The 72,089-nt window shown below is 39.0% G+C and overlaps 1 protein-coding gene across 1 annotated transcript; it reads left to right on the top strand.

Moving 5' to 3' along the window:
* Positions 1-21,972: 21,972 nt before the first annotated feature.
* Positions 21,973-33,207, top strand: ISL1 (ISL LIM homeobox 1). Its single transcript, XM_081053426.1, has 6 exons — positions 21,973-22,272; positions 23,140-23,329; positions 26,181-26,440; positions 28,268-28,554; positions 29,811-29,978; positions 32,076-33,207. Exons 1-6 carry the CDS (start codon positions 22,245-22,247, stop codon positions 32,190-32,192), a joined length of 1,050 nt encoding a protein of 349 aa, XP_080909552.1. The 5' UTR covers positions 21,973-22,244; the 3' UTR covers positions 32,193-33,207.
* Positions 33,208-72,089: the final 38,882 nt, after the last annotated feature.

Below are 72,089 nucleotides of genomic sequence, written 5' to 3'. Positions count from 1 at the left end.
GCACCAGGGAGAGCTCCCTGCTTATGGTAACTCCCTACGTGCTTGAAATTAATGGTCTGTTCAACTACTGCTGTCAGCTAGAAACTGTTCAGATGGTAATCTATCTGACAGCATAAGTCTCAGGCCTGTAGTCAGATCCCAATTCTCAGTGGATGAGGCTCCATTCTCATATACCTAAGAATTGTTGGGATACATAATGCAGGTTTATTCGGGGCTTGGGTTAGAAGATTAATTTGGGGGAACAGATTTTCCTAAAGACATTTACTATTTAGGTAACTATGAAAATAATCTAATAGTTTTTTTAATGATTCAAAAGGCATTTTAGAATCTTATTAAGTCATAGGTTTATTAATGTGGACGTTGCCGTTTAGACTTTCAGGGACAACTGCTAAGGGAAACTTCTAATCGATCTGCTGTTGTATTCCAGAATTATTATTATCTTGAACTACATGTTCTAGGCACAAAGACCACCAGAGAACAATGTGCAAGCCCTTAACTATTTCACACAATTGAAAAGGAATAGATGAAGTATTTGTTTAGTTTCAAGTTACAAACTAGTCAGTCGGTACATGTAACTTAAGAATAAGTGGGGGAAAAAAGTGAACAGTATTCGTAAACAAATACAAAATTGTAAAAGGCCAGTGTTGAGTATCATGTATAATTATCCCCTTGGCTCCATGGCAATGTGAAACTCCTTAGCATCTTTGCTCACAAAAGAAGACAAGGTGGCTGTGTTATATTTCCTCTGAACAACTACAACTCACTTTCTGAATACATCTGACGTGTGCGCTCTGTATCATTTCAGTGCTCACCGTACCTTGTTGTCAAGGAAGTGGACATCAGCATACTTAGGAAGTAGTGAAAAGAAATCTGTGAAAGAACAGAAGCATATTGTATATTGTGTGTGCAAGAGTTCCTTTGTCTAAAGGAGAACTTGATGAGTTTCCAATGTTAATGAATCAAACCCAAACTCATTGCAAAGTATGAAATCTGAGCGTGACAGATAAGATGCTACAAATAATGCTCACTGATGGCAGAATAATAACAAGAATGAGTAAGTCTTATATTTACAGATAGATTTAGTACATAATATAGTCATTATACCCAACATAAAGTATGCTATGTCTACATAGGAAAATTAATAGACTGGCTTAATTTAGTCAGTTAGATAGCTAGATATCTTTTTTAAAAAAGTAAAACATGTATATAAGCAGTTGACTACATGCAATTAATTTATTTCAAGCTGTAAATTGATTTGCTTGGGGGATGTGTTTTTGTTAAAGTCAATATATTGAAATGATTTAAGAACTCAGCTTCTATGTCAAATATCCTTGTAATCAAATTGCAGCTAACTTCCAAAGGGAGAAAAAAAGGTGGTAAATTCAGAGGGATTTAAATGAAAATCATTTAATGAGGGATTATTTGCAGAGGTGGGAAAGTTGAAAGAAACAATAAGGAATGGTGAAGAACCCAGGGATTAGCATAAATGGAAAGCATGAACGGAAGCTGTAGCACAAATACTGCCCCACAAGAACTCAAGAAACGGTATTACCAGAATTTGGTGAGAGTGGAAAGAGCACCACAAGGGAACTACAGCTGTAGAGAGAAGCAGACTGTATGTAGTAAGGCAAGAAGGGAGCAGGGAGTAATAGTAGGGTAGGGAAAAATAACACCATTTCTCTCTTCTTTCACGCTGAAGACTCCTGCTGAGATCTTCCTTTAGAAGCCAACCAGAGAGAAGCCAGGGAAAAAAGAGAGCCTAGATGATGCAGTTTAAATAGTTCATTCAGCCTCCCAGAGCAGAGCAGAGTGAAAAAATTGATCTAGGGAGGCAAATGGAAAATGATATCCATCATAATCGACTGATTAACTATATTACTGGTGACATATTACTTAACCTATGTTTCTGTTTCATCATCTCTAAGATATAGTTTAAAATAGTATCTTCCTTATAAGGATATTGTGGAAATAATGTATGAAAATGGCTAGAAAATTGTAACAGCTCAATAAACCTTACTGATTATTGTTTTTCCACATCAGCTTTTTCACGAAGTATGTCAAAGTACTCATACCATGAGATGTGGAAAGAGTAACTTGAGAAGTTGAAAATTTAGAAGCTTTTCAAAACATCAAGGCCTAAATACATGTAACAATGCTAACTTTAAAAAGAACATTATCAAATATATGGTGATGGAAGGAGAACTGACTCTGGGTGGTGAACACACAATGAGATTTATAGATGATGTAATACAGAATTGTACACCTGAAAGCTATGTAATTTTACTAACGATTGTCACCCCAATGAATTAAAAAAAGGAACATTAGTTTGACACTTCTTGCATACTTCAAAAGAGAAAATACATCTTAAATTATAAAAAGGAATTCTTTCTTAGTTGTACAATGAGTAAACATAGTCTCTAGCATTCATCTCCCATACCGGAGACATCAGCTTCTTTCATATTCATAACTAGTGTGGTCTGTAGACAGAAGAAAAGCTTCCCAAAAATGTCAATGTCCTAATCCTCTGAACATGTGAATATGTTACCTTACATTGCAAAACAAAACAAAACAATAAAAGCAAAACTTTGCTGATGAAGTTAAGGATTTTGAAATGAAGAGATCATCCTGGATTATCTAGGTTCCTTAAGAGAGGGAGCCATGAGCATCAGAATAGAGGAGATGTGATGACAGAAGTAGAGGCTGAAGTGATCAGAGGAAGAGATGTGAGTCAAGGAACGTGTCTATCTCTAGAAGCTGGGAAAGGTAAAGAAATGGATTCTCTTGTAGAGCCTTCAGAAGGAATGGAGCCCTGCAGACACCTTGAATTTAAGACTTTTGACCTTCAGAACTGTAAGATAATAAATTTGTGTTATTTTAAGCCACTAAATTTATGGCAATTTGTAACAGCAGATATAAGATACTAATACACGGTCTGTGCTAATTGTTTCTCTCTGACTCTTCAGGTCTATTTTCCACCCTTCTTAGTCTTGATCTGTGCCACTAGAGGCTAACCTTTGGCTTCTAGCAGAGATCAATGAATGGGAGGCACAGGCAGGCAATGGGAGGGCTGAGAGAGAGAGGCTAAAGTATTTATCCCTTCCTGACTCGCAGATCACTGCCATTTTGACTGTTGATGGTGTTTTCCTATAGACCGCACTCATAATAGGCACACTCCCTTCCACAGCTTCCAGGACCTATGCCTACAGGTGGAAACAACTCCCCACTGTTGCTAGTCCCAAATGCAGCACTATCCCGGTGGGTTCCCTTAACCCAGGCTACACTTCCTTAAGTAGCCCCTTCATTAATAATTCTCCAGTTAAGCCCTTTAAAGAGAGTGCCATCTCTTTGCTGCCAGTAAACTGTCTGATTCAACACACAATATCTTTTTCGTAACTATATTTTCCTTCAATTGCGTAAGAAAGTTTAAGACAGTATTAATAGCCTCTCAGTAATTAAAATTTTAATTTGTTCATCTTTCAAATTGAGTTATAACAACCGTCCCCACTTTAGAAAAACTGAATCCTCCCACATTTAAACAACAAAAAAAAACACATTTATGATGGTTATTCAAATTTACATACAAAAAAAAAATATTAGTTACAAACATACTTTCAAAGATCAAAAATTGTGTTTTAGGCTCTTTTAAAACTAATTAGTAAAGGTAGAAAGAATAGAGAGAGACACTTCTCATGAAGTAATACAATTCACTGCAATTTTGAAAGTCAATTAGATATAATAGATCATTACAAGAATAAATACATGGTAAATAAAATTTAATTTAAAAAATGTATCTGCCCATTAGAAGCACACTTGTTTTGTTTATAGTCTATCAAAACTATTACTATGGCTGCTTTTAGAAATTACATCAATGCAATGTCAATATCTGGATTGATAAAAAATATGTAGTCAATCTTCTGGAGATTTGACATAATATAGAAAATAAATATCCAAAATGACTGATATCCAAAATGCATTTGTCACTTAACATCTGGCTTTTTTATACTGTGTGTATAGATAGATCATCTTCATTATGCCCAGGACACTTCCCTTTGTACTTACCTGAATTAATAATATCCATACTTCATTGAATTAGATAAATTAGGTAAAGTAATAAGATAGCATAATTTTAAAAACCTTTCACCAGACCCCTCAAATTGGTTAAATAACTGTATTCCACACAAATCATGAAATTCTCTCTCCATCTTGCAAATAGCAGACCCCATAGATTAATTTATGCTGTGCAAGCAGATGATGAAAGATTCTGAGAAATAAAGTCAAAGTTCCCCACCAAGTGGGCTTGAGATTTATCAGATAATTAAAACTGGTTTTGGTTACCATTATGCTACAGATTCTACCTCAACTCTTAACACTACACTCTCTTACCTCCTTATTCATGGATGAATGTCACAAAGGAGAACAGGGGACTGCAGATGACTCAATACACATTGTTCCTGGAAATGCCACAAAGAGTCTTACATATAGAGACACAATAATGTCAGTTCTACATTCTCACTGAAACAAAGATGCAAGAGCAGGCTTCACTCTATAAATAATGCATATTTTTTAAAAGCCTCAAATCAAAGGATTGTGAAAATATAAAACTAATAAATATGCACATTAAGATTATAACTCTAGCACTAGCATTTAGCTATAAAATAGGTTCCTATCTCTACAGGCATACTAAGAGCAGAAAACGTTTATGCTCATATTGTCTGCACTAATCACTTGTTTAAACCCTGAGCTGCCTTCATAATATTGGTACTTGTTAGTAAAACATAATGTGCTTGAAGTCACAAGTATGTGTGAATACTTGCACTTTCAAGGTCAATTTAACATTTTTACCAATATTGTAATAAATAATTTGTACGCTACAAGAGAACTAAAGATGGGACTCTAATTAATATGTATGGTAATTGGTCTGTCTTTAGTATGAGATATTAGCCCTTCTTTCACTTGATAGGCACTATATTATAATATGTGTGGAGTCAACATTATAATGTTATAATATTACACATTATGTCATGGATAGTACTTATAAAATCTATGCAAAATATTAATGAATATTATTAGTATTTATTTGAAATATATACATATATATAAACATATACATATACATATACATATATATACATATATTTTATATGTATATAAAATATTTTCCCAGCATCTCTAAAAAGCAATAAAGGTATAAATTTCTGCATAGCTAGAAAAATATATAATTGTCAGCAATTAACTAGCAATTAAATCCTTATTGTATGTCCCATCCTTAAATATTTTGTCATTTGAACAGAAATGTATCTATTACATTCTTCCTAATGCTACTACTGTTGTTACTACCAGTAATAATAACTAGAGTAATAGTAGTAATAATAATAATAATAATAATAATGATGCAGTTATACTGCTGTAACTACAATGCCTATAGAACCAATCTACTTTATACAAGTATTTACAAATTAGTTTTATATCAATTATTATTTTCACATCAAACTTTAATATTGAAATATAATCTTTAATAGAGGTATGCATTGTGGGTAATGGGAAAGGAAAATTAGATTTATTTGTGTCTCATGTATCTCTTGCAGCTAAGACTTACACTTTACCTTCACTATAAGTAGACTTTCCATACAGAACATTATAAAATCTGCAGCAGATACCTTTAAAATGCTTTTTCTGGGTTGGTACTTGAAAACCAACCAAACTTTAGCTGATATGGGGCAGCCTCAACCCACCAGAGGCATCAGCTGAGAACAATGAGAGTATCTGAGTGGCCAAATAGGAATAGGGAACATACCTAGAATGGACAAACCAGGGCTGGGAGAACGTGCCCTACTGCATGAAAGTCAGATCACAATGTTTGGCGCTTGATCTCAGTCAGGACCAGCAGTGGCATCCAAATGCATGGCCACAGAATTCAGAGCTTGACAGGATGCCTCAACAGGCTCCTCAGGTATCCCAGCAACAGTACCATAAGAAGTGGAAGGTGCTAAAAATCCACTTGCTTCATCATTCTCCTTCTCAAGGGATATGAATGGCCATTCCTTTTCCTTTGATTCACCCAAGGACCTGGGTATGAAGCAGCATTTCAATTTACAGACTGCGGGAGGCAAGTGGATGGAATATCTGGCAAGAAAGAAGGACCAGAAAACGGAATAATGAATTTCATCCACTTTTGGCTGCTAAGCTGATGGACAATAATTGCTTACTCACCTCAAGCAAGAACCTGATGTAAGCGTATTGTATGGCAGCTTTCCAGGAGTTGGGGAGACAAAAGAAGGTGCAGTACTGTGCTTACATTAGACCTTTTTCAACAACATTAAATGGAAAGATTTGTGGAAGATTTTGTTCTTTGATACTGAAACTCAATCTGAACACTCAGAGATAATTTTCAATTTCTGACTTTTTTTCACCAAAGAAATTGCAAGTTACCTTAACTAATTTGGATAAGCAACAGACATTCCCTTTCACACAACTAATTTTTTGTACTCAAGGCTTGTAACACTTACTTGAAAAACTAGAAATGTGAGAAATGCACATTACTCCAGCTGGAAATGCACATTTGGGACCGGCCCCTTTCTCTAATAGAAAGATGAAAAACCAGGCTGGCTGCTAGGGTAGAATCTCACTTCCTCCAACTTTAGAGAGAAAATCGTTTATAGACTGTTTTGGACGGAGGACATTTTGATTACTAGATAAGAAGGGAATCTCTGTAAATCCTAGAGGAGAGTTGAACTGTTCTTCATTTTGTTTCAGTTGGAAGTATTTATTTGCCTCCCAAAAAGTTTCCCAAAATATAGCCTATTGAGATTATTTTAAAAAGATAAATATTTAGAAGGACACAACATACTCAACATATTTTTAGAAAATGTTGATATTAGCAGCAGGACCTAGTTGTTTATTTCATACAATTTTGAAACAAAGAAAAATCAAGACAAATCCTACAAGTTCTAACTATTATACTGATTCTAGGAAGTGATAGTTAGCAATGTTTTCTCTATAAAAATTATGTATATTATAAACATGCTTATAGACATCTTTAAGATCTTCAGAGTAACTCTCTCTCTCTCTCTCTCTCTCTCTCTATATATATATATGTATATATATACATACATATCCTGTATATATATGTATACATATCCTGTATACATACATATATATGTGTGCATATATATATATATATATATATCCTGTTTCCCAGAAAATAAGACCTAGCCAGACAATCAGCTCTAACACATCTTTTGGAGCAAAAATTAATATAAGACCCGGTCTTATTTTACTATAAGATCCAGTCTTACATAATATAATACAATATAATACCAGGTCTTATATTAATTTTTGCTCCAAAAGATGCATTAGAGCTGATTGTCCAGCTAGGTCTTATTTTCGGGGAAACACGGTATATATAAAACGTGTGTGTGTGTGTGTGTGTGTGTGTGTGTGTGTGTGCGCGCGCCACCAATTTAGGACTTTTTCAAATAACATTGAAATATGTCTAATAAAAAAGTCTGGAATTATCAAGTACATTATATAATCATATATGTAAAGTTTATATATAATCATATTAAGAGGTCTATCCCCAATTCAAAGCAATATGTCACCTCATTTTTATCTTTCTTTTTCTCTCACTACAGTGATTCTCTGGGTGAAAGTGAAAAGCAGCCCCCTAACATGTGGGAACTAGTCTGACCCTTCCTGCTGGGCCTCATTATTGCTAGTTGTTAAGAGTTGGCCTGGCCCTCATCGCCACGGCTTGGTGTTCTCCTATGGGGCCCACCAGAGCAATCTCACAGAACATAAGCATGAGGCAAGGTTTCTCTGTGATGTAAAGAACAAGACTACTTCATACAGAAATGTCAAAAACCTACTGGCTAATTTAAATGATTGCTTCATCTTTACCAATTACAGCTTTATTGTCCTTTCAGTCTTCCCTCTTTCTAGAAAAGATTAAGACACCTAATCATAGAATTATCACCACTTCCTGATAGCACCCAATCTATAGTGAGCAACTCCCATTTTTCTGAACCTTTCCTCAAATCACCCAACCAGAGAACAAACCCTCTAAATCCTTTTTAACAGAGTGTTAATAAAACCCTCTGCAATTCTCCATGGTGTGCAGTCTTCCTTGCTGTAGTGAAAAATAAACCCAACTTGTTCAACTACAGGTGAGCTCCTGGTGGTCTTTTGATGGAAGGCATTAGCATACATAAACATTTTACAATAACATATATGTTGTATGATTCAATTTTTAATAAATATAGATGTGTATATATGTATAAATATATACATAGGAGTGCGTGTAAATGCAGAAGAAAAGGACTGTGGCTAAGAACATATACCTTTAGGGAATGAAGACATTTTGGGGTGTTTAGGGAGGGCTTTTTCTTTTGACTCTAGTTTTAAAAAAAATTTACAACCACATGTTTCGGTATTAATTTTGAAGTGACTTTTTTGTTTTTTTTTTACTTATTTATTCCTTTATATAGTGTCCCTTACATTTCCAAAGATTGTAACAGTTAGGAATTGAGTTCAGTTCAAGTATTAGAGATGTGCCTGTCTATTTGGTGGAAGACATAAGGGGTTTATCTTCTGAATTTAAAGGAAGTCCTTGGGTAGACAGCTGTGGCAGACAGAATTCTAAGATGAACTCCAAGGTTCTCACCTCCTGGTATACTGTGTTTCCCTGAATATAAGACCTAACCGGAAAATAAGCCCTAGCATAATTTTTCAGGATGACATCCCCTGAACATAAACCCTAATGCGTCTTTTGGAACAAAAATTAATATAAGACCTGGTCTTGTTTTGGGGGAAACACGGTATTTGCCTTTTCAGTATGGACAGGACCTGGAATATGATGGGATGTCACTCTTATGATTAGGTTACAGTATGTGGCAAAGGTGAAAGGATTTTGCAGATTAATTAAGGTACCAAATTAGTTGATTTTGAGTTAGTCCAAAAGGAGACTATCCTGAGTCACCCACCTTCATCAGGTTAGAGCCCTTAAAAGAGAGACTGGGCCCTTCGTAACATAGATTCTTCTTCTAGTTGAAGAAGCTAACAGCCATGTTGTGAACTATGAAGATGACTACATGGCAAAGTCCTGAAATAGATGCTGAGACTAGCCCCTGGCCAACAGCTAACATAAAAACGAGAAACAACTGCAAGAAAATGAATTCATCCAACAACCGCAGTGAGCTTGGAAGCAGATTCTTCTCCCAGTCAAGGCTCCCAATTAGAATGAAGCCTGGCTGACACTTTGACTGCAACCTTGTAAGACCTTGCACAAAGGACCCAGTTAAGCCATGCCCAGACTCACGATCCCAGGAAACTGTGAGATAATAAATGGGTGTTGTGCTAAGCTGATAAATTTGAGGTATTTTGTTATACAGTAATCGATAACTAAGACAATAGTTCAGAGATGGTAGGAAGGCTCTAGGAAATAATCAAAGATCCAGGCACCTCTTCCATCTGCTCGTTGTGCCTGGCTTCCACCCTGAAGGTCATTCCAAAGACACAAGATGGCTGTTGGAGCTCCAGCCACAATGCCCAGGTTCCTATCAAGAAGAGTTGAAATAGGAACAAGAGAGGTACATGCTACCTTTTAAGTAGTTTTTCCAGAAGACCTACACATAAACCTCTACTTACATATCATTGGCCACTCCTACATACAAAAGAGACTAGGAAATAAAGTATTTTATCTGAGAAAATAGCTAATACACAAACATAAAACAAATGGGATTCTGTTAGCAAGAAAGAAGAGGGATGTGAGGGGCATAGACATTTGTTGAGCAAATAGTAGTAGTCACTTCCATAGAGAGAAAGAAAGGAGGAAAGAGATCCTGGCATCAGTCTTCTAATGTCCTTCTTTACTACTTGAAAACTTTTCTGGTAGGAGAGAATTTTCAAAGCAGAATGCTTATAGAAACACAGAACAATATTGAAAGTCAAGCTTCTGACCACAATAGAAGAAAAAGCTTGTGGTTAACACTAGTGTTCTTGATCTTGCTGCATCTCTTCTGCCCCGAAATGTCTCATATCTGGCCCTGTCTTTCAGGGAGCTATCTGTTCACCCACTGGGTACATGTCCTACCCTACAGAAAGACGGACAAATATGAGCCACAGGCAAAGAAACTGCCTCATCCTTTCCCTGATCAGTGATGTTTAAACCCCCAATATAAAACATGAAGAGAAATATATCTCATATTTATACACTATCACATTTAAATCATTCCTTTTCCCCCCTTCTCTGCCTCACAGAAAAGCCTACGTGTTGATGAGTGATTAATGATAAAAACAATATGACTACTTACAAATAAGATATTGAGGTCAGCACACTGCAACTTAAGTTTATAAGAAAGAAGGAGAGAGCTGGGAACATGCCAGAGACCCATCCACAAGGGGCAGAATAAAGAAGATAGCTAACCTGTCTAGAAAGCCTTGGGCTATAGGCAGGTGTTGGAGGAAGTGTCCAAAGGATATGAAGGCAGGTGTTGGAGGCAATGTCCAAAGGATATGAAGAACTCAGAAATGAATCAGGCTGACTCCAAGACCCAGAAGGTGACAAGACAGAGTGCCCAGGAAGGAGTGCATTTGTTCAGGTGAACTGGCCATTGACATCTAAGGAAGTTTAGCCAAAGGCAGTAGGACTTCAATAATCTGGCTGGCAGACAGTTCAATAATTCACCAAAGGTTTGTAGAAAGCCAGTAGTTTACTAAAATGGACTAGGATGTGGACTGTCTCCTTAATAACCTAAGAGGTTTTGAAGATGGCGGATGGCCTATACCTAAATAAAGTGGAAAGTGGTATGTCATAAAAAATTACCTAGAAAGTGTTAGGAATTATAGAATTAATTTGACTTTGGGGAAAGGAGGCCATTAAGAAACCTTTTTGAAAGTATATCTTATGATCCCTAATGGAGATACTAGTAGAGGAAGGAAAAGTGCTTAAAATTAAAGGATTATGCAACAGAAAATTCAGATTGGTATTCTTGAGCAACTATTGGCAAAACACCGGTCAGGCCAATGGTTGAAGTAGGTTCCTTCTTCTCTCCCTTTAAGCATCTTATTTTATCACATACAATGCTGTGCATTTGCCCTTTCCCCCAACACCCACTGTAAAAAATATATGGTAATGATAATAATGATAACAATAATGATAAAGAACAGTGCAACACAATACTCAGTTTCTTTCTTGAGGTCTATCCTCAATAGCTTTATTGAAGTATAATTGACATATAATAAACTATACATATTTAAAGTACATAATTTGGTAAGCTTTACATATGTACACGCCCATGAACCTATCTACACAATCAAGATAATGAACTTGCAAATTATATATCACGTCCAAAACTTTCTTGAAGCCCCTTTGCAATCCTTCCCTGCTGCCTCTCCCTTTTACACCTCCACTCCCAAGCCCCACTTACCTAATTTCTGTCACTATATATTAGTTTGCATTTCCCAGCAGAGAATCTTTGAGTGTACCCATGTATTAGTTTTACATCCTCCACTTAGCATATTTATTTTGCGCTTCAATCATGTTACAGCATGTATCAATAGTTCATTCCTTTTCGTTGTTGAGTGGTATGCCATTGTATATCACTTATTTTTAGGTCTATCATCTTTGTTTCCCTTTTGACACCTTCCTTTCTTCCTTTTATCTTTCTTATTGTCTACATGTTTAGACAATAGAAACTTTCATAAAAGGGTAAAGAAACAGGAAAAAAAATCACCTGCAGAAAGCTTTGGTATTTGAATTAAAAACCAACAACAAAAAAAACTAAACAAAAACCTCTGAAGATTAAAGAGCCTTGAGTGTCAAAGAAATAAGACGTTCCTAGAGTTATTTTGTGTCCCTTGATCAGCTACTGATGTGTGTTTGGGGGATGGGTTGCTATTTCAGTCTTGGTGGCTTAGCCTAGAGCCCTCTAAACTGCACAAGTTAGGGCTGTCTATTCAGTCTTCCAAAGGCTGTCATTCATGTAACATATTTTGCTATACAAAGGGTTTCTCAATGAGGTTATGAAATAAGGCAAGACAAATCTAGAAATACAAGAAGTATACATTAAAGAAAGGTCCTGGAGCTCCACAGGCCAATATTAATGAATAACCTTTATAAATCGGTATTACCTCAAAGTGAATGGCATAAGCACTGAGACAATACAATTCTGATTACCATGTGTTATCAGGAGTATTTCTACTGTTGAACCACTAATAATTCCCCCACACACACTTTTTCAATGTTAAAAATTCTTAAGTGTTCCCGTTGTCCATGGGACACACTCAGCAGCTGCTTCTTTTAACCCAGCAAAGATCAACCTGACCTTGGCCAATCAGCTTGTACGTTGAAGAGAGTATTTTGTGAAACATGTGAGTAAAGAACTATTCATGCTTGGCAGAACTTGCTGTCTATTTTGCTCACTATTTTTCCATGATTAATCCCTATCCATCGCTCTCCACTGCTGTTGCCATCCCTGCTGATGCTGTCAGTCTCATATTTCTCCTCTATAGCAAATACCTTTCAAATGTTGTTGGATTCTGGCTGGGTGTGACCTTTTATGGGGCACTGCTCCTATCAGGCCCTTGTGCGCCTGTAGGTTTGTGCACATGTGCAGACATTCTGACCCCATGACATCCACAATAGATTCTATGAGACCAACGATTATCTGACCTTTCCAACGTTTTGGCCACCCAAACTCTTCCCAAGTGCACCGGTGCAAAGAATGCTCCCTCTTGGTTTTAGTTTATATTCTTCTCACATCAGAAGAACTAGTCTAGGAGACTGTGAAGCCAGGTCAGAAATGCTAACATAATAGCAATGTTGCTGGGAGCCCTTCAAGCTGCCTGGCAGTGTTTTCACATCTTTCAGTTTTTACTGTGGTTTAAGTGAGCAGTTCCAAATACGTGAATTACACTTTCTGGTAAAATCCAGTCTGTAGAAAGGGCAATGGCTAACAAAAACTCTGGGAAACTTTGTAGCCTTTCCCCCCCACCCCCATAACAAAGGTTTTATTGAGCCAAATGCTAGCCAGAAAAGGACCAGGTCCTGCAGCCATTTTTAAAAATTTATTTTCAGGACTAGTTTTTTTTCTCCTTTTTCAGCCCTGAATCCTATTGTTAAATGAACCTAGTGAAATAAAAATTTGTAGAATTCATCTTATTGTATTTATAGTACTTTTAGTTTGTATTTTCTATGCTGATACAGTTTACCAATAGCAAGTTTACTTTTGGTAAGCATTCTACTATTAATACAATATGTTCAAAGATGCAATAGACCTTTTTAAAATAATTGCCAAATGGTCTACTTTTCTACAAAAAACAACAACACTTACATCAGATTTTTAAAGTTTTAAATGTCAGATTAAAATAACTATAAAGTCTACTTTTTCAAGTTTCCACCAACTTTCCCAGTCTTCACTAATAGAGATACAGATTTTGCCCTTAAATGCACAGTCTATCAGAATGAACGGGGTCACCCAGGCCCATTCCTTGTCATTTTGACATTTACTCCACTTTTCCTTTTCTTCAATAAGCTTTCTCTTTCTCATCTCAAAGTTGAATATTTTTCTCATCTTAGTCTAACACCTAATTTTCATTCTCTCTTCTGATGGCTGATAAAGTCATGTACACTCAAGTCTCTCTCCACCACATATTTCAAAGGGTAATTTTCCATTCACTTACCTTTTCCTCCACTTTGAGAGCTGTGCTCATGTTTCTTCCTCACTGCTGGCATAATTCAAAAGAACATATTTTCCCTGGCACAGTATATTCAAAGTCATGTCAGCAGATCTGCAATGGCTTGGGTACAGGATTATGGAGCGGCACATCATGTGACATTTGGGACAGCTAAATTAACATCTCAGGATTGGAAGGAACACACCATCAAGACCTAAAAGATATGACTTCTATTTTTTTCGTACACCGTATGGGAATCCAAAGCCAGTGAAACTATATCTAGCGCTTCTCATCACTATCACCAATGGTTTGTGCAGCTCATAAAAAGGAGAGTGTATAATAAATTCTAAGAGTGGGACAAGAAAATGAAATAGCACATTGTACCACACTCTGAAGTGAAACATAATTTGGGTCCTGTATTTAAGTGAAAGTCAGCAGGATGCTAGTTATGGGTAATAATATAATTTCTGGTTTAGCATTACAGTTCAAGGCGCAGCGATCTTTCTAGGCTGTTACATGTGTCTGCAGAGTGGGGGGGGATCCTTAAAATATGGCAAAGCATCAATTTAGCTACATTCAAGTGAGAGTATACATCATATGTTCAATGTTTTTATAACTAGACTGAACACTCTGATAGCAGAATGGAAAGCAACATATTTGCTATACATATGAATCTTACTATTTTTACTACATTTTGATTATTAGACCCTAAGTTGACATTATAGAAAGTAGTCTGCTATACTTGCTCTTTTACTTTACATTAATTTCTTGCATATTATGAGGTAGTGATATTATCTACTTTTAATAATTTTAATGTATATTAATATTCATATAAAGATGAGCAACATATTGTCAAACCACAAAAGTTAATTACAGTCATTCCTTAAGCATTACCTAGCACTTTTTAAGATTCTGTTTCTTTCTCACATGTGATTAGAGATTTCAGAATAGTGTTAAAATACACATTTTAAATGCACAACTGAAATAAAATTATATTGTGCAAAACAGAAGAGTATTTTCTTACAGTGTTAACCTGTGCAACCGGTTATGGACCAACATGTTTAATGGGATATTGGCTCATGAAGTTTAAGATTTTGTTCTTTCGGTAAAAGCACCCTTGAATATTATTTTTAAGCCTGCTAATTATTTTCTTGGAAGGAAGGTGTTATGTGTACTAGAAACCACATTTCAAACTTTTCTTTATGGAATTATCTTGTAATATTAAAATGATGTTATCAGTAGCATATGCTTATAACATAAATTATACATAAGAGGTATAATTTATGTATACCTTTTAGTGTGTATATTCATATCTTCCGTGTGTGTGTTATACAATCCATCAACAAAGCCAGTTAAAGTAGACTTCTATTACCATTATTACACCTTAATTTTTTATTTTTCATTTTTTGGATCGAATTTTGTACAATGGAGGCATTGCAGATACACGTGGAGAAAAGGCAACAAGGTAATTGTTGAGTCTTGCCTGTTGAACTCTAATCAACAAAGGAGGCTGCCTCTGGCTAAGCAGCCCATGTGGGTCCCCCGCCTGACAGTAGAGCACACAAGTGAATCTAGGCAGCGGAGGTTTCTCTCTTGTTTTCCAATTAAATGTTTGCAACATAAAGTGAATAAAACAAAGCTGGAAAAAAATGCCAGCTATTACTTGGGATATCTCTATTTTACCGGGTGGGGTGTGATATTAACAAACTATTCACTCAAATTTTCTGCACCAACAACTATGCTTGCATTTCCAGGCACTGCCACCAAGACTAATGCAGAGGGAATGTTGTCCTTGCAATTTTCTGGAATGTAGGCACTAGGGAAAGTTGAGCCTCTGGGCAGAGATGGCTTAAAGAAGTGATTGTTGACAGAGTTTGAAGCAATGAAAACGGTAGAGTTTTTCATTTCTACAAGTATATTCATTTGGGGGAAAACCTGGGGGATTGGAGCTTTGGGGGAGAAGGAGCAACCTAAAACTAAGTTTAACTTTCCGAAAGGGTTGCATCTCTGAGCCCGCAGCTGGAAGGTGCGCTTTCTTCTCCACTCTTGGCGTCTAGGAAGTTGGACGGCCTCCTACCACCAGACCGCACCCAGAGGCAGACCAGGACTCTTCCTCTTTTAATGATTCGCTCCGCGGGCGACAGGATTCATTCATCTTCGCTTTCTTCCCCCCCACCCCCCAGCCCACCGACGCGCAAACGAGGCCATCGGGCCTCTGATCCCAAATGCGAGTGGCAAGGAGATTCATACTAAGGAACCCAGTGGCCTCTAAAGGGGCTGCTCGCCATCCCGGGACCGGACGGAAACCGAGAGATAGTTTCAAGGACCTTGATTTTTTCTTTAAATGTAGCAGGAATTAGGGCAAGGGGGTGTAAATTCTGTTCGATTGTTCCCCTTCTGTCAATGGGAAGATGGACTAGAAAAATGCCCTTGAGCGCGGAATACTGGGGATGGGGTGGGGGTAAGGGGTCCAGCTAGAAGGTCGGCAGATTGTAAATCGGGAAGGGAGGAGGCCGAGGGGAGGGTGGGCAGTAGTGGGGTCTCTTTGTTTCGCGCTTCCCTCCCCCACCCCTCCGGACTCGGCTAGGCAAAATTTCTAGAGACACATTTTTGAACGCTGGCGGGTGGGCTTCTCGGAAAACCTAGAAACTTGATCTCAGGGCTCTGGCTGAGCCCGACAGACCGTAGGACTGGAGTTCCTGGGCCCTGATGAGAGGCTACCTGGGATGGAGCGGTTGACCTCGGCGCCGCGGGGCTGCCGGGGTGGAAAGGGAAGGCGGTCTTCACCCCTTCCGGTTATTAACTCAGTTATTAACTCAGTTGAGTTGACCAAATGATGTTCAAAAGGGGTCGTCTCCTGGGCCCCTTTTTTCAGTTGGTATTTAGCAGGTGGAGGGGCTGGGAAAATCCCTCTCCCAACTTGAAGTCGCGAAGAATTGAGTTCTCTTAACAGCGGGGATCCGGAGGCGTACATCATTCTAAACGCACACACGCCCCGAACTCTTCCCAGTCACCTCGGTGGAGTCCACACAGACGGCAACCCACAAAATTGTCCCTAAAAATCTTACTTCCCTGACTAGCCATTTCCTGGAATTTGAAGATTTTTTTCTCCAGCCCCAAAACCACCATCTCTTCTATTCCCAGAATCTGCTTGTATTCCGTGTTGTAAATCCAATGACTGCCTCTCCCCTTAAAAACAGCCCCCACCAACGCCTCTATCAGCTACACTACACACCTGATACGCTTTAGTCACCAGTTTAATTCATAGAAAGTAGCTATAACTCTTGACATCACCTCCGCAGCCCACCCGAGGACTCCAGCCCTGGACACGGTATTATGAGGCTGTTTCTGGAGCGATGAATTCTGAGACTTAAGGGAAGGTGGAGACATTCTGGTACATTTCTCGGCCTCCACTTCCCTCCTCCGCTGGGCTGGTAAATTTCTGCAGTGCTCTTCCTCCTCCTCGTCTTGACCTCCTTCAGGTACCTTCGCCTCCCCTCCCCCGCTGGTTCCCAGTAAACATCCAGCGGGCAGTGGGAATCATTCCTTAGGCACTCAATTGAGAGCTAGCTGCCCGTTGGCTTGGGTTGCAGTGGGAGAAAGAGTGTTCCTTCTTTCAGAAAGGGTATCGTTTGATCAACTAGACTGAGTTAACTCGCTCTGGGTTTCCTAAGAGCTCGGATGGGCCCTGGGTGTTTTGCTAGATTCAGTGCACATGTGGTAGCTCTCCGTCCAACGGCCCAAAACTTTGGAGATAAAGCTTTGTCACCTCCTCAGGCTCCAGCTGCGTGCTCGAGAATCCAATACATTTAATGAAGTTGCTGCGAGGTAGGGTTCAGTGCACCCTTGGGCCAGAACCTCAGTTGGCATATTGAGCTCCAACCTGGGCTCAACGCAGAACTCCGGTCCAGTTAAAAACTGCCTGTTCCTAAGTTACCTAGGGTTTTAAAAAGAAGAAAAGAAGGAACAAAAACAAAGGAAGGAAAAGGTTTCTCCTGACACTGCAGCCGCTGTTTTTTCTTTTTTGAAATCATAATACATACTCCCAAAAGCACAATTTTAAAGGGAGTGTGCAAATTTCTGCCCTCGCTTGGTCAAACTTGACAGGCAATGAGTCGCGGAACCTCGCGTTCTCCAGACTGCTCTGAGGTTTGTGGCTTCGCCGCTGCCGGGAGCCTGGAATCCGGTCTCGGCCGAGAACCAAGCAACAGACCGCACAAGAACGCTGCCTCCCGGCTGCCGTCTGCTAGCAAAGAATACCAGGAATGCTCGCGACAGAAACAACTACCTGAACTCAGAAACGTTGGCTAAGAAGCCCCGTGTGCAGAAGAAGTCTTGCTAATTCACCCAGATTGTTTTAACTGCTTAATAAAGCAATTGACACTCAACAAAACCACCATCGCAGCAGGAGTCCTCGGCAATAAAATCAGAATCACAACTACAGGTTTGTTGTTGTTAACAACCGCCTTTATTATCATTGCTTAGTTGTCTTTAAAAAAAAAAAAGGAGAGAAAAAGATCATCTTTTCATACCCAATGGTACATAAAGAAGATCCCTTTTCTTTTTCTCTGAAATTAGAGCACCGATTTTCTCGATTCATACTCAATAAGCCACGGAAATAAAAACTGGAAAAGAGACAAATTAGCTCTAAACACTTACAACCCGTTCAGGGTGGAATATAAATGGTTAATCATGACTCCCTTTAAGCGCATTTAATGTTATCTGACTCTTGGATGTTATTTAAGATACTAATGGTTTATATAGCCTTATTCCAGCTACATGATTAAACTATACACAAAAAGTAAAGATAAGAAAGGCGAATGGAATACATATATCCCACATCTATTTTCTGAGGTGAATAAAATGTTTGTGTTTCAGTTTGACCTCCCGAATTATGTCTCTGGGTATCAGAAGATAAAAATACTTCAGTTATATTTTTTCCCATCTCGATACCTTATGGAAATTGGCATCCCAACTGTTATTCTACTCTTTCAAACCGATTATAATGTGGGCTAAACAGAGCATCACCGTCCTTGGGAATAAGTTCCCAAACAAATCCATACTTCAGGGAAAGTTGATCAAAGCCCACTTTCCTCCTGAGTCTTGGTTAGTTGGGGAGGAAAAAGCTTTCACCCTCACTGTACATAATTTCCCAAAGAACCAACTTAAAATTCACTTATATCTGCCAGAGGTTGCTGAAGAATAAATAAATCCTAAATGTGTAATCCTACTTTTCAATTGTAATTAAAACCTATTTCGATTTTTGAAAAGTAGCTTGAGAACATGGTATTTGTTCAAGAATTCTGTATCTGGCATTACGCTTGATATGGAATTTTAAATTTAATTAAAGCAGAGTAAGCAACATCACACAAGAAATACAGGCATAAGAGTCCACCAGGAGTTTTAGGTGTAATAGCTGCATTTTGGAAGGTGTGTACAAGCGCACATGGTCAGACACCACCAACCCAAGAACTTATTAAATCTTAGCATCTCTTTTACATTCAAAGACACTGTATAGTGGGGTGGCCTGGAAGTAATGGGAACTATGCTTAATAACTACTCGTATTCTTCTTTTTCTATCATCAATAGAAGAGCTCACACCAGGAGATTCACACAACTGCTATTCTGAAGGATATATTTTTGACCTAACAATATGCAAAGGTCAAAATGAGTCCATTTTTGACACCAGAGGGTCTAATGCCCCCTTTGAACACAAGAGGTCGCTCCTGTGACCAAATACTGGGGGAAATAGTAGTAATCACAATTTGATGTATTCTCTACAAATATTACAAAATTTTTACAGATATATTTAATACACATCAGCTAAGGCAACAGGGGAATAATCCGTGATCATATTTGAACTTCAAGGTGAAGTGAAACAATATATGCCGGCTCTCCAAACTTTGATTTTAATGCAAAATGTATTAGCAACAGACACACAGAATTCCAGAGTACATCCATCACAAAACAACAAAATTATTGGTTCCTGTCAAATTTTCCCCTCTGACAGGGGATATAGTCTGCATGATCTTTACCTCTATCAGCCTAGGAACTTATTAAGAAAAATACTTATTTACAATAACAGTGTGGACTGAAGAAAGCAAAACACATTGTCTTCACCATTATGATGAAATTGCCCATTACTAACGGTTTTCCTCCAAGGCACATGCCAGCTTTTCTATTTGGAATTGCTATCAACATTGGCAATAATTCTTTGGAACGGTTTATTAGTTTAGGGAGTTAAAATGCTACACTGAGTGTGTGGCTGGTTTGAAGGAGGATGGATAGTCAGGGGTGCTTTGTGGATTTCAAATGTAAGTCATCAGGCTTCTGGCAGCTTCTGTTGTTTAATTCCATGTTTTAAAGGTGGCATGATGGAATATGATTGGTTAAAATCCTCTATTTACTTTCTGGTGTTATAGTGGTATCTCTTTTTTTTACTAGAGTCAACTTGGTTACCTATACAGGAAATATGCCTGCATACTGGGAAGACTTGCTTCTTCTTGTGATTATCAGCGTTAGTTTTGCAAAAGCAATCTGACAAAAGGTTCTGTGCATATAATACCAGAGACTAGAAACTATGACCCAAAGCCAAAAGCAAAAAAAAAAAAAAAGAAATAAAAATCTGGTAAATTCATCAACGTATGTCTAGTCAACTTTCAATTTCACACACTCAAACTTAATAATAAAAATAAAAGTGATGAGATCGAGTTAGAACTATCTGCCGTGAGAAAAAACAAAACAAATACATGTTCTTGATAAAACCTTAGCCAGATCAGGAAACACTCACGCATCTTCGCTTCCCTTTCAACTCTGGAGAAGCCAGTCCATGCAAACCAAGCCTCTGAGGCTGGCTAAGAGCTCACAGCTCTTATCAAGGGTGAGATCTGGTGAAAGATACAAAGAATGGAGTTTCCTAACACACCGGGTTTACTCGCGGCAACAAAACACCGAAATTAACCCTTCTACCGCTTGGGTTTGTGGACATTTTTAGATAAAACTGGCAGTCACGTCAGATAAAGAGTAGCTATTAAGAAGCTTTTGGGAGACGTGTGGGGGTTCTTCGTGGCCTTACTGTGACTTTGTTTTGGGGAGACTGTAAGATATGATAGGAACGTGTAAGAAATTATTGAAATTACTGAATTATTGGCTGCGAGGCGCAGCCAATATTCTCTCTCCAGGTTGTTTCCTGAGAGAAAATTATCAGATAAACACACCCGGTGAGGTGAAATAGGTATTTCACTGTTCTTTTCTGTATTGGATTGATTCCTCTATTCACGCCCTTAGACTAACGCATTTTTTTTAAAAAAACCTTGTCTTCATAATTATCAAAACATCACCAGCTAATTGTACACGGTTGCTTAAAACCAAGGGGCAGGAACCCAGCAGAGAGAGACACTGGACAGGACCAAATCGCTTTACAAACTTTAAACTACTGGAACATCATTTCCTTTTGGATGCGGGTTAATACGCTGGCTAATTCTAGCTACACTGCAAAGCCGACTGCGCGGGTCGGGAGGAGAGAGAGAGGAGTCCTCGGAGTCAGCTTGGTTTTACCTGTGCGCTTCCAACCTGATGCTCCGCTAAGGCGCCCCTTCCCTCCCACCCCAAGTTTTTGGAGATCTGAGGCAGTGGGTTAACAGGATCGTGGGGTAACCACAGCGAACAATTCCTCGGGGTTTATTCATGCCATTCCCGGGTCTTCTTCCCCTAGGCTGCTCCCAGAGCGCCAGGCGCAGCCAGTTAGGGAACTCCCCCTCCCAGGCAGCCCAGCCCGGCCAGGCCCGGAGCTCTGCGCCCCAGCGCGACCTCACACCGAGCCAAACCGGCTCTTCCAAGTCGTCTCTTTCCCTAGACCCCGGGAGGGACCTCATCATCAGGGAAACCTACCCACCGGCGGCAGAAAAGTGAGCCTCGCGCGCAACACGGCCAGCCGGACTGCGGGGACCCCAGGAGCGCAGGGCGGAGGAGCAGCGCGACGGGAGGCAAGGGCGCTGGCGGCGCGGCCGGGAAAGAGCGAGGGAGGGGGCGGGAGGAGGAGCGGCAGAGGGAGGCCCAGAGCCGGAGCGGCCGGGCAGCCCGCGCGCGGGGGAGAGCGGAGGAGCCCCGAGCGAGGTGCCTCGGGGAGCCCTAATCCTCTCCCGCGGGCTCGCCGAGCGGTCAGTGGCTCCCGGCAGCCGCGAGGCTGAAATATGATAATCAGAACAGCTGCGCCGCGCGCCCCGCAGCCAATGGGCGCGGCGCTCGCCTGACGTCCCCGCGCGCTGCGTCAGACCAATGGCGATGGAGCTGAGTTGGAGCAGAGAAGTTTGAGTAAGAGATAAGGAAGAGAGGTGCCCGAGCCGCGCCGAGTCTGCCGCCGCCGCAGCGCCTCCGCTCCGCCAGCTCCGCCGGCTTAAACTGGACTCCGCGATCCGCGAGGGCGCGGTGCAACCGGGCAGCGGCTCTCTCAGCCTTGGCAACCCCCGGGGCCACTATTTCCCACTTAGCCACAGCTCCAGCATCCTCTCTGTGGGCTGGTCACCAACTGTACAACCACCATTTCACTGTGGACATTACTCCCTCTTACAGATATGGGAGACATGGGAGATCCACCAAAAAGTAAGAGGCTATTTTACCTTGTGGGGCTCGGTGTGCTGGTCTTGTGCGGGGGTCTCTCTCAGGCACGGGTGCCAAGGGCTCTTCGGAGTGGAGTCGTTGCCTGGAAAGAGAGAGAGAGAGGGAGAGAGAGAGAGAGAGAGGAGAAGGTGGCTTTTTCTTGTTGCCGCCACGCCTGCATGCTTGCTGTGGGTTCTGATCTGCGGGAAACTGATCGTACCTTGTGTTTGAATTCGCCTGTGTGCCCTCCCAAGCCCTAACCTTCTGGTGCTAAGTGGTGCTTTTCCAGCTCGGGAAGCCTGAGCTCTCCGAGAAGGTTATTCTGTTGCAAAGGTCTGCCAGAACATACTATACCCGGAGATGTGAGTTAGCATTAGACTTGCAAAAGAGAACGAATGACAACTGTATCGATGTCTGCTCTTGCTAACAATATCCAGTCCTATGTGCTATTTAAGAGCTCGCTTCATGGAAAATATAGACATCCCCGCGTTCACGTAACGCTTCTAGTCAAAACCTTTTCTTTGACTTGACTTATCCATAATCTTTCCCAGTGATTATAGCAAGGAGGGAGGAGGGAGGGAAAAGAAATACAAAATGAACGAGTTTGATTGCGTGTTAGGCTTACAAATGTAGACTATTCAAATCTGCATTTTACATATATTCCACCTCCTTTTTAAAATGAGTCAAGGTTTTGATGGTACACTTCAATTACCATCCCAAAGAGCAATACTCTTAAAAAAGAAAGAAAGAAAGAAAAGAAAAAAAAAAAAAAACTCTCAGAGTACGCCCTGTAAGAGAACGACACTAAAAGTGTGTTTATCTCTGTAGGAAGTAAACGGTTAGTCAATCATGTATTTATTTTCATTTCAGAAAAACGTCTGATTTCCCTATGTGTTGGTTGCGGCAATCAAATTCACGATCAGTATATTCTGAGGGTTTCTCCGGATTTGGAATGGCATGCGGCATGTTTGAAATGTGCGGAGTGTAATCAGTATTTGGACGAGAGCTGTACGTGCTTTGTTAGAGATGGGAAAACCTACTGTAAAAGAGATTATATCAGGTACGCCATTTATACTGCTTCTTTAATTTTGTAAGATTTTCCTGTCTTTCCCCCCTCCTTATTTATTATTTGGTGTGCCTTTGTCTTTTTGCAAAGTTTGCCTCAGTGGGGTCCAGCGTGCAAAAGTTACCCAGTACGTGTGTTACATAAATTAAATTATGCTGTTCATTTCACTTTTTAGGAAAAAACCCCTGCAAAACCCAAAAGTGGTTTTAATAAATTGTGTGGTATTGAAGCTTGTTTAATTGCTCTTGGAATTTGTGAAACTCAGATTATTTTCCTCTTTTACCCTTCCTCTTCCGAAACAAACAAAAAAAAAATTTAAATGGATAAGTTGGGATGTCTAAACTTAAAAAAGGTTGATGAAAAGACATGCAGTGTTTTTTTTTTCTTTTCTATATATTCAGTTTAGTTATTTTATTAGTAACTCACAAATTCTTTGGAGATGTCAATGTAGTGGGAGAAATAAAAGTTTAAGCATGTTTAGAGATGCACTTTGAAAGAGCAAATAGAAGTATTGCACTTTTTACTTTTAGGGTAAGAGTTTCTACCTGGCATAATTTAAAACCCACCCAAATATTCCCTGCAAAAAGACCGGAAATTTAATCTTTTTAAATATTAACCCTTTGGTGACATCTGATTGTCTTTTCTTTCTTATCTTATCTGAGCTGATGAATTAGACAGAGCAGATCAAATTGCCCATCATCTGTCTACGAACAATTGGTATATTTAGATAATTGAACAGCTTCCTTTCTCACATTAAAATCTGGTAACTGATAAAATGAGTGAATTGGCCATACTGACCAGACTACAGCCACATAAGGAACTTTCTGAGCTTTTTTTTTTTCTTTCATTTTATTCTGCATCTAAACTTCATGCTTTGCTAATCTAAATTTTTCTTTTGACTTACGTGTGTGTGTATGTATATATATAAATACATATGTCAGAAAACTTAATTTTCTGCCTTAGGAAGCAGGTAGAACTTCTAAAGAAAATTTTATTGTTTCAATAACAAACAGAAGAGATAACACCTTCACTATTAATTTAAATAATACCAAAATTATATATTTTTAAAAAACTTTCTCTAGTGGCTATTAACAAGAAAATAGCTTTTGTAAGTTATAGACTTTCTGGAGCTGAGAACTTATTCAAATTTAGTCAAGGTTCAAGTATGCAGTTACAATTTATGCAGTTGCAATTTTTTCCTGCTCACTTAGTGTCCAGGATTATTTTTTCTTTTTTTAAAATCATGAAGTGGAGAGTAGAATCTTCATAGATACAACTGAACGGTTCAAAAGAAAGTTTATTAATACTTTGATAGGGGTAGGGGGAAGAATGGGAGGAAATAGGGGAAGTGGGGAACTGGAGGAAGGGGGAGGGGTTTTTCAAATTGTTTGGTCACAAGCAAGGTAAAGTCCTCATCCTATGAAATGGAAGATTTAGAGTAGGCGGAGGGAGGCAAAACTTCTGAATCCACCTTAGTTCTGACAAATGAGCCGTTTTCATTGTTTACTTGACTGGTGTGTGAGCTCCAGATTCTGGAGAGAGGGAGCTCCCTTCGCACCTCCAGGAGTATCTTTACTCCTATGGAGATAGTGTTTTGCTCAATGGCATACAGACCTGTGTGTGCCTAATTCTGTATACACATTTGTAGAAGGAGCCAATCGCCTTTATCTCTCTCTCTCTCTCTCTCTCTCTCTCTCTCTCTCTCTCTCTCTCTCTCTCTCTCTCTCTCTCTCTCTCTCTCTCTCTCTCTCTCTCTCTCTCTCTCTCTCTCTCTCGGGCACACACACGTCCCTTTGAAATCCTGCAGTTATAAAAGCAAAACATAGAAACCACTTAGATTTTGGAATGCCTTTCTCCCCTTGGGGGAGTGAGGTACACCCTTCCCTGCTTTGTGTGAATCTTTCCCTCTCTTCCCTTCTCTGTTTGTAGAGATGTCCCTGCTTCTGTTATTACTGATACTTAGAGAGGGGAGTCAGGGCCGTGCTTCGAAGAAGAAGGAACTTACAAAGATTGTCTCTTGGTAAGGAAAAGTCAGCAGCGAGGAAAACCTTAGAAGTGGGTCTCTCCATTTTTCTGGTTCGTCATAGCTCTCAAGCAAACTGAGACGGAGGTAGATGCTTCAGCAAGTTGAAAAGGATTGAGGGAGCAGAGCAAATTTTTTCCAATATTAATAAAAGAAAGACTGTAGAGGAAACTTTCTGTTAACATTGTTGCCTGAGGAAAAATTTTTAGTTCCGGAAAAACTGCAGTGGATTTGTTGTGCAAGAGAGGGATCTGGAAACCTTCAGGTTTCATTTTGTTATTCTGCTTGTGCATTTGCGTGTGTTTGCAAACTGAGTGGGGTGACAATCTCATTCCCCAGCCTCTTTTTCTCTTGGAAGGAGTACTTTTTGTTGCAGTTTTAGAGACGTTTCTAGCAGCAGAAATTGGGGGAGAGAGACGCGAAAGTGTGGGACCAGTGGCTACTGGAGTCTCCCTGGACTCCATCCTTTCAAAGGGATGCGAGGGCCACCCTGCAGCTGATTGCTGGAGCAGCAGCCCAGGGTTCAGAACACTTCAAATATTTTTCCTCTGTATGGACTGTGTGTTCTGAACTAAGAGGTGCAGACGGAAACGTGGAGGTTCATAAGAAAGGAAAAGGGAATAAAAGAAAAGGAGAGGGAAAAGCGAGAGAAACCTAATCATATACATTCTTACATTCTGAGCTTGTCTGCAAATACTGATTTCAGTGTTTCAGGGCCTTGTGGCCCGGGGTCGCCGCAGTCTCCGGTCAGGGCAATATCCGCCTGAAATGACTCCCTCTCCCTCTGCTTCTCTCCCCGCCCCGGGCCCGGGCCCCGCGCAGGTTGTACGGGATCAAATGCGCCAAGTGCAGCATTGGCTTCAGCAAGAACGACTTCGTGATGCGTGCCCGCTCCAAGGTGTACCACATCGAGTGTTTCCGCTGCGTGGCCTGCAGCCGCCAGCTCATCCCCGGGGACGAGTTCGCGCTGCGGGAGGACGGGCTCTTCTGTCGCGCAGACCACGACGTGGTGGAGAGAGCCAGCCTGGGCGCCGGCGACCCACTCAGCCCCCTGCACCCGGCGCGACCGCTGCAAATGGCAGGTACTCTTGGGGCCGGCCTGGAGGGAGGCAGGCTCCGCGAGGCAGGCGCCAGGCTAGGTCAGCGGCGGCCCTGCCAGCGTGCTGGCGGCTGCAACAACCCTGGTAGCTACAGGCCGGTCTCCGTGGCAGCGGCGGTGGCCTGCAGTTAGTTAACTGAAATGTTCTGCGTGCAGTTTGCACTGTGCTTCGCTCTTTTGCTGCCAAGGTTCAATGCACTCATTGTCTCCCTTGACTTCGCCTACCCGTCTGTGTGTCTATATATGGGTGCACATGAATGTACACCACTTGAGCACACATGGATACACGCGCTCACAGTACTTCCAGTTCACCTTGGCCTTCAAACCCTGACTTACTGAAACCGGGCAGGAGCTCCCCACCAGGTATTCTCCATGCTCCAGCCTAATTAAATGGGTGGAGCTCTGGGCCCCTGGAGCTGCCTCCTTTAACCCAATGAAGGAAGTTTAGCTGGTCTGAAGTCGTTAGGCTTTCAAATCCTTTTTCCTTTTTCCACACTCCAAAACATTCTTTTTAATTTATTTTTATTCTTTTGTGAGAAAATGAACCTGAAAAGATATAGTCTTCATAACTGCAGGCCATTGCACAGAACGTAAGTTAAAACTGTCAACAAGCTAATCTGCAGTAATTGCCTTTTAAAGGGATCCTGCCTCTTTAAACCATTCATTCTAAGTGATTTGGTGAGAATTCCATCTTCAGGCCTGTGGCTGTAACATGAAATTGACCCCATAGGTGTTGATCTGACCCTAGGAGGTCCTGGAAGGTATAGGATTTGTACTGTATGGATCAGAGGGCCTTTGCCCCAGGAAGGAGAATAGAAACAGAGTAAGGTAGCCAGGAATGGGCCAGGGGTAAGAAGGCAGACAATGTTTCCAATCCTGCCTTCTGGTCATGAATAGATCTGCCCAGTGCAGTTTTTAAAGTATCAGTTCCCACTAAACACTGGCTGAGAAAACTACAGCTCTTCTCCCTCTGCTTTCTGGCAGCTCTAAGAATTCTATCCTGGAGGAATTGTGACTAGCTTGCACTGGGGCAAAGCCAGAGGTGGCAACCTGTTGGGTGCAACCTATGCTCTTGCTTGTGGGAAAATACAGAGGAGGCTGAAATGTTGGGAGGGAGTCAGGAGACAGAACACTTCCCAGCTGTCGTTTATCTAGAGCCTAGGCAGCTCAAAGGAGTTTCAGTTTTCCTTTGCTTGGGGTCAACAGGAACCTCCAGGTAGATTTAGTACTTAGAAAGATCCAGGACTGGAGAGGTGGCTGAAATACCGAGTTTCATTAGCCCCTTGACACGTGTGTCCCCTCTGGAATGAAGTTCAAGCCTTTCTGGCAGAATATTCCTCTGCTGTTGCACTGCAGACATACAGGCGGTGTGGTGGGGTGTCTCTGCTGTCACTGGGGTGTTCTGAATTACTTTCCCTGGCACCCTCTGTGACCATAGCCTGAATCTGGAGGTGAGGGGTACTTGGTGTGACCTGGACGTAGTCTGGGTATGAGGAAAGGCGAGGAGGGAGGAGAAACAAGGCTGAAAGAAGGCACCCCTGCTGTGAACTTGGGGGCAGGCCCTGAGACATGCACCCCTTTGCTAACACTGTGTTGACATGAGCAGGGGCGGAGGCTGCGTTCCGGCGGGATTACTCAACATTGACCTCTGAGATTAGAAAGGAGATTTTATTCTACCTTTCGCTTCCCTCACCGGCATCTCTGCTGCCCCTGCTTTGTCAGTGGAGACAGCAAAGCACTGGCCATTGTCCAGGAGCTGCGGGGTAGTCAAGTGCCCGGCCCCGAGCTAATGGCACCCCTTACCCCGCAGCCGAGCCCATCTCCGCCCGGCAGCCGGCCTTGCGGCCTCATGTCCACAAGCAGCCGGAGAAGACCACCCGTGTGCGGACTGTGCTGAACGAGAAGCAGCTGCACACCTTGCGGACCTGCTACGCCGCCAACCCCCGGCCAGATGCGCTCATGAAGGAGCAACTAGTGGAGATGACAGGCCTCAGCCCCCGCGTGATCCGGGTCTGGTTTCAAAACAAGCGGTGCAAGGACAAGAAGCGGAGCATCATGATGAAGCAGCTTCAACAGCAGCAGCCCAATGACAAAACTGTGAGTGGCCCAGGGACCGGGCAGGGGACCCAGGGGAAGCAGAGGAGGCATGCCAGGTGCGTACTGGCTGCCCAGTTTGGAACTCGGTTTCCATCCTGCTTTGGAGCAGGAGCTTTGATGGACGGCTCCCTACCCCCACCCAAGCCCTGGGGAGAGGCAACCGGCCACCAGGCCTACCGGTGAGGGCGACCTGCCTGGGAGGCCGCTCCTGTGGTTCCCCAGCCTGCGTGGGTGGGCTCGCGCCCTTCAACCTCACCCCCACTGAGGAACCAGAAGCACATGGGCTTCCCTCTAGGCAGGCAGCAGCAAGGCCTGGCTCTAGTTTTGCCAACATTTAGGACGTTAGTTCCTCTTACACTGGAAAGGAGAGAGGAACAACTTCTTGGCTTCCTATCAAAACCACAGGCTTAGGGGTTGGGTCACCCTGGGGGTCCCCTAGCTCCGCCTCACAGTGGGCTAGGCCTGCTGTAACACCTTCAGGCCAGCGTGGCTCCCCAAGGTGACCCCAAAAAAACAGGGCACCCTCCGCTCTAGGTCAAGCCCAGGCCTCTAGAGACATCAGTCCCCTGGCACTGTTATCCGCTATCATCCTTGGTCTAGGGCAGCACCCACCCCTCAGGCCTTCTGGTTAAAATAACCTGAAGAGTTCTTTTTTTTTCCTTTTGCTTTTTACTACTTTGGTCCTATTTTAAAATGCAGTAAAACCTGCTGTCATTAAACTTGGCAGGCTGGCCAAGCCTGGGCCAGGGCACTTTCTAAGTTGGTTAGTGCATAATAGCACAATAGCCACCAGACCTAAATGCTTGAGGGTGGGGGTGGCTCTGCAGGGAGAACTGCCTTATGAAAATCTAGCTGAAAATCTAAGTGAAACTGCCTAGAAAAGCACCATATCTAGAGGCTGAAGGAAGGCCTATTGCCTCAGCATTCTATTTCTTGGAGGCTGTGGCCTGGGAAGGCAGGCGGAGGAACTGGGAAGAACTGTGAGTGTGAGGGAAAGAAGAAAGTCGTAATAGAATTTGGTTTAATAAGGGCCAAGCAGTTCTAATAGTCCAATCCACAGAAGCAGAAAAACAAAACAAAGTAAAACAAAACTGAACTCCTGCTAATATCCATACGTGCAGCAGATAACTGAGTCAATAAAAGCCACAATATAGATAAGATAATACCAGGGTATATTTGCTTAACCTGTGCAGACAATGGAGGGAGGGAGTTTGCTCATTAACATGTTGGGATTGGGGGGGGGGGCCTATTCACAGAATATCCAGGGGATGACAGGAACTCCCATGGTGGCTGCCAGTCCAGAGAGACACGACGGTGGCTTACAGGCAAACCCAGTGGAGGTGCAAAGTTACCAGCCACCTTGGAAAGTACTGAGTGACTTCGCCTTGCAGAGTGACATAGATCAGCCTGCTTTTCAGCAACTGGTAAGTGTCAGATCCCAGAGTGAGAAGGCAGAATCTCCAACAGAAAGGAGATTCTGGTGTAACTGTTGCACAGTGAAAGATTCAGGGGGCTGTTGCCCCTGAGGCCCCAGGGTTGGGGAGAGAGGAAGGAGGTATGGTGAAGAGAAGAAGACAAGCTCCCAAGAAAAACAAACCTCTTGTGATTCTTTTTTATGAGAGTACGTCATTTGACCAGATAGGGTGAATTTTCTATCAGTCAGTCCTGCTTTGATGTATTAACTTCAAGGAGCCTAACTAAATAGACATGCGTGGGGAAGGTGACCAGGGTTGCAGAATCATGCCTCTTAGACTTGAGAGTTGGAAGGGACTTGAGATAGAGATGACCTTGATATTTTAATCAGCTATTAGTAAATTTACTGCCTTCTCACCTCCTAGACAATGGTATATGTAAGGACCTAAATCAAGATGTTTGTAATAATGTTGAAATGCATAATCAATGTTATTATCAGTGAGCAGTAGACATCTGTCTGGGTGTCGTTTTCAAATATATCAGAGTTCTTATTCAAAGATATGATTGATACTTTTTGTTACTATATCCATTTCCAATATATCAGAGTTCTTATTCAAAGATATGATTGATACTTTTTGTTACTATATCCATTTCCGGGATTGTCTTAATCTAAAATGTAGGGCTGCTTAAACATGTTTAAGTGTATGAGTTCAAACGCCATACAGTTACATCTTGTGGGGCATGTATATAGCAAAAGGAACATGAGTTCTACCAATCAGAGAGATAATATGTGAATATCTGTTTTAGCATTAATGTTTAACACATCCAGAAAAGAGAAAATGAACTTACCCCTCACCTACAAAAGGTTTAAGGGTTAAGATAAATAAGATTATTAAATATATGTCCTTTGTGATATGGGATAGGTACAAATAAGATTTTTTTTTCTTAAATAGTAAACAGCTCTATGGAATCTTGTTCTGTAAATGAGATCTATCCTAAAAACTGTTCCTTTCATTGGAAATGAAGCTTTAGTTGAGGTTAGTGTTTTACCCTCACATTTATCGGAGGGGCATTTTCTTTCTCTGTGGCAAGTCAGGTAATGGGCTTGAGTCAGTGGTTACAAAGGCCTGGCCCAAGTTTATGTTATAAATGGGCCAGGCTAGAGTCAAGGCAAATTTGAGACGTCCCTTGACCTCACAATGGGCAAGTTTAATTGGGTAGATAGGAAGGTAGACTCTGGAAAATTAGGAAAAAAAGAATTTATTTTAAAGTCAGGTTAATCTTATGAGTTATTTGAGGGAAACCTGGATCATAGAGGAAGGGTTCAGGGCAGCCAAGCGTTTGCACCTTTTGAAACTTTAGTGTCAGATGTGAGTGGTAGAAGGGGAGCCAAGGAAAGAGGCTGGGTGGGGGCAGGGTGGAGAAGGAGGTTTAACAGCAGCAACACAATACTTTCGGCTTAAAAGAAGGAGCCAGATATTTATAATGCGATGATGTTATAATATATGGGTCTCCTCTCGGAAGGAAGAGCCTTAAAGAGAAAGAGAGAGAAAGACAGAAAGCCCAAAAGGCAGCAGGACCAACAACAAGAAAGAAAGCCCAAGCTGTGAACCCTCTGAGGAGTTAATCATTGTTCTGTGGAGCCTCCTCTGAATCACCCGTCACAGTCACGGGATCTGAGCGTGTGTTATGGATTTTCCAACTCAAGAAATGAGGCTTTGATGCCCAGAGACTGAGAACTCGCCTGCTCCCAGGGCAACATGTAGCCGGCAGGATAATTTTATTTCGAGCATGCACGGCAGAGTTGCGATGCCATTTTACAGTGGGAAATACATTTGTTCTTAAATAATTTAATGCAACATAATGTTGGGAATTCAGTTGCAGTTAAAACAGAGATCTCTTGGAAAATGGGAGAGGATTTTTTCTTCTTTTCCTTGTAGGCTTTCTTTAAGCCTATTAAAATTCAATTACAAGTGCTGCTATCTATCTACATATTTGTCTGTCTACACACACAGGCTTGTGCATACATACACTTAGATGATGAGTTTATAATCCTTTTATGAATGTGATCACAGCCTCCTTTATTCATTTCTCAACCTTCTATGCAGGTCAATTTTTCAGAAGGAGGACCGGGCTCTAATTCTACTGGCAGTGAAGTGGCGTCGATGTCCTCTCAGCTCCCAGATACACCCAACAGCATGGTAGCCAGTCCTATTGAGGCATGAGGAACATTCATTCAGATGTATTTTTTTTTCCCTGTTGGAGAAAGTGGGAAATTATAATGTTGAACTCCAAAACAAAAGTATTTAACGACCCAGTCAATGAAAACTGAATTGAGAAATGAATGCTCCATGAAATGCACGAAGTCTGTTTTAATGACAAGGTGATATGGTAGCAACACTGTGAAGACAATCATGGGATTTTACTAGAATTAAAACAAACAACAAAAAAACCCAAACAAACCCAACATACGCTATCCAATGACCTTAGGAGTACTGAAAAAAAAATAAAGACGTTTTTAAAACGTAGAGGATTTATATTCAAGGATCTCAAAAAAGCATTTTCATTTCACTGCACATCTAGAGAAACGCAGAAATAGAGATTTTCTAGTCCATCCTATTCTGAATGGTGCTGTTTCTATATTGGTCATTGCCTTGCCAAAAGAGCTCCAGCAAATGAGCAGGAAGAGAAACTGGCCTCCTTGGCTGAAAGAGTCCTTTCAGGAAGGTGGAGCTGCATTGGTTTGCGATGTTTTTAGTTAACTTTAACAAGGGGTTAATTGAAATCCTGGGTTTCTTAGCATGTCCTGTAGCTGGTTTCTTTTTTTCCTTTAGCTCCTCCCCGCCCCCCCACACACACATTTTTTTTTTTTTTTTTTGAGATCCATCCTCTATGGAGAAGTCTGAAGCGACTTTAAAGGTTTTTGAATTCAGATTTAAAAACCAACTTATAAAAGCATTGCAACAAGGTTACCTCTATTTTGTCACAAGCGTCTCGGGATTGTGTTTGACTTGTGTCTGTCCAAGAACTTTCCCCCCAAAGATGTGTATAGTTATTGGTTAAAATGACTGTTTTCTCTCTCTCGGGAAATAAAGAGGAAAAAAAAGGAAACTTTTTTTTGTTTGCTCTTGCATTGCAAAAATTATAAAGTAATTTATTATTTATTGTCGGAAGACTTGCCACTTTTCATGTCATTTGACATTTTTTGTTTGCTGAAGTAAAAAAAAAGGATAAAGGTTGTACCGTGGTCTTTGAATTATATGTCTAATTCTATGTGTTTTGTCTTTTTTTCTTAAATATTATGTGAAATCAAAGCGCCATATGTAGGATTATATCTTCAGGACTATTTCACTAATAAACGTTTGGCATAGATAAATAAATAAACGCAATGATCCAGGGTCCCTCTTTTATGTTTACAAGTAAGCCTTTAAAATGTCTGAAATTAAGTACTGCATGTGAATGGGGTAAACTGATTTACAATAGGTGTGATGTTTTGTTGCAAATAATTAAGGTTGAGCTTGCAAGTTTGCATTGCAATGCGGGGATCAAAACTGGTTGGAAGCCTTTAGCTCACAGCTGTGATAATGTTACTCGTTTGTGAAAATGAAATGCTATCTTCTGTCCTGCTCCCCACCTTACCTTCCTCCTGTCTGTTTTCTTGCCCTACCCCCCTTCCGCCCCCCAAAATAAGACGAGGGTTCGGCTTAAAGTGGGTTTTGATTCTGAGTCACTTTTATTTTCTTAGAGTAAGTGCTTTATACCAAAGTCTCCTGCTTAGGATTGTTGAAATGACCCATATTTCAAGTATAAGCTCTTGCTAAAAGAGAGGCTTTCTGCCTAGCCAGTGAGGTATGACCATTATTTACCGGTGGCGGCTGTCAGCCGATTGAGAAATGCTGCTTTATTTGCGCAGGAAGAACAGACAGAGAGGAGAGAGTTTTCTCAGCAATTCCCAGACCAGTCAGCGTGTGTGTTTTCTTGCCTCTCCCCCCACCTCCGTGCCCAATTTGTTTCCTCACCCCGTCTTGTCCCCCAATTCCAATTCCGAAACCCTTGGAGGGGTGACAGGCTGGGGCCGAGGGCCGGAACCGCCTTTTATGGTAGGGGGACCGGGTCGCTTGCTTTGCAGGCCCCCTTCGGCGGTTGGGGCTCCGTGGACTTGCCTTCTAACACGTTTTCCCCCTGGCATTTAGCGATAGTTCCCGTGTGATAGCCAGAACCCAGTACTAGGTAAATGGCCCTGTCTGAAAGTAGGCTTTCCGAAGCTTCTTCGTGTGCGGGTATAGAGTTAGGATTTGGGGTTCTATTTTGACCCCATCTTTCCTTCCCCCCAGGATGATACTTGGACTCTTTAGCAACTGGATTCACTTGTACGCGCGAGTATAATGCCGTTTTAAATATCTGATGACTGGTAATAAATACGAAAGCTAACGTCCCCTAATCGTGTGTCTGTGGCGTGTGCCCCTTCGGACCCCTGCCAGGGAGCAGGGCGGAGGCCGTCCTCGAGGCGAGCGAGCCCGCAGCCCCCAGCTCTCTCGTCGCTTTTCCCCTCTCCAAACCTGCGCTAGTCGGGAAAGGAGACTCAATTAGGCTTTTGTTTGGCATCGTTCTACTTAACGGGTTAATTACAGGCTCTCACGTGGGGGCAGAGAGAAAACAAACTTTGCATTGAAAATGTTACCGTGCATTAGACATGCCCGTTGATTACTTTGATTGTTGTGTCTAATTCTTGACAGAGGGGTAATAATTTGGCCGGCAGTAATAATGGCTTGTAGTAGTCTGTGGAGAAAAATAGGAGTTATGTCTTATCTTGCACAGATCTTCTCCGGGGAAGGCCCCCCCCCTTTTTTTTCTTGGTCGTCCTTTTCTCTCCTGTGTCTCTCCTCCAATGTCTTGCGCCGACTTGATTCTTTTGGCTTCCGGTTCACACCATCATCCCTGGGATGGCTAACTAATAAGTACAAGGCTGGCAGGTCCGACGTGAATATTGGTGTCACACCTGCACAGTCACTGATCGCCCAAGCCCTGGTTTGGAAACCATTAAATTTCCTTCTCCAGCCATAGCTTCTGGTGGGCTCTTTTGAGAACTTAGCACCTACGGATGAAAAAAACAAAACAAAACAAAACAAAACACTTTGTTTAGGGTTTGAATGCAGTGGAGGGTCTTAAGTGAGGCACACGTCTTTGTGATGCTTTCTCCTCCTGACATTTATTTCTAAGGTGTGGGGGCGGGGGAGGAGGTGATGTTTTACATATAGATGTCAGCCTATTCTGAAGTCCACAGCTTGAATTTAAGTACAGTAATTTGGGAGGGGAATGATGAATGATTTGGTTTCACTTGGTAGATTCAAGATATTTGTTGCCTGATGGCTGAGAATGGATTGATGGGTCGATAGCATTCTAGTTCTTGTATTATTCATAGGAAAGGTGTGTTCCCTTCTAGACTCCTCAGCATGTGCTCTAAAATGTGTAGCTGAAATGTCTTCTTGTTTGCAAACTGTCTCTTGCACGTACTCTTCTTCCCCTGCACACCTCTGGAGACCTAGTTTTGAGCTATGCTCTTCTAATGAAATTCCTCCTGTTTGCTATTATCTTTGATCCTCCCTCCCCTTATTACTCTGAATTCTTCCTTCTGGACATTATGACTCATTTCCTCCAGCTTCTGCAAGCTAAAATTTAATGTAACTGAAAGCATCCAGGACGTTCCCCTTAAATCAGGGAATCCATATCAATATCTATATTTTTAAAGACAGGGTTTCCCCCTCTACTGTTTTCAGTGCAATAGCATCTTCTATTTCAGCCTACTGTCTCTCTCCCTTTCATCATACGGACCTGCTTTTCCTTGCCATTAAAAAAAAGTCCTTTCTAAGTTAGAATAGATGTTTTTTCTTGGTTGAAATAACGTTTCTGGTTATTGGAGATTCTATGTGGGTATGTGTACCCAGTTACCAATTCATAACCAATTTTTTGGAATTCAAGATTAAATAGATGGCTTTGTGACACTGATGCTCTACCCCCCTGGTTGTTAAACTCATTGTATTGACCTCTTTTCTCGTCCATCTTACCCTTTTGACCACCAGCAAAAAGACAGTGTACTTTTAAGTTACCTAGAAGTACTTTGCATTTCCCTAGCACCTTGATTTTTAAGCCATAAGATCGTGCTTATTGAAATCTCTCTTGCAAGTCCCATGTGGATTTACTTAGCCTTTTCCTTTTTCTTAAAACATAAGGGAAAAAAGTTAAAACTCGGTCTAAACCATCAGAAGAGCTAAGTTTGGATGGAACCCAGCCAGTTTGGGTTTTTAACCTCACCCCTAATGGAAGTAAACTAAGCAGAAAGTACTTATTTTATTATTTGTCAAGTTCAGTTTATTTAAGTTTTATAAAGGAGATTTCTAATTGAAACTATGCTTGAGTTCTATTCATTAAGGACTATTTACTTCCTCTCTGCTAGTCAACAGTTAAAGATTACATCACAACAAGGCAAGTCAAATTTTCTTTGGGGGCACTGGGAGAAAGGAGGGAGGGATTATTTTGTGCCTTTATTTAAAAAGTGTTACTTTCTACTTTCAAAAATGACCCCAAATCTTGAATTCTCGTTAACTATTTAAAATAAAAACAATTAACATGTACAGTGTTGAGTCGGTGTTTTTAAACTAAAATGTAAGTAGTTAATTCAGGGCGCTGGCAGCCAATTCTGTTTACTGATCTTTTCTGATTGTTGTTTTCTTGATAACCGAGCAAGCCACTGAATGGCTGTTTGAGCCCAGGCGCCACAAACATAAACTTCACAGCTTACAATGTCCCAAGTCGTGATGGAGGATCTCTCCACACCTCCCGGAGACTTCTGAAGTGTAGACAGAGAAGTTGGTTCACAGGGAGCAAAGGAGGGGGAGGGGCGGGAGCGAAGGCTGCTGAGTGTGCTGCGAGCATTGTTACAATCATCACGTCCTTTAATTTTTATGGCGCTGAAGCTGTTGGCTCCAAGAAGCCAGTTTCTGTGCCTTGGAGAGGGCAGTCTCTCCCCCGAGCCGCACTCAAGACAACTCGATTGTTTTTACTTTTTGAAACTTTATTTTGCAAATCTTTCTGCTTGTTGATCCCACTGCAACAGCTCTCGGCAATGATAAGCAAAGCGTTCTAAAAAGAAAACCACTTTTTCCCCAAAAGGGGGACGCCTAGATTTGGGGGAAAAGATGTGGGGGTAAGATTACTTTTCGCCAGGTGAGAAGAATAAGGCACACTGACCTACCTACCCTTTAGGACAGATCTATGGGAGATTCTGCTGAACCCTCTCCACGCCTGGAATCCTGTCTCCATTCTATTGATCAAAAGTTCCTGTTCATTTCAGGGTGCTGCTATTTGTGAATTTGATAAAGTTGGCGCCTTATTTTTGCCGTCTTCTTAGTGGTTCTCCCCTCGGGTGCATTTCCCATGTCCAGCGGTCAGGGTAGCGCCTCGTCTGTATTCAGCTTCGGGGTGGGTGGGTGCTAGGAAGGGGGCCCCGACACTGGTCTAACCAGCCCCGCGACTCGCGCGGGCGAGTCGGCCCTTGATCCCTTAAAGAAGGGACAGTCGTGGTAGGGAGAGGAAAAAAGGGTGTTGCGGGGCCCTTCTCTCTCAGGAGTTGATCAGGTTGGCAGATCTGGAGGGCTAATCCAAACAAGGCGCTTGACTTGTGAGGTCGCGAGTCTAGACAGAGCTGGTGGCTCGGCGGCTCCTTATCTTTCCCTGGAATCAGCCGAAGAGGCGCTCCCTGGCCCACCGCGCGGCGCAGACGGCACAACAAACACAGCACCTGAGGCTTTACAGCTCGCTTTATTGTTTAATGGGGAATGCTGCAAAACAGTCATTTGTTTTCTCGGCCTCGCGGCTCAGCCGCTGCGAAGCCGGCGCGGACGCTGGGCGGGGGTGTGCGCCCGCGCCCCGCAATCGCTCCGGCCTGCGCGGGAGGCCACGCGCCGCGACCCTCCAGCTCCCGCCCCTTCCTCCCAGGCCTCTGCCAGGGCCTCCGGGAAGCCCTACCGCTGCCCTGTTCTTCATTCCGCACCCCGGAGGTGGAGGTGGTAGGGGCACTGTAGGAGACAGCTTAGGGCGAGGTGTTTTGGGGTAATCCCGCATCTCCTCTGGCTGCCTGGAAATGACAGCTCTGCTCTCTAACCACTTACAGTTTGTGGGGTGAGTGCGCTCTGACTCAAGGGCGATCAATAAAAACATTTAGTGCAGTCATAAGCTGCTCCTCCGCATCTCTACCCCCCCCCCCGCCCCCCACTCCCCGAATGTACCGAGAAAGATGCGTCACCATCTTGGACAGGGTGTCCCGGAGTGCTGGAGCGCCCTTTCTTTCTCAGTAAGCACAGAATAGCGGCCTGACTTTCCAGTGTTTTCGTGAGCACTTGACCGGGCAAAACATGGAAGGCTTCCTCGATTCTCCGGCTGGCTACACCACAGAGGCTGGCACTGTCATCCATTTGGGAGCAAAGGGACCATTGGGACAGAGTTTGCTGTGTCTTTTTTGGAATGACAGCCAAGCTCGGGGATTTATAATCAAGGCTCGCATTTCAAATTAATTGAGTGAAATTAAATTAATTATAATTGTGGTCCTTCCCTATGGGAATTATTTCTTGTTTCAAAAAGGAGGGAGAGTTCCTAGTTACATCTTGTTATTCACTATTACGGTTTGCAGACAACGTCACGTGTGTATGATTGTGTGTCCTTGGCATGGAATAGATAATACTGCTCTTTGAAAACTAACCAGAAATGTAGGTGAGGGCAATTTGGTTACGTGCGGTAATGTGGCGGTAATGCAAACACCCGCCACCGCCACCCAGCTTTGGAGACCCTGCAAAACCACATCATGCTTTTCCCTGCCTGGTTTCAGCCTCACAACTGTGTGTCAGATGAAAAAAGACAAAACAAAACAAAATCCAAGTTTCATGAAATTGAAGGATTTCTGAAGGGAGATTGAAAAAAAGAACAGCATTTCTTTCTCCAGAAAAGAATCCTTAACTGTTAAGTCAGGCACTGACTTTTCTTTTTCTCATGGGTAAGAGTTGCTGTTTATTTTGATCTGTCACAAATACAAAGTGTTGTTTGAAACTTGTTAAACCTAGCAGGTATATGGAGATAATACTAGACAGGCCACTGAATATGATAAAGTAAATTATGGTGGGAATTAACTTTTAGGGACTGAGGATTTTACTTTTTCCCAATAGCTTTTTATAGTCAAAATTCTTCAAAATGTTCTATTTATTTCCTCACAGTTCTGTAATATCAAACAGCTTTTCAATGTACAGTAAAGATATGATTGGTAAATTGCACATTTTCTATTCTGCAGTTATGATAATTTAAACTAGTTATAGTCTCAGTTTTAAACAAGATTTCATTGAAAATATTGCCCACACCTATGTAGAAACATATTTTGTCTTAAAAATTTCAGTATTTATTATATCAACTATTAATTTTTAAATGATATACAGGAAGTTTACTTTAAAAATAGGTTTAGCAAAGGGAAAGGTATATCTGATTTGGAGGGAGGATTAGGAGGAAATAGGAAGAAAATGAATAAGATTTCTGAAAAGAGCATATATACTTTCAAATAGCATATTTTAAGTAATATAGGGATAAATACTTGTGAGCCAAATAGTGAAAAATCTCATTTTAAACTCACAAAATATAACTGCTTATTTAAAATTTGATATCAATAGTCTGAGAATTTTTGTTACGGGAGATCCTTTCTCAAGAAGAAACACTTTAAATAAAAATAACCTGGCAACCTACATAGCATTTAAGATTTGATTCATAAAACAAAATGAATGACTTCTTGTGTGAAATACAGTAATTTACTTTCACTAACAATGAATGCTGATGTCTAAAAAGATTAAATGTGGAAAATATGGATTATCAGTTTCTGGAGAATGAAAATGCTTAGTAAATTCTGAGATCATTCATTTGCTTTCTTCAGTAATATAAGGAAATATTTGAGAGATTACTACTTAAAATTCTGTTTTGGTATCAAAGTACATTTCATATTTTAAGATGATGTACACTTGAAATCTTTACAACTTAAGAGACACTAGTCACTCTTGCATTTTATACATGGCCAAATTTCTACCTGTTCACCAGAAGTTGAACACTTGGATTAAAGGGGGCATATCACCAATAAAAACTAACCTGTTACTTCTGTTATCCCATCCATGGATTCACAAGTCTCATAAATATTAGCAGAAAATGTCTTTAAATGTCATGTGCAAAGCAAGACTTGGAGATATTTTACCCAGCAATGTATGCTAGGGCTGAAATGACCTTAGAAACAATTTCAGTCATATCTAGGCCCAGATAATATGTTAGTCTCAGAGGTGAAAGTGCACATGTGAAGTGGTAGGATTAGAATAGACTATAAGAACAAATGCATTATAGACAAAAAAAAAAAAAAAAAGACCTGAAAATATCCCCCCCCAACCTTTTAGAATTTTAGGGGTAACCCTTAGTTAGTTAACTAAGAGCTCAGAAATATTCCTGGCAGGCAAATGGTATAGCTTATACACCAGTGAGATCTAGGACCAAAGCTGATATATACTACTTACTTACCATATAGGAAATTGTTTCTACTGAATTATTTACTGGAATTTGAGTGATGCTTTGTTTATCTGTTTTCATTTTGTAGTGGTGATGGACTCTATGAAATCATTCTTGTGGATTAATGTATGCATTTGTAATGTGTATTATGGCAGTGTTTGGCTGTAGCATAGAGTTTTCTCTAGGGCAAAGCTCTGGTATTAGAATAGAACCTGTAACATTAAAAATTGAGTGATGGTCCAAGAGTGTAAATGATGAATGTTGTTCATCGCACATGCTATTTTGGTTATTCAAGTTAAAATCTTCTAGAATCACGATCCAGACTAAGAATATTTTAAATCTTCTTTATAGGAAATATCAAGAAAAGAGGCAGTTTCTCCTATAGTAGGAGATGTATAGTCGTTGTTTCTGCCATGACATAACACTTTTGTATCTGTAAAGCACTTTATAGTCATTAGTTATGTATGAGAGCCAGCAAAGTCCATTTTCCTAATGACCTCTGTACCTGTTTCTCAGCACAATTCTCAATGCCCTTGTCTTTCCTTCACATGTGTAAGAGCAGAACATCAAAGAAGCAATACTTTGTCCTTGATGACTTTAGCGAGGACTGTGGTAGATCAGAGAATGGAAACTATTTTATAGACAATTTCAGTGATGTCCACTCTCCTTACTTCCAGGAATTCAGGGGAGATGTTGAATGGTAAAGCGGGGACGGGGGCTGTGCAATGAACTAGCAAAACTGTAATTTATCTTCTTAAAGCAGTGACTCTCAAACTTTTTGATTTCAGGACCCCTTTACACTCTGAAATTATTGAGGATCTCAAAAAGCTTTTGTTCATATGTGTTGTATTTATCAATATTCACTGTATGATAAATTAAAAATGAGGATTTCAAAATATTTGTTAAAATAAGATACTACATGTTAACATATATAACTTGTTAATGAAAAATAACTGTAGATTACAAAACAAAAAATTTAGTCAGAAGAATGGCATGTTTGGTTTTTTTTGCAAATATTTTAAATATCTGACTTCATTGAAGACAGCCTAATTGTCATGTCTGCTTCCTTATTCAATCTGTGGCAATATCACACAACATGTAGACTCCGAAAAACTCCATGTCCATTTGTGAGAGAATGAAAGTAAAAAGGTAAATAACGTCTTAGCATTATTATGAAAAGAGTTTTTACCTCACAGACCCTTCACAGAATCTTCATGAAAAGGTTAGAAGTCCCCAGAATACATATTGAGAACCCCTGCCTTAAAAACAGGGGCTTTTACAAAAGGATTACAGAGAAACTATTGCTTAATGGAATTTGATTGCTCATATTAATGCTCTAGAGATGCAGGTTTGTTTTTAAGTCAAGTTCAGGTTACAGTTTTGTTTTGTGACTTCAATTTCATCGTCAAATACTGATCTGAAAATCACTTACATCTAGATCCTTGAAGACAAAAATTATGATGTTCCATAACTAAAAATTTAAGGCTCCTTTCTGAAAAACTCTAGGAGAGACAATCACATGAATGTAGACTGGTGTAAGTAAAATGTTCTGAGCTCCTTTATCTTTTAGAGATCGTTTTAGCCGTTTGCTTGTGGAGTTATAGAGGATGATGAGCACTGAAATCCACAACAAATAATTCAGATTTGACATAGGTGGGAATTGCTAGCTAGCTAGCCACAGCATTTTGAGACAAGGAATTAAAAGTGGCAGTTACAATTTGGAAAAATTACTTGGCTTTTGGAGTGAGATAAGCTTGTGAGATGAAAGACTGGAGGCTGGAAAAATAACACGTTTAAGGATCATAGTGGTTTAGGCAGGGGATGGACCTTTTTAGAGTTGGCACGAAAAGAAAGGAAAGAATTGGTCTGAGAGAGAGTCTGGGAAACTGACTGCTGTGGAGAATGGCAGTTGTCCATCAGAATTTCTTTCACCCTCTTTGTAAACATATGGATAGGTTGTATATCTCAGGTTTCTTTACCGGTGGTTTGGCCACATGACCACATCCTTGCCAATGGACTCTAAGCAGAAATAGGCTTGGGCATGTTCTCTCTTCATGTTCTGTTTTTTCCTTGCAACTGGTTAGACCCCATGAAAGTCCAGCTTTAACTGGGCAGATGATGGAAGTGCCCTATGAGTATGGTGAACAACATGAAGGAAATAACAAGTCTACTAAATAACGTGAGGGAATCGTGCTGTCTTCTGGCTGACCTGAAACATTCAGTTCAAACTATAAGTGAGAAATAATTTATCTTCTTTGAGCCACTGAATTATTCTTTGGCTTATTTATTATATCAGGCTAGCACTTCCCTAATACAACAAGATATAGATTAAAGCACTGAGGTAGTAAGAAGTCAAGGATGACTGTAAGGTTCTGAATCTGAAGGGCAGATTCTGAATGAATCATGCATTTATTCACTCACTCACTCACTCATTCATTCATTAACCTATTCAGATATTTAAGTAGTGCTTACTACTCGCCATGTACTATTCTATGTGCTGACTATATAGCAGTGAACAAAACAAAATGTTCTTGCCCTCACGAAACTTACCATTTTGTGGTACATTCAAACGACATACAAATAAATACACATTATAATGAAGATGCTACGAAGAAAACTCAAGCTGATCAAGGGGATAGAGAGTTGGAGATAAAGTGATCAAGTAAGGCTTCTCCAAGGAAGTGATTTTTGAAGAGATGGTGAGCACTTGAAAAAGTAAAAATGAGATACTTATGTACTGCATCAATTCTATATTGAAACTATATTTCAGTTTTGATGTATCCTTGATGTCTAGGACTGTATGAAAAAATGAACCCATGTTAGAGAGGTATCTGTTATTCACTTACATAATTTAGTGAAAACAAAATAATCTGTGTAGAATTAAAAAAAAGCGGAAAACACAGGAATACAGCAATTGGTCTAAGATATGTTGGAAGGAAAGTGACTGGAAAGTTGTAAGGAAAAAAGAAAGAACATAAACGTGAAAAATAGGTGAAGAGATCAGGGTGGTGATGAAAAAAAATAAAAGACAATAGAAATGTCTCAGGAACTGAAGCCAGAAGTCTTCAAAGGGGCAGGTATGAAAAGCTGTACCCCATACATCAGAAAGATCAAGAAGATAAGGACAGAGAAAATGCCTTTGAACTTGGCTGAATGGAGATCATTGGATACCATAAAGAGACAAAGATGGAAGCCAGATTTAGGAGGGGAATTAAGGGGAAATATTTTAAATATAGTTCCTCCAACTCTTCACCATTGTTATTGGACATTTATTGAGTGCAGTGATTATATAGAGCTCTACTCTGATAACAAAAGTATTCATTGAGTCCAGTTACTAGGTTTGTGAAGAATGACTGAAGTACTAAAGTCTGTTACTTCTACTAATCCTTTTAGATGGGCTCTGGAGGACAGAACTACGTAAAATATTTTTAACCCCTTTGGCCATCTGGCTTTGCTGAATTCAGGAAGACTCAAGAATCCACAATCTAGCAGACAAACCAATTAGATGTTAAAATCCTAGAGATTAGAACTAAGCTGTCAAAAGAAAGTGAGTATGGAGAGATAATTATCCAGTAATTATAAGAATCTAGGCAAAAATCTAAGAGAAAAAGGGCTATTGGCATGTTGTAAAATTGTTTGAGAGGTTAGCAATTTTGTTTAGTTTTGTTGACACTAGGCTAAAATATGTGGTTTCATCAGAAGGCAATTTTCCTTGGGCTGTATGTTACCATACAGCTGAAAAACCCAGCTGAAAAGACTGGGGAAAAAGGGAACATGCTGGAAAACCACAAAGAAAAAAAGATAAATTGGGCCTTAGAAATTCAGGTAGCAAGAGGCAAAGTCCTCATATGTTTTGTATTGTGACCCATCATCTAGCTGATGCTTTGCCAGTCTGAAAATACTGGGGAATCAGATGGTATGCCATTTTGTATCACTGAGGTGTTCATAATAAGAGAAAATCAGTGACAATACCTGTCATAATTCGCCTCTCCTGAAATGGAGTTCTACCAAGAATTTAGTTTCTCTTAGTTTTATTTTGCTCTGTGCAAAATAGGTGCGCCTGTAATGGGAGCCCACTGGGGGGAAAATATAGAATGAATCTAGTAACACATGCAAACACACGACATTAGTTATTATTTCTAGTTCAAAATGACTTTAAAAGATTAAGTATCCCCCACCTAATACTTTGGAGTATACACAAGAAGATGAAACACAATCTTGGATAAAGGTAGGAATGAATTGAGGAAGAAGAAAAAAGGCTTACTTGATTTTAAGGGCTGATGTAAAAGAAAGGAAATACTCATCTGTTGGGTAAATGCATAAGGTTTAATTCAGAAAAGTGTGTCTAGACAAAGCAATAGACTTCAGTGAGGATAGCTGAAATAGTCTTGAAAATGTTTAGTCATGGTGATTTCTTTAATGCTATTTTCCCCCCAGAAGGATAGGGATTCCATCTTCTTTCCCCCCAAGCTCTAATTTTGGGATTATGTTAAAGTACATAAAGCAATAAAATGAAGACACCTCCATAATTGTAAAGGTTTTAGTTATTCACTTCCTCCTGGAATCCAGAATTGGCATATAAAATGTTTTCCAATCTAACCTTTGATTTTTTTCTGAATGAAATATCATTTATGTTCACCCCGTACACTTTCTAAAATGCATGTCATATACAAAGTATATTAACCTCATAACTAGGTTAATTTGATATCACCTGGTATTAGTTGTATTTTTTTTCAAAGTCAAAGACTTGCTTGTTTGTCTTTATGAAAAAAATGCCACAGCAATTCAAACTACATTTGTTTTCAGAAAATTGGTTTTCTTTTAGAGAGAAAAAACATTTTTCTTCAAAATTAATAATGATAAATCTATTTTTATATTTGAGAGTTAATGAGAATCATTTTCTTCCCCACCACCCACTATCTTAGAATGGCAGCCTGAATCACTCACTATTACTTAGCAAGAATACATAAGCAACATATTCTGGAAAGTTGTAAAGTTAAATAAAGGTCTTGGTTTTGTAAGACATAATGCAATTAATTATCTCAGAAAGAAATTTGCCAGGGTAAATTCATGACAGTCAGGCACTCTAAACAGTCCCCAAACCTCTTGGTATTGAACTAATTAGCTCCATAGCAAGCCACTCATAAGCCAGATGGGTGGCTAGAGGACAGAAAGAGTGAATGAGAACTTTTGTGACATCCTCCCTTAAGTTCAATAATGTCCTGACTGTTCACAGAGGCCTTATCCTGAATGGATCAAGGCTACTGTTCTGACCTGAGGCTGTTGATCCTTGCACATATTCTTATATCAGTGGATATGAATCAATGGATCTCAAGACAGAAGGCTTTTGAATCATTAACAAGTTTAATTTTGCTGTTAGTAAACTTACGTATTTGAACAGCCATTCAGGATTGGGAAACAAATGTGAGGCAGTTGAAAACATGGTTCTTCCTTCTTCTTGTCACTGAAATGAGAGTTATGGGCATTTGGCTTTCTAAACTTTTCTACGATAACTACCATTTAATTGTCTCCTTCTATGTCCCAGGTACCAGCCTAGATGATTATCTTGTGTTGTTTTTCATTCTCATCTATAAACATGTAAGATAAGTATATCCCATTTTACAGAAGAGTAAAGTAATCTGTAGTCAAAAGAACTTGCCCAATATCTCACAGAATTTGTTGATATAGACACAATTATATTTAAATTAAATTAATTGCATCGATAATTTGCATGGCAACATTTAATTTAGATGTGCTTATTCACAAAACAGTTTTTACTGCTTACATGCAACAGGGAAAACCTAGAATTTTTTAAGAGTTGCATTTTGACATCGTGAATAATTTTTCCTTGGAAAAAAAAGCCTCCAGGTCTACAAAAACTGAGATGGTTCTAGGTACAACAAAGTATTTATGGTTATTATTGCTTTTCAGCTATACAGGTTGCTTTGTTTCTGGACTGCACCAAGTTTTGTTTGGTTTTTGTCTTCTTTTTCAATTCCCCTACTTTGGCCCTCTGTAGGGATTATTTCCTAACCATGCACCATTCATCTGGCTAATCCCAACTCATCCTTCCATCTTCCAGTTCAGATGCCAGTTCCTCAAGAAACCCAGGTCATGTGCTCCAGCTGTGTGGTCCCATAGCAGAAATGCGTTTGTCTGCTGGCGTGCTTGTATCCCCTACTTGTCTGCAGGCCCCAGAATGTCTGTTTTCTTCATCTTTGCATCCCCAGTACCAACACAGTGCAGCGTAGGGACTCACGTATTTATTTACTGTATAAAAGTTAAAGTATGAGTCAATATCAGACCTGCCAAAATCAGAAGAGAACAGCATTACTTTATTAAGGGCTAAGAAGAGGAGAAGGAACAGAGAAGAGGGCTATTTCAGAATGATGATTACTGGAGTTACCTAAAATGATGAGAGAGAGAGAGAGAGAGAGAGAGAGAGAGAGAGAGAGAGAGAGAGCTGTAACTTAGTGGTTACGATGGGCATGGTGTCTTCAGGCTTGGATATGAACACCTGCTGTTTGATCTTGGGCACTTTACATAGCTTCTCTGAACCACAGTCTCCACATGTTTAAGAAAGGCTTACTGGACTAGTTTGATGTGTGCCTACTGTGTAATAAATCTTATATGTGTGATTATTATTATTATTAAGAAAAGTGTGAGAAAAGTATTATTTTCTTGACTGAATTTAGTTGGTTCTTTGCATGTTTTTCTTGGTTCCCTGTAGTGAGTCTTTATGTTTTTCTTGTTTTTGGGTGGGGTGGAGGATGCTTTATGTTTTATGTTTGTTTTCCTTTCTGCTGTTACTATTTCCTTCATGAAAATGTTGTTATACATATACTTTCATGGCTTCCTTTAACTGTATAGAATATGCAGCATTAAAGGGATTTTAGCAAATAATTAGAAGATAGTTTTTAAAAATCATACCACCCTAACAAAACTCATTTCTTTATGTGTATTACTTGCCACTAGCATAGATTCTTACATGGTTATGATTATAGTGTGTGTGTTTGTGTGTGTGTATGTTTGTGTGTGTGTGTGTGTGTGTGTATATATATATATATATACATATATATATATATATATATATATATATGTTTTTTTTTTTTTTTGCTTAATATCCCGTAATAAGCATTATCCATGTGCACTTCCAAAATCAAAAGCATCTTGGGAGAATGGCTTTGTCATATCAGTTGTCTCTTAAGACTTTCTCATTGGTTATCATTGTACAGTCTAAATACAATATTCCATCTAATATTATTGTATATGTTTTACTATTTCATCATGTTTCTTGTGGCATAGATTCCTCACCTTTTTTTATGGCAAAATATTCAAAAAGTTAATGAAAGAACCCCCAAAGGAGTCTCTGGTACAATATAGTAGCAGAGGCTTATTGTCCCTGGCTTAACACTGATTATGTGGAAAAACAGTGTGTACCTCTAGAAAGGCTAGTAATTCTGCCATCAGATAAATGATTGCAGCCTTCAGTAGGCTGGCTCCCTTTATTTTAGCTACTGGCTGTAGAGCTGGGAAACAGAAGCCTGTATGGAGAATAAGGGCCCAGACTTTTTTTTTTTTTTTTTTTTTTTTTTTTACTGAAATGTCAAGCTATGTGACTATGCTGGCAGAAGACGACCCCCTGCAAGATGTGATAAGCCCCAGGCCTGCTCCACACACTACAGTGAAAATGCCATAGGAGGGCTTCCCAGGCTGATGGAACTAATGACAGTAATAGCTCTGGGTAATTTGTCTTTTTCCTTACCGCGCACATTCTCTACATGTGGTGCACTTTACACCTACCACCAGGCTCACATCTGGAATGCTATGACCCTCTCAGTCCTGATTCAGATAGGTTGAATTCTCCTGTAAAGTAAATCTGACCTCTAATTTTCTTAATAATTCAGGATTACGCTAACGTTACTCAGCAACCAGTGTTGCAAGGTACGGGAACCCTGAAGAATGCTTAAGCCCTTGTATTGGAGGAATGACCAAATTTTCCTTGCAGGTTTGGTTATAATTTTTCCTCTATATCATTCTAATGGAGAAAATAGGAATTTTGAAAAATAATTCACATTTTTTTTACGCATTCTCTTCAGTTATAGGACATCCTTTGCTTAAGAAGGTGTTTTCTGTTTCTTTTCTTTGGTAAACGGTTTCTCTTCTAAGGATTTATAAGAATACTAATGACTGGTTTGGGTTTTTAATTCTAACTGTAAAAAATACTTAAATGGTTAAAGAGACTGACAAAATAATTTCAGGGATAGATAAAACAGACTTCCCAGCATCTTAATCTCATAAATTCAGAGTACATCCAGGAAGATTTTAATAATAAAAATCCTTTTTTAGTGCTAGTTCTGTAGCAAGTTTATACACTTAATATTGTATTTATGTCTTATAGTTTCTGTATTTATGTAAAAAAGTAGTTGTATTATTAAAAGTGTAAAGATCTGAACATATCTTTTAGAAAACCATAAATGATCATAAGTTCTAAGAAATGTTTGTACTACATTAAAAGGGTAGGCTCTTCAATCCTAACTTTCCATGAATAACTGGGGAATAAAAGTATCTTCATAAATTAGTATGTGAAAGATTCCCCAGAGAGAAAAAGAGTTTCAGCCATTGTGGAGGTAGAGAACCACACTATTTGCCAGGAAAAACAAAAACAAAAACATGTATACTCATTAGTATGGGTATCTGAATCAATCTGTCAAAATATTTTTAAAGTTATTTGTAAATTATAAATAGGCAATTTTATTACTTTCTTCTTCAATTCAGGTCCAGAAAGGTGCTAGCAAAACTTTTTTTTTCCAGGACTAAAGAACATGCACAGAAATGCACAAATTACAAATTGCTTATATTGGTTAACAATTTATGTTTTTAACAAACAGTGTAGAGGTTGTAAACATTTTTCTATAAATAATATCTGTGGCTATAATTGATCAACAAAAAGATAATTCATCAGCCACGTTCAGTCTCTCTTGGCACCTCTGATTATTGTCTCTGTTACTCAAACTTCACACCAGTTTTAAGGCAGAAGAGTTTGTATCTCTAAGTATTGGGTTACCTCAGAATTTCACCATGGACTCAGACCACTCCAAAAAATCCCTTCTGTACCTTCTGGATGAATTCCAGAAAAGACTTTTTATTTTTTATTGTTTTCCTAATTCAGACATTCTAAGAGGTAGACACTTACCCATTGGTTAAGGATAAAACCAATCAAATGAGGGAAGGAGAGACAGGGAGGAATGATATGTCCCAGTGCCTTTCCTGGACCATTGCCTTCTGCCTAGCCTGAGCCGTTAGGAAGGATTGCTCTAGGGAAAAAAATCATGATCATTATCATCCCTGCGTGAAGCAAAACAGGCTGCAGAAGGGCTGGTGGAGAGGTGAATTATGACAGGTGTAGCATATTGAGCCTTCTTGGGTTCCCTTTGGGCAAGATTTGTGCACAGAGTGGAGCCTTCTGTCTATATGACAGCTAGTGTGAGGTGAGGTTGCTGAGAGCAGCTCAGTTCCTGGGTCTGGGATTGGATTACGGACTTCAGCATTTTGAATATTATACTCTCTTTTATATTTATAATGCTTTAAAATATTTGACCAAAAAACACTCCCCAAAGAACGACAACAATTTAAATGGCATCCATGTGATTTCAACAGAATCTGTGAAGGGTGAAATATCAGTTAGTTCACTTCACTGAATTTGTTGATGCCCAGTCATGAAAAGACTACAAGGACACCCTGTTCACGATAAGACCAAAGCTGCAGGGACTGTTTTCACCAATACCTTTCATTTATTGAGCCAGAGTCCTCATGCACATCATCTTACACACGCCTCATAACAGCTCCAAATGGTCCATATTATTATATAGAAGGAAGCTGAAGATCAGAGAGGTTCAGTACCGGGAAGGTCATAAGATGGGACCCAAAGCCCTCCACTTGCTGGTCTGTCTCTCATCCTCTAATCTACCCTCCTCCCTATTCCCAACCCCTCTCCCCCCCGCCAGCATTTGTGGTTTTACTCTCAATTGACCCTGGAGTTCTAAGAAAGCAAAGGTCTAGTAGAAAGAAAGAATCAGGCATATGGGGCATGAATACCATATCTGCCAGATGAGTGACCTTGGGCAGTTCCCTAACCTCTCCAGATCTCACTGTCCTCAATAAACCATGGATAATCCTCACTCATAGAAGACTGAGGGAGAGAATCAGATAAACTGCTGAGCACAGCAGGCACTCCATGAGTGCCATGCATTAATTTATAATGATAAACCTCCCAGTCAAATTTTGAAAGGCTTTTTTTTCCCTTCAGGAATCTGAAGTAGAGGTCTTTATAAAAACATGCTCCATTTCTTTAGAAGCCTCATAAAATTGAAGCACGTTTATACATAAAAGACATATTTATTTACATTTTTATAAAACATGGCCTCTTAGGATATTCAACACTTTTTGGATACAATTATTTTATGTACAATAGTGCTTTGGAATATTTTTTTTAAAACCATTTTCTTTAGTTTATAAAAGTGGTAAGCATGGCATTTTGATTTAGAAAGAAGTTAAGCTTTTATAGCTGATTCTTGAAAAATTCTGATAATCATTTATCTTGAGCTGCTTTCCATTACCACCTTTCCATGAGAGATGCTCCTTTGCATATTGAAGATGGCATGGGGGTGTCAATCAGTTCTTCAGATAAGAGAGCTTGCCAGGTAAGTATTCTGGACACCATCAGCTGTTATGTTTTCATGGCTTTGTTGATTTAGCATACATTTTGAACCCTTAACAATGTCTAAATTCTGTGAGAATACAAGGATATGAAAAAAAAGGACCCATTGACCTAAATAAAGCAGCTTATTGTTGAGTAAGGGAGCTAAAACATTGTATATAAACAAATATAAACTTGTGTGAGGGGGAAAACTGAGTTCACAGGAGGTAGGAATCCCTTCAGCTGAGGGGATTAGGCTTCCCGGATGGGTGATTTTTAACTTAAGGTTATAGAGTAGCTGTGATTTGGATGAAAATAAGGGGAAGAACTTTTTGGTGAAAGAAGGAAGGAATAAAACGAACAAAGAATGAAGGACCAAGGTCTGTGTGCAGGGAACAATAAGAAATCCTGCTCTGATAAGCAGAAAGGCAGGTTTTTACCTCAAGTACAGCAGAATCACCTGAGGAGCTTATTAAATGTACATATCCCTAGCCCCCACCCAAACCTCCCCAAAGTCTGTTTCATTCCCTCTGGGTTGAGGCCCAGGGAATGGAGTCCAGTTAATTCAGATGGAATCACTGAGAAACAGAGACAAGGCTGAGTAACTGGAAGTGATGGAATGGCTGAGGAGTGGACAAGTGATTCTTAGCCCAGACTGTGCATGCATTAGGACCACACGGAGAGGTTCCCCTCCCCCCCTTCCTCCTTCCTTTATTTATTTACTCCTTCTTCCTTTCCCCCCCTCTTTCCCTCCTCTTTCTACTTTTGTTCTCTGTCTTATACCTAAGACCCAGGACAATTAAATTAGAATCTTTGAAGGTGGTTCCTTTATATCAATGTTTATATATTTTTCACTACTTATTATGGAAAATTTTAAGTATATATAAAAGTAGGCAGAATAGTAAACACCCATGCACCCAATCTTAACAATTGTTAACCCATGCCAGTCTTGTTTCATTTGTATTATTTTGAAGCAAATCTTGAACATTATAAAATTTCATCCATAACATTTTAGTATGTATCTCTAAGTATGGACATAAAAGTGCCACAATGCCATTATAACATTTACAAACATGTTATATGTTTGTAAATACCATGAGATAGCCAGTTGTGTTCTAATTTTGTACTGTTTCATAAATGTGAGTGTGTATGTATATGATTTTTTTTACAGATTGTTCCAATCAAGACCTTAACAAGGTCCATACATTAAAGTTGGTTGATATGTCTCTCTTAATCTATCCATCTCCTACAGTATCATTTAACATATTTGCTAGTCATCTGTGGATCTAGAGTTTTGATAAGATTAGGTTCCAGGTTTTTGTTTTTGTTTTTTTTTTCCCCAAGACCATTTTCTAGGTAGTGGTGTGTTTTTCCATTAGGAGCACGATACCTATTTGTCTCCCTTGTTGAAATGTTAGCCACCACTGATGAGTAATGTCTAGAGGCATTAATTTAATAGAAATTGCAAAATAATATTCAATCTTTTCTTCATTTACTTATTGGAATACTTTGGTAAAGTATTTCCCCTTATTTACTAGTTGCCTAAAAAGTGGTACAGTTTAGATAGGAAAGGCAAGATCTGTGATTCTTTCCCTTATTTACCAATTTTCAAAATAATGAATTTGTTCATTAACATCACTCAATGGGATCCACTTATTTAATTATTATTTTTTATTTAGTGTTATTATGAATTTAAACCATGTTTGGATATTCCAGTCCATTGCGATATTACTGCTATTGATTCTTAGATTGTTATTTCTTTGCTTGAAGGGAACCTGTTCAATTTGGCTCCTAAATTGTTTTGACATGACCCTAATAGTATTTGCAACATTATTTACTTTCTGCTATGACAAGATGTTACAGAATCATTGTGTACATTTCCTGCCCCAAACCTGCAATCGTTTATTTCTCCAAGGAGCTCTGATATCTTTTAGTGGGAAACAGTATTTGAAGATTACAATCTGGATGCTAGTGGTTCTCATTGCTATTAAGCGATGGTTCTGAAGCTTTGCCGTGGAAAGAGCTAAGGAAGATTTTATTTTCTAAGGTACCATCACATCACAAATTCATACCGATACTTTCAGTGCAAATCCAGCACAACAGGGATCTATTTTATGTTGGTATCGCCTTTTCCTCAGGTTCCCCCAACATCCCAGCTCTCACTGACATCAGGAATGTTAGAATGAGAATATTTTACAATGAACCATTTGCTTTGTCCTACAGTGCACACGTAAATGTTTCAGATGAACAATACTAACACCTTTTCTGATAATGCTACTACTGAAAAGTTTGTTCTTTTAGTCTTTTTATTCTTGGTGTATGTGCCACTGGGGATGCAGGCAATTTGCTGTGTTTTAAAGTTACTTAGAATTGTTCCTCTTTTTGCACCAGCAATTGAGTACATATTAAGGCTCATTTCTTTTATTTTATTTTCATTTTTAGAGATTATTTTATACATTTAATTTTGTTTTGTAATAATATAGAATGTTGACACGGTTCCAAAATTAAATTTAGAAAACAAATTTTCTGTCAAAGTAGTTTAGTCGGTCCCTTGGGCCTATCTTCTTCCTCTCCCTAAGGATGACCATTTAAACAGTGTATGGTTTGTCGTTCTGTTGTTTATGTTCAGTACATAATTGTAAAGCTCCCCCCAGTGATCTTATGTGGTTTTGGACTGAAGAGCCTCTACTATAGAAAATGCTGAGCTGCAATGCCAGTCTTGTGGAGCAGGAACTTTGTCCAACATTTCAAAGACTGTATTTCTTACATCGAGATTAGTGGCTGGCACTTAGCAGATGGTTGGGAAATATGTGTTGTATGAATAAATGAATGAATGAGTAAATATTTATTAGAAGTTTGTGATCAGAAGAGTGAGAGAATCAAAGTTGTGCTTTTTTGGAAAGTTAATGTAACAGCAGAGGTTCAGGTAATTTGGAAGGAAAAACTGAAGGCTGGGTAGCCAATTTGGAGACATTTGGTTGATTGGATGATAGTAATTTTGAATGAAGAAATAAAAAGCTTAAGTGTGTGTGTGTGTGAATTCTGTGGATTGAAGGGGTGCTCCATCTGGGCTGGCACTACTAATCTCTGTTGGATTTGCTCATGTGTCCATAGTCAGCTGGCAGGTTGGCTGACTTCATTTACATCAATGGCAGTGGGCAGGCTTTTGCCGTGAGGCTCTCTGACTGTTGTCTGGGTCATCTCACTTCTCTTTGATGTCTTTCATCTTTCACCCTCCAGCAGGCTAGCTTGGGTGTTTTCCATCCATGGTGGTCTCAGGATACCAAGTACAGCAAAAGGCAAGCCTCAAGGAGCAAGTGTTTTTCAAGCCTCTGTTTGTGTCATGTTTGCGAATTCCCATTAGGCAAAAGAAACCATGTTGATAGCCCTCAAGAAGTAGAGAGGTGGACTCTAGCTCTTGATGAGAAGGGAAGAATATATGGCTATTTTGAATTTTCCATAGTGTGGGATGTGTATGAAACACACAGGTGAATAAAGTCATTTGTTTCTTACAGCTTTTAGTTCCAGCGCCTTACATGGTTGTTAGTTTCCACCTCTGTGTCATTTCTCATGCCCTTTTCTAAAATGTCTCTCATTCACATAGTCCATTTTGAGTTCTATATTTTATACAAAACTTTCCCTTACCAATGTTTCACTCATGAGAATTTCCTTAGTACTTGAACTTTTACCTTGGTGAAAGCCTCTTAATTATACACTATTATATATTTTTTGCATTGTTCTCTAAATTCTTCGTGTACGTTTCTCTTGAGTTCTCAGCTAATTTGCGTTTTTTTTCTATTGTAATCCTCAATGAATTTAGAATAGTGTTAGAATATAAGTACTCTATAAATGATTACTTGAATTTTAGATTGACTAAGAAAACCCTTGTGTTATTGGGTATTATCAAAACCCTCTTTAATTTGCTTTCCAATGGATCTGTCCAATCATAATTTACCACGTCTAAATACAATGATTTAAGAAATCTGGTTAATTTCAGGAAAATAGTTGTTTTTTAAAGCATTTTCTCAATGGGATTAGATAAGTTAGAAAGAAAATATTTGTAATTGTGTTTTTCAAATTATTTTACATGTACAGTAAGACCACTGATAAGACATATCTAATACCCTTGCTAAAGCATGTATATGTCTTAGGGAGGTCTTACAGTGGTCCACATTTTTTGTTATAAAACAAAACAAAACAAGCAACAGAGATGTGATGATCCAGAGCATATTACTGGGAGAACTTCTTCGATTTTCTTTTGGACCAGGTCATATTGGAGGATCTCAAGGACAGCTGGTGGTGTTTGTGTGAGGCAGAAGACTAAAGATGAAGGTTATGAGAAAAGGTGGAAAAGAGGAGAAAGGTAGGGCAGCACAGGCCATCAGCACCCACTGGCACCTCTGGTTCTGACTTAGCTTCCTATGGCCTAAGGAAGAGTACTTAGGAATTCTCAGAGGAGAAAGCCCTTTTCTTCTCATTCGTACTGAACAAATATTTCAGAAAAGGGTGAAGGCAAAGTGAGATGCTGCTGAGAAAGAGAGAGGAGTGGAGTATGAGATCATTCTAGGTCTTAGAAGAGAAGGAGAAGAGGAGAAATGGAATTTATGCAAAAGCCTCTTCTCATAAACCAGTAGTGCTCTTTGCACAATGGTTGAAGAGATTTGTACCCAACTATGGGTGAACTAAATTCAAATTAAAACTGCCCATGAGATCTGGCTCTAATAGGATTATTTGTGAAATGTTTGACCATTTGAGGGTAGTGTGGTGGGATACCATGAATTGTGAGATTTTTCTGAGTAATGAGATACGTAGAATTTGTGTTTTGTCTGGAGACTGTCATTTTAGACTGAAGTGAACCTCCAAAGTCTACATTGATCTTCTGTAAATGAAAAGGATTGCAAAGGAGTTATCAAGTATATGTATATGGTGAGAAATGAGGCTTAGCAAAATGCATAGCAATTCATCAATGAGAGCAATATTAGTGTACTGAAGTCTAAAGAAGCTATCATTTTCAATAATTGCTGGAAAATGCTTGTTAACAGATTGGATTGTTTGTCATAGACAGTGACAAACTATAAGGATCTTGAACTTGTTTCATGCATATTAAATTATTTATGTAAATATACATACACACGCATATATTTTTCATGAGACTGTTTTTCTGCATTATACAGTTTCAGGATATGTCTGATAAGGCCTGAAATCTTTTTACTAAATGGTGGAACTTATCGTGACATTTCTATACTCTAACATCCAATCATGTTGGTTTTAATGAAAATATTTTCCTTAAATATTTTGATAGTAAAGCATCTTCACTAAATCAAAACTGACATTTTAATTTGAACTCTCCACTCTGAAATGAGTTTGCAGTCAAAATTTGTCATTAAAAAAATTCAATGAAATGAAAAATAATGATATGCTGGCTTGCTCCTACAAGCATCTGGAATAGAAATGCTACAGATACTGTATTTTAATGCTCAGTCGGCTTCTTTTACTTCCACGAAGGGATTAAGTGGGAGGCAGCTCTCAGTGCAGTGCAAAGAGCCACGGCCTTAAACTCAGAAGAATTGCATTTAAGACAGAGCTGTGTCCCATATCAGTGGGATGACTTTGTTTAAGTAACTTAGTTTCTTTATACTTAAAATTGAGAATATGATAGATATGTCATAGAGGCTTAAGAAAATACTATGTGGAACAGTGTTACAGACAAAATCTTATGTAAAGGTAAGGTTATGAAAATGTACTTTTTATATTTTCTAATGAATGGTATTTTTTATATTCAGGTTCTATGAAAATCAATATATATTTGTTCCAATTATCTTATTGCTAAAGCAATACGTGGTGAAGTTAAAAAAAAAAAGAAAATTACAAAAAAAGCAAAAAAGAGGAACTGAGGATCACCCATAATCATTCCAAATAATATTGTCACATGTTTATATCATTTTCCTCTAAATTTTTACTTATGCATATAGTTTTAAAAAGTATACCTTATTATTGCAGTCTGCAATATACAATGTGCAGTTCATTACTTTTGCCCTTAACATTTTATTATGATCATGTTTTTATGACAATCCATGTACTTTAAAGGATTGCATAAGTTAATATATACTTTTGAATGAAGCATTTTTATAATTTACTTAACCATTTTCCTATTAGTTGAACAAAAAAAACTTTAGGATATTTCCAATCTCTCAAAGAGATGGATATTGTTTTTTATTAATCCTTGTATACAATCACTAGTTTTCCTGGATAAAAGAGAAAACAACATTTCTGTGAGGGTATTTTTGGATGAGATTAACATATAAATCAGTGCACTTTGGGTCAAGCAGATTGCCTTGCATAATATCAGTGGACCTCATCCCATCAGTTGACAGCCTGAATAGAACGGAGAGACCCGCTTCCCCCGAGCAAGAGAGACTTCTCCAGCAGACAGCCTTTGGACTCATCTGCAACATCAGCTCTTTCTGGTTCTACAGAAAATAGCCTTCAGACTTGAACTGGAACATTGGCTCTCCTGAGTCTCTAGCCTGCCAGCCTACCCTGCAAATTTTGGACTTGTCAGCCTCCATTAATCCTGTGAATCAATTCCTTATAACAAATCTCTTTCTATATGTACGCACATGCTATTGGTTCTGTTTCTCTGGAGAACCCTAACTAATGCAGGTATGATATTATACTTTTGTGTAAAACCCTTCAAGGGTGCCCTGTCACCTACAGGATATATAAAACTTTAGCTCACATACTCTACCTTCATGATCTAGTCTCTTGGAATTATATAAAGTACGTGGAATTTTCAAGAGGGGCCATGCTTTTTCTTGCACATGCGGGCCCTTCTACCTCAAATGTTGTTATACTTCTGTTTTCCTAGAAAAGTCTTATACTATAGTTCTTAATTCAAATAATATCATCAGTGCAGGGAACCTTCCCAGCTAAATGCTTATGATTTGGAAGTACCTGTTTGATTATCTCATCGGTTATCTCATTACTTTAGTTATTTGTTCATATGTCTGTCCTCTCCATCAAACTTTGAACTTCATGAGATAAGTGATCTTATTAATCTTCATGTTGACAATATTTAGTAAAGCTCCTGGAAGTATTAACAACAAATCCATACGTGTATATTATACTTCCAATGAAAGATCTCAGTCATTCTACGGTGTGTGCTTCCAGCACAAAGTAATGAGTCTACTTGAGAATATTAATGATTGTTGGAGTTTGAATTTTTGGTGATGATCATTGCCACTGAATTTTTAATATACCCCAGTAATCATAAGTGATCTATCAAAAATTAGATAGCCTTTGTTTGTTTAAAATAAGACAGATTTTGCAGTATCTTTAAAGATGATCTTTGAGGCTATTAGGACTCACAAATAGGTTTTTAGAAGATTCATTTTGATATGGTGAAAACGCAGATAAATAAGGAAAGTTCTTTTTCTGTCTCAAAAGATATCTGCATTTTACCAGAGTGTATTCAATTACATCTCCGTGTGTATTTTTTAAATTTAGTTTTACCTCCTTTGCAGAATTATTGAGTGCTGAGAAATGAAAAATTTCAGTTTATGAACCTCTGCAGTAAGGAAGATCAGTCTGAAATTACAATAAGGAAACTATACTGACATTGACAAAAATTACATTAACATGCATATTTCAGAGCACATATTTATCAAATGAAGTTGGCTTTATCTGAATTGCCTAGTGGAGGAGAAGTGGTCGAAGGAGAGGAGTTACAGGAAGATTCTGGATAACTGTTAAGTCGTCATATGTTCTTTCCAAGTGAGATTATTTTTTAAATGTGATTCCTCCATGAGTGAAGCTTCTGGGAGTTTCCAGTCTCTTCTAATGTATCTGTTTTGTCTGCCATCCCATCATCAACTCATTGTTCAAATAAATCTGCAGAACCATCATTCTTAATCTTCTCAGCTCACACACACTGTGGCTTGACTCTTTTCAGCATTTGTTCAAATCTATTAAATATACAAAAAAATTAAATTATACACACAAACACAAACACACATATATATGTATGGACAGCCGTGTCATTTCACAAAATCCCTAGAATTGGACACTTACTGCCTCAAAGTGGAGTGTTGTCAAATGGATAGCAAATTGTCTCGATTGACAACTTTTAAGTATAATACTCATTACCCTTCATCCTGTTCTGCCATCTTAAGCTACATTAGTTCACTCCCAATGTTACTTTTGATAATAAAATTTCTGTTAACACAGTATGTTGCTGAGGTACATTCTTCTCATGAATGAAGACTTGCTTTTTCCTCAGATGGAGCCTGACATCCAGCTCTGTGCACCGGATCTTCTGGAAAGTAAAAAGTTCTTCCTTGTTATTGCCCTAAATCTTTGAAATCAGGAAGAACTTTGCACAGTTCCTGAAGAAATTGCCCCAATGTTCCTGCAGACAAACCTCAAATAAAATGCCTCAGCAAATGTTTTGCTGTTCGCAAATACTGCTAGTGGGCATGGTGTGTTGGGAACGCTCCTAGGAACGGCCTATTCAGGGAGAAGTTAAGATCCCGTTGCAACAGCTGTAAGCACTGCTGACTGTGTTGCCTCCCAACTTTGGTATACAGATTTTCATCATTTTTGGTAATTACATAGTATTCTACACACTGATTAGTCATTAATTTATTTGGCCTACTTCTTATTGTTGGGACTTCTTTATGCATAAGTTCCTACAAACTACTCTTATTAGTTCTTTGGACTCTTTTCCAGAACTGTAGTTGCTAAATGAAAGTATATGTGTAGTTGTAAAGTCTTTGATCCATATCATCAAATTGCCTTCCAGTAATGTACGACATACTCATAGTTATGCTGGTCATGTATGGTAAACCAGTGTCCAGCATCGTCATCACAGCGAGCATTATAGTTCTTGCTTTTTTTTTTTTTTTTAAAGGAGGGCACAGCTCACAGTGGCCCATGTAGGGATCGAACTAGCAACCTTGGTGCTACCAGCACCACGCTCTAACCAACTGAGCTAACTGGCCACGCCCCACGAGCATTATATTTCATAGATTCACTATTAATACTTCAGAGAGGACACTATTGATGCATTTGTTAATATGATAACCTGTCTCTAGGTTCAGTGATTCAGCCTTTAAAAATTCTTTACCACATATTGTTTCCATATATGCTTATTAAAAATTCATATTTTAGGAATCACATGTTCTTTTCTTTACTAAGTAGTAAAACTAAAGGGATTGCAGAATGATTTATCTTCTGCATAATGGTTAACTGAATAATATATTAGAAAGTCTTTCCTATTATTGGTGACATTACCACATTATCAGAAACTTTTCCTTCACTTTGCTTTCAAGGTTCTATGAAAGGCTTTGTAACAGTTAGTGAAGATTATGTCACAAAATCTTTCCTCATCTGAATTAGTAATTCAAGTGTCTTTAACCTATGACAAGGAAAAAATCCATAAATTTACAGTAGATTTTATATGAAAACAAATTAAAAATCTACTGATTTTTTTTTTAAGTGCGTGCTGTGCCCTGATTTTTCAGAATGGAGAAAGACAGCAGGAAAACATAAAGAACAACGACTTGAGGAAATTCTTTTTTTTTTTAATGTTAGTTTTGATATTTCTATTTGTGATTGATGTTTCAACATTTACACTACAGAATAATTGTGGTAAGTTTAATGTCTAGTCAGTGTGTGGTGTACTTTATGGCTGAAATAAAAACAGTATTAAATACAATGCCGTTATGTTTTTATCTAAGAATTCAATGTTAGAACAGAACTATGTTCAGATTTGTTTCTTCATTTCACCTTTCTCTAAGTACATTCCTTGATGTCAGCCTATTGAAAGTCACTATGATATTTGTATATTTATTTCTGCCAATTTTAGTGATGTATCATTTTACTGAAGTAAATGCTATGCCTCCAAGGAATAGCAGTGCATAAATTCTAACCTTCAAGGATGACTCTGTTGTGTTAAAGTCAGAGTTCTTTATTAGATGGGAGGTAAGTTCTGAGGGGGTTTAATTTTCTCCTGCTGGACCCACAATCCTATTGGATGGAAATGGAAATTTCACCTCCAACAAATATGGAATAAACATATTAAGCTAAACTGGATGTAAGAGAGACAAGAGGAAGTTTGGATAGTTATTCAGGCAACACAGATATCATCTCTAGTTGGCGTGTGACCAAGTTATATAGATGACTCAATTACGGCATATATGTTAACATGTTTCAATATTTTCTTTTTCTTTGCAACATCTTATATGGTTATGTGGACTTCCTCTTACTATTATTATATAATTACTGTTACTATATATTTTTTATAATTATTATGATAATGGATGACAGTTGCTATTATACTCTATTTTCAATGATAGATTGCTGAAGAGGGGCAGCAGTGGGGTGTAGAGATAAGATGTTTTGGGGAACATGTGGAAGCACATCACGTTGACAGAGTCCCTGGTTGCTAGGAAGCAGCACAGCAAACAAACCACACTCAGACTGAAGGAAAATATTGAGTCTGTGTGTGTGTGTGTGTGTGTGTGTGTGTGTATGTGTGTGTGTGTGAGAGAGAGAAAGAGAGAGAGAGAGAGAGAGAGAGAGAGAGAGAGAGAGAGAGAGAGAGAGAGAGAGAAGGAGGGTGAGATACTGTGGACCACACAGCCACAAAATATAGCAAAATCTACATTAATCTTTAAAAAAAAGCTGTAATCCTTGTGTTGCATTTGTTTTTGGCAGACTCAAATAGTAGGATCATTTCCTTCAACTATCATCTTATGTCAGAAAGAGCATTTTCAAAATTCAGTACTTCTGCCTCTATAGATTTTAAAGTGAGTTTTCTATTCCAAATGCAAACCAGCTTAACGACCGTTTTCCACATGTGGTATATTATTTAATTTTGCATACATTTTAGCATTTTTGCCACATAAAAACTGTTATTTTCTTACCATTTAATTGCACTTTCTGCTCTATGCAGGGTCAAAACAGCCACAAAAAAAACAAAAAAAGTCCCACTAACGTCACTCTGCCTGGTGCCGAAGCTCTCTGCTGTGTGGTATACTGTCAGTGGCTCCCTCTACATACAGCCTGACCTGGTTTAGGGTTCCCACAACTTGAAGGCTTATCTCAGTACGAGAGCACAACAGGAACCCATCAAGTGGTCTCTGAGCTGGAGTCATCCCAGACACCAGACTTTTGTTCCTGGTGTCAATGTCCTAGGGCCAATATAAATATTTAGAGTCTCTCAAGCTGACTCCTCTCCCATGGTGGATCTGTGAGCCTGAGAATTGGGATAGTTGAATTCTGAGGCCAATCCTAATGCCATTTGTCACTAACTAGATCGATTCTTTCTCTCATCCATTCTCTCTCTCCTTGGAGCGCGACAGTTCTTTGGAGGTTCACTGGGAGCTACCAGGAGGATGCGAGAGACGCCGGCACCAGGATGTGAGCGCAGTTCCTATCTGTTTGACATCAGGCTTCTCTGGAAAAATAAAAAGTATTTTGGAAAAAAATGTGAAAATGATGGCATTAGATGATCTCAAAAGTCCATTCTAGTTTTATCCTGTGGTGATTTCATCATTTTCCTGGATGTAAGACTTTATTTCTTGGCTCTCAAGGTTCCTAGGTTTTTGGGGAAGGCTCTACTTGTTTTATATAACAGCAGACTACTGAGAGAAAGCCGTTTTGTTTTTGTTTTTTACATTTCTATAACACATCACCTATATATCACATTGTGTGTTCACCACCCAGTCAGTTCTCCTTCCATCACCATATATTTGATCTTAGTTTAGCCCTTGATTGGTAGCATGCCTATACAGGAGACATGTGATTTTTGTTTGGCCATAACCTCTTATCCATACTCCTCACATCACAGATATTTGCAGTATTGTGTCATCTAAGTGGACTTAACTAATAATAATAAAAATGTGTGCTTCCTTCAACTGATATATGATACCGATAACTATAATATATGTGTGTGCCTCAGCATGCCCTAAGCATCTGTTGCATAGAGAGAAAGGAGTATATTGTATTCTATTAGGTACATAATTTTCTTTAGGAAAACTTCATGTGTTTTTCAGCATGTTGGTTTTGACCCTTGCATATTATTTTTCTATAAAGATAATTATTCTTTTGTACTCAGAGACACTCTCCCGGGGAATGACCACAGAGGAGGATGAGTGCTACATTTGAGGTACATTTAATCAGTTCCTTTAGCTAAACTTCCAAGTTGGGATGGGTTAAGTATTAACACTGAAAATTCTTTGGAGAACTGAATGGAAAGCGTCGAAGAACAAATCATTAGATATTAATTTCCAATCTCCCTCCAGACCTAAAACTTGTTTATGCTAGGGTCCATCTTCTCCTTCCTCACTTCTGTCACAATAATTTTCTCTTCCCATCAAAGATCTGGATCCCATCTCCAGCCTCCTTCTCAAGTTTCTCATTCCTTTGATGACACTATTTTTCTTGCATAATTTTTCTCACTTCCTTCTGAATTATCACCACTATCATTCAATCAGGTTGTGATATTTCCCATCTTAAAAAAAAAATAACTCTCCCTCTTAGTCTGAATAAAGTTCTCCAAAGAACTGTCTACACATCTTTACCTTCTTACGTCTCATTTACTTCTCACAGTTTTAGTCTCACTGCTCTGCTGAAACCACTCTTGTCAACATCACGAATAACTTGCAAGTGCTGTATCTTGCAAACTCTTTGTCCTCAATTTATTATTTTTCCTACTTGAAATCTTGTCTTCTGTTGACTTAGAGGACATGCCTTGGAGGACATGCCTCTCTCCTGGTTTTCCTTGTTCACAACGGACCCTTCTCTGTCAATTTCTTTTGCAGGTTTGTCCATTACCACTCTTAAAAATATTGGCATTCTTCCAGGCTTGGTGCTGGGTTCACTTTTCTACTCTATACTTCTCCCACAAAGGAGAAGTCATTAAGTCTTGTGCACTTAAATATTGTGTTTGTCTGATGACTCCTAAATTTATATCTCTAGACCTCACATGGGTCACATGCATTCTACTGCCTCCTAGACATCTCTTTTTGAATGTATTATAGTTACTTCAAGCTTCCTGTGTCCAAAATGGAAATTTTGATTCTTCATTTCACTAAGTCCATTGTCTTCTCCCAATTAGCTAGATGCTAGGAGCCAACATTTATTTATTTATTTATTTATTTTTGTCTTATGCCCCATTCTATCTATCAGAAATTCTGCTTATATTCTCTACAAAACAGATATGTACCCATTCTCTTTTCTCTACTTCCACCACTGTCACCTTAACCCAGGTCATCATTATTTCCCTCTCGAATGACTGCAACAGTTTAATATTAGGTGTCCTCACCAGCTTTTTCTCTCTTCTAATCCAATTTATACTCAGCAAGAAAAGTAACCATACCATTTTCCTTGTAAAGGTCCTTCAGTAATTTCCCATTGCATTTAAAAATAAATTGAAACCTTTTACCGAGGTCTAAAAATCCCTATGTGGTTCCACCATTGCTTAATACCACTCTATTCCTTATTTGCCAGGTTCCAATCCCACTAACGTTTTCCTTTTATGAAGGTTTCAGCCCTTTCTCTCCTGAGACTTTGCAGATGTTCTCACCTCTGCCTGGAGAGCTCATTTCAGTGTTCATAGAAATAGGTCCTCTTCCTTTTGGTCTCTGCTTAAATGCTCCCTCTAGAAGTCCGCATCTGCCTACTCTCTATCATTCTCGTCCTCAAACCATTGATTTTTCTTCATAGCATTTATTATAATTTATTTTTTTCTAATTGCTCTAATCATGTAAGTGCCACAGGGTAAAGAAGATGTCTATATAGTGTATTGTTTTGTTTTCAGTTAGTAGCACATTTCCTGGCACATAGTAGGTACTTAATGAATGTTGAATGAACAAATATGTTGTCATTTCATTTTATTTGGGGATGCACAAAAACCATTGTGTACAGTTATGTCAATTTTCAACTTTCTAATTAAGAAAAAGAAAAGTAGGCTGATTCTGATAGAACTAAGTGAAATGAGAAATAGGAAAAAACATTTGGGTGATTCAAGAAATTCAATCTATGTTTCCCTACATTTTTATTCAACCCATCTTTCACTACAAGGGTAAAGAACAATATTACATATTTACCACGATTTTAGGCATTTTGAGATTTGGGGCATATAAAGAAATATAAATTGTGATCTATTCCACAAATATTTTATAACCTAGTTTTCTTTAATTACCTGTCAGTTGTATAGGAAGAATTTTTGCTTGAATTTTGTGGGAATTATTTCAATATAATGATTCCAATGAAAACATTCAAAGATAATATGTATTCATTAGCTTCAGTTTCCTATTTGTATTGGTGGCTTTACTGTGCGAGGCAGAGGGTGAAGGACATTTTCCTCAGTTAAACTAGATCACTCTTCAGTTCAGGCATTTGATGTTCTATTTCAATTAGAACATCAATTTTGACTCACATCTAGTGGGATATGGATTTCAAGTTGTTTTTTTTCAGTCAGGGGATATGAATTAAACCATATTTTTTTATGGTTTCCATTTGTCCCGTGGTATGTACTGATAAGATGCTGATTGAGAATAAAGTTGCCACCAAAAGCTGTTGCTGCTGCATTTTTCTGTGAAAATAACTGTATTTTCAATCAAAGCACTGACTTTGTTAATAATATGCTCTCAAAAACTTCTTTAAAACCAGACACCCACATAATATTGCTCTTATTCTCTATCTCATCTGGCAATGAGCTCCCTCTTACTGTTGCTTTTTAATGGCTGAAAGAAAAGTGTAAGTCCCTGAATTTATGAATAAGACAGAATGACTGATACGTTTTTTATATATTAGGATTTTAAAAATATATAGTTGTGAATTTTACTCACCTGTTTTACATCAGAGAATTCCAGGGCATTCCCTTATTTTTCCTGATATTTAAAAGGTGAGTATTTATGGTTTTAAAAATTGCTTTAAATATGAAATTATTTTTAATCTTATCACATATGATAATAACACTTTACGTGACCATATACTTACTGTTCAGTGGAATATATGACCAAATATAAAGGAATAATCTATTTCTATATTATCTTTCACATTTTTGAACAACGAATCTCTTGAATGTTCCATATTTACAAAAGAGAAAACATTGTAAAATGTTACTTTATAAAATTCTAGTGCACTTTCAAAATACCAGCCTTTTGAGATGTAATTTATACTCCATGAAATGTACTCATTTTAAAAATACGGTTCAAGGAGTTTTGAAAAATAGGTCTGTCCAGGTAACCACTCCTTCATCAAGATATAAAACATCATCATCCCAAAAAGTTTCCTCCAGCCCTTTTGCAGCAACCACTGATCTGTTTTCTCTCACTATAGATTGGTTTGCCTTTTCCAATTTTCCAAATAAATAGAATCCTACAGTATATACTTTTTGAAGTCTGGTGTCTATCACTCAACATAGATTTTTGTGCTTCACCCACGATGTTATGTGTATCAGTAGCTAATTTGTTTTATTGCTGAATAGTGTTGTATAAATACCACTATTTGTTTATTCATTTACCTGTTGTTGGACATATTTCCAGTTTTTGTCTAACACGAGTGAAAATTCTATGAATACTTGTATGTAAGTCATTTATTTTTATTTTTATTATTTATTTACTTTTTTTAAGGAGAGTGAAGCTCACAGTGGCCCATGCAGGGATCGAACTGGCAACCCTGGTGCTACCACGTTCCCACCAACTGAGCTAACTGGCCACCCCAAAAATCTTTGTATGTACATATTCATAACTATTGGGTGCTGCAGTTAAAAAGTAAACAATACAAAATAAAGTGATGTTTTTAAGAACCTCACACTGAAGAAACAAAACTAGATTAATAATAATTGCCAATAACACAAGCTGGTAAATTTCTGTAACAGAGGTATCAATTAAGTATTGAAAAATAGAGGAAGCTATATATCACACAAAATCTCTGTGTGGATATACGCGTATGTTTTCATTTCTTTCCGGTAAATATCTCTGATTAAAATTGCTGAGTGTGGTTGTCTTGAAACTGTGCTCCTCGCGCCTCCTGCTGTGACAAAGGCCAGGCTATCCGAAGTCTTCCCATGCTTCCCTGCCAATGGTTCAGCACAGCAGGGGAACCACAGAGATCCCATGCCTGCAAGATGTGGGACTCCTCCCATGGGTGAGTTTGACTTATATAGTCCTGACTGCATTTTTTTGGAATTGTACAACAGTTGAAGACTCTACCAATCCTTCCTTCCTTCCGTCTTTCCTTCACAGGTGTCAGACCTACATTATGGTTTGACGGCTATCTCTCCCCACCTTCTCCAGGTCCCACCATTTTACTGTTCACAGATGAACAAATTCCCCAAACAAATTTATTACATGTCCAACCCAGTCATAACATATACTTCTTAGAGGACCTGAACTAGTAACACGTGGGTCATTATCATAAGTGTATGTTTACATCCACCATAAACTGCCAAACTCATTTCCAAAGTTGTTGCACCAGCTTACATTTTTACCAGAAACTTGAGAATTCCAGTTGTTCCATGTCTTCACCAATACTGAGTCTTGTCAATCTTCATTTTATTCATTTTAGTAGGTGTGTAGTGATATCTCATTATGGTTTTAAAATTGCTTGTGTCTGATGACTCAAGATGTTGGGAAATGTTCTTCCCTCTGAATTTTATGTAATGCTTAGTGTGTGAGCATCTGTGAAATGCTTTACTGAGAAGCAAACAGATGGCAATAATGAGGGGTTGAGTGAGACAACGTCCAGAGAAGAGCAGAGGGGGGCAAGGGTGGAGGAAAGAAAACAATAAATAATGAAGATATTTATGGAATTCCAACCTGTGAATTGTCTTCTGTTGTCATGTTGTTGTTGTCTTAGAAAATGTAGTGATGGTTCTAGTGGTTGTGGTTTGTTGATTATGAATGAATCTGTAAATCTAAGAAAGTGGTTTGTGTGTGAATTTCAATATTCTGGAAATCAACAGTCAAGCTTATTCATTTAAAGACTGTAATAACTGGATGTAAAAGAGAGAACAGACTTCTAGGTTTCAAAATGCTAACATTCCCTACTTCTCTTTTAAAAATATATGATTCTATTGAACTTTTCATAGAAAAGTTACTAATAAATATATCAGCTCTGAGATCAAATATAGGCATTGTGACTCAGACTTCTTTTAACCCAGGGCCCAGATCTACTCCAGCTTATTCTATTTGGACTTCTGTTAAACATGCATTGAACAAATATTAAATATTATTATCAACATTTTAAGATAAATTAAAAGTTTAAAATTAAAGGAATATAAAAGAGTCATATTGAGTTACTGACATAAGATTTCCATAATTAATTTTTAGCAAACTGTAGACCCAAATGGGGGTGGCAATAATCAATGAATTTTAGAAATATCAGGTTTTCATTTTCTCCTCCTCAAAGAGGCATACGGAGAACTGTTGGATGCATTCTGAGTGCAGCACATTTCTTGAGAAGCTTTCGTATGCAGATCAGTACAAGAGAATTTCTGTCTACATGCTAGCGTGACATTGTGTAGTTTTAGACACTATGTCTTGGTGATTACCACATAACCCAACTGCCACATAAATTATCTTTATAAATAAAACTTTGCATACGTATGCAACATCCAGAACAGAGCAATAAATTGGTCATGACTCCTTGTCTCTCTAATGGCGCCACTTCATCACTTCCTTCAGCAAGTTGGGACTGAGGGCACATTGGTGAACGCCTTTGTCTAATCTCCTATCATGAGGCACCTCATATTTCAATATACAACTGGTACAGTTGGCCTTTGGAGGAAAGAAAAGTTCAGTTTCCTGCATGTCAGTCTTTTTACCTTCCTGCCTACAGCAAACTTAAAAAAAATTACTTGGAGAAATGTTAAGCAACCAAACCTTTTACAAAACACGTCAAGATTAATTGCTAGTTTCACTCATGAGCTGTGTAGACTGTTTCCTAAGATCCTCATCTTATTAGATACAATGATTCATTTTCCCTTTCTTGGCAAAACATCTGCTTCTTTGCAGATATCCCCATCAATAATGTAGGCAGGGATGGGGCTCTGCCAACACCAAACTCCCTTAAAAACACAAAGAATAAAAACCTTTTGAGAACCTCTTTGGTCTTTGGGTACCTTAGACTTTAAATATTTAGTGCTTTGGTAATGTAGAACTCTCATTGTACGTAGCTATATTATGAGAATGATCCAAACCCCTAAACTTGTTTTATATTCATCCTAAACTGGAAAGCTGTTAATATGAGTTACTGAGCATTCTTACTCATATCCTTCATTCTGGGATCTTGCAGTACTAATCCTGAGGCTTCTAAGTCTTGAAATACTTTCTGGGTCTTTTCTTCACATAGTGTTTCTATGACAGAGACTGAGACCGGACGCTGCAACATTCATTCTTACCTCCCTTTCTGCTTATTGTGTTCCACTACACATGATTTCTTAGCGTCCCTTGTGTCTAGGAATGCTTGCATGATTTGGTTCTGGCTAATTAGAAATCAGTGAAATACTATTGTGGGTTGTCTGAGACGTTTTTCTCTTTCCTTACACAAAGGAGAGCTCTGGCCAGAATCACCCTGTCTTGAAAGTGGATATGATGCTGGGAGCTCTAACAGCAAACTTGTGACAACGAGGTAACAAGCTTGAGAATGAGAGACATACTGGTCCTGACATATCTGGGCCTCTGAACCACTGCCAGTAGCCTCCCCTTCTTGTCCTGTGAGAAAAATATTGCCCTACTTATTCAAGCCTCCTTGTGCAGGCAGGTTTTCTTTTCTTTGTAGCTGCAAATAAACTGCTATGCTTACAATTGGATACAGTAATGGAAGTCAGCTTTACATTTGGACCCCAAATGTATTGAGAGGGAATCTTTCATCTGAGAATAAGATTTAAAGAGCAGTGAAACAATAAAATAGGTTTTACTTTTAGCATTCTTCAGACAAATCTTTATGATAGCTGATACTGGGTTAGTGCTAAAATCAGGCCTCCTGTTTGCAATGATGATGCAAGTTTATCAAAATTCAAACTCTTTAAACAGAGATTAAAGCTCTCCCCTGTAGATTCCTAGAAAAGCAATATACATTCTGACCTCTCCTTTTTTCTCATGACTTCATCAAAATGACATACGCTCTTATTCTCTTTATTCTTATTTCTTCCTCTTACTTAAAACCACCCAAGTCCCACCTGAGCCATAAGTAGGGCTTACCTGACACACAAATCGCAAGGATCACCCCCTCCCCTGACACAGACCTTAATTACTTGACCATTAATTTAGCATTTTTCATATTGCATCTCTTATTGTTCTTTATTCTGCTATATGTTTTAAGTCTTTGATTAGATCATATGATTTTTGAGAGCAGAGAATGTATTTTATGCTGCATGTGGCTTGAAGAGTGCCCTCCTCATGGTAAACACACAATCAATAGTGTTGAGTGTGTGTACACTGGTGCAAATACCTCTAACTTTTATTCATTTAAGCTTTTTGTACAGCTACCACAATGCTATACATTTGCCTGCTGTTAAAACACTTACCTGTGAAAGAAAATACGAGTAACATGTAAAGTGCTGTAAGAAATCTCGATATGAAATCACTAAAATCCACACAGAAAGGTATGAAAACTTGTTTAGATACTTCAAAAATAAATTCAGATGACTAAAGAAAGTCTGTGCAAACACAAACCTTACTAATACTGAAAAAATAAAGATTACAATAACAAGATGCCATTTTTTCACCTATTAAATTAAAAACAATTTTTACTCCAAAGGTATTATTGGCAGTGGTTCGTTGAGAGGGTTGCTCTCATATACTACCTTGCGAGTGTCACTCGCACTCCTCCTGGAAAGCATTGTGGCAATATTTTAAAGAGCTCTAAAGGAGTTTGTAGCACTTGACCTATTTTTCGGACTCTTCCCATAGAAAATAATGACAGAGCAGTAAAAATTAACTGATGCAGTTTTTTAAATAAAAACAAATTATTGTGGGGAAAAAAAGCATTATTTATCCAGAGTTAAATTGTTAATCCGAGAAGAGATCACCATGACAAAGCAATCAAAATATTTTTCTAGGAGCTCTAGAAAACGAAATGAAAGAAAATGTTTCTTTAAGAACAGATGATAATAGAAAGGAAAAAAAGATAGGCTCAGATATATCTATTAACTCCAAAGTGGAAAGACACTAAGGGTAGTGTTACAATTTACCTGAGTATCTCATTAGTAGGTTTGTAAGAAATAAAGACATTAACAATAGTTATCTTGATAATAAACACATTTTAATCAGATGTTAATACTTCTAATATATCTGTATTCTGGTAATAATAATGATAAAGATTATAATCTTAATATTTATTGAGTGTAGATCCCAGGTCCTGTACCGAGCATTAGATACATATTTTTCATTTAATTTTTTTCCACAACCCTAGGAGGTAGATTCCAATATTACCATTTTACAAACGAGAAACTGATGCTTCAGAAATGAAATAATTTTTGCCAAAGTAACACAGTTTCTGAGGAATGGTGCCAGGATTTGAACTTGCATCTCCCTGACTCCAGACTCTTAAGGTTTTAATCACTTTTGGGGTAATTTGTCTTGCACATTCACCTAAGAACATCTTAGAATTGTATCTTAGGGCTAGTTAATTACTTAATACTAAGGTATATACTTCACATGGGAAACTTCTCATGTAGTAGAGAATGCAGTTTCTTTGACTCAGTTCCATTTCATGCCTTCTCTAAACCCTGGGTTTTTCTGTAAAACATGGATAATATTTTTTACCTTGAAGGATTATTATGAAGGTGTAAGTACATAAAGTGTTCATCACAGTGCTTGACACGTGACTA

Source organism: Rhinolophus hipposideros, assembly GCF_964194185.1.
Source record: "Rhinolophus hipposideros genome assembly, chromosome: 7".
NCBI classification, from domain to species: Eukaryota; Metazoa; Chordata; class Mammalia; order Chiroptera; family Rhinolophidae; genus Rhinolophus; species Rhinolophus hipposideros.
The sequence above is the reverse complement of the archived record's forward strand: the minus strand, read 5'-3'. Positions and strand labels throughout refer to the sequence as shown.

Bases quoted from the DNA above. Each gene is read 5' to 3' on its own strand.
- ISL1 (XM_081053426.1), top strand. From the start codon at position 22,245: ATGGGAGACATGGGAGATCCACCAAAAA. The intron at 26,441-28,267 runs GTACTCTTGGGG...CTTACCCCGCAG, and splicing joins GCGACCGCTGCAAATGGCAG to CCGAGCCCATCTCCGCCCGG. The intron at 29,979-32,075 runs GTAAGTGTCAGA...CCTTCTATGCAG, and splicing joins AGCCTGCTTTTCAGCAACTG to GTCAATTTTTCAGAAGGAGG.